The sequence below is a fragment of the Xenopus laevis genome, chromosome 3L (genome assembly GCF_017654675.1).
Source record: "Xenopus laevis strain J_2021 chromosome 3L, Xenopus_laevis_v10.1, whole genome shotgun sequence".
Taxonomy (NCBI): Eukaryota; Metazoa; Chordata; class Amphibia; order Anura; family Pipidae; genus Xenopus; species Xenopus laevis.
This window is the reverse complement of record NC_054375.1, coordinates 64,618,143-64,690,231: the sequence shown is the minus strand read 5'-3', so window position 1 is coordinate 64,690,231 and position 72,089 is coordinate 64,618,143. Positions and strand designations below refer to the sequence as shown.

The window sequence follows — 72,089 nt, the reverse complement described above, 5'->3', positions numbered from 1 at the left end:
AAGGAACTGTCAAAAAACAGCTTGACTAAATTACCCTTTTGTCTTTTCATTCAAATGTACTCTGTTAAGGTTACATAAGAAATAGTTGTTTTTTAAATGTACTAAGATAAATTATCTTATAAATCAATATATTTGAGTAATATTTTCCATGGAACAGAATGCTAACAGAGATATTATGGATGCAGATCAAAACGGGACATCATCACTAAAAGTAGACACCGCGTTAGTAAAGTATGGGCACTCCTATTGTACACAATGTGAATGCCTCTCTAGATATTTGAACTGCATTTCAAACTCTTCAGCGACCCAACTTGACATTTTGGTAATCCTTAAAATTTCAGCAATTCTCTCTGTTTTTGTATAGATGAGGTGAAGCAGACACAAAAACTTTAAGAGCTGAAATAGTATTTTCTCATATTCGGCATTAAGCTGATGATGTGTTTGGAATGTAAAGCGTGCCATGGTCAAAAACATCATCTGTGAGCTGACTGATGCAAGAAAGTAACATAGTGTCTAGGGACTGGCAAAGGAAAGGACTGGAAGGCAGAAGTGTGATCTTGCTACACCTCACAAATGGAAACTATGACTTACACTGTTTTCAAAAAGGTAGGCTTTAAGTTTGAGCTTTTTTCCCAAAAAGAATAACATTATAGGTGCAGGTTGCACATAAACAATCAAAAAGGAATAATTGAATGTTGATTACAATAACACCATAATTTAGAAGAAAATAACAACAAATACCAAAAGTTGGTTTGTTCACTAGACGGTAGTTCTTTATAATAGGTTGAGGTGTGCGTGTGAAGGGTAGTCTTGTACAATCAATCTGAGAAGGAATACCTTTCTGTAAGCTGTTATATTTCTTCATAGTTATGGAACTTCCAACTGAAAGTTTTACACATGGAGAGAAATGTATATAAATAAAAACACAATCGTAGTCACACTGAAAAATTAATAAAAATAATGAATTTTTAATAAATTGTAGGCTCACCACAGAATGGGTTCATGCACACATGCTCCAGACCTTGAGCTTAAGGAGTAGTCACTGAACATATTGGACCACAGAAAATTTTTTACATAATGGCAGTGAGGGTAAAGCCATTAATCAAAAGAGAGGGAAATTCTTCCTCTTCACAATGCACTAGTAAAGCCCAATCTAGAATATACAATGCAGCTTTGGCTTATAAGGGATAATAGTGAAATAAAGAAAGTCCAAAGAAGGGAGAATAAGCTGGTAAATGCCATGGGAAGTCTAGGAATAAAGAAAGGCTCGACTAATAGTGTTGTTTAAACTGGAGAAGCAAAATAAATGCACAGTGCATTGCCTCAAATACCTAGTTCCTTTTGGGAATTTTGTTCATCCGGACCTGCATGTAATATCATAATTAGGAGATGAAAGGCAAGACAAATATCATCCAAAAGTATGTGTAGTGGGTGATGTGGCCATAATACAGGCAGATTTTGGATAAAATTTGAGTTACTGGTCACAACCGAAAAACAGAATACTTTAAATTTCTTTTAAATGGTACAGCAGCATTTTTGTTTAAATATTCTCTGAACATTTTATCTAAACAAATGTGCAAAACATGTCCAGAGTGAAGTATTGCTTTACTATGACTGTACCTTTGCTGTTCACTTTATTTTTTTTAGCTTTCTACTTGAAGCAGAGAGATGGAAACAGATTTGCAAAGCCCTAGTAAGAAATCCTAGACTCTGTAGCAGCCAGATTCCAGTCATTTATTGGAAGATGTAAGGACAAAAAGATGTTTGGACAAAGCCACGTGACTCCCGTATTGTAAATGACTCAATGCTTCAGTTTCTTTAGATGTCTCTTTTACAGTTTAACCAAAGCCATTTCACTCATCTGTTATGGCATTTAGTGCTGTTTATGCCCACTTTCACTACAACCCAATGTGACTAATGAACCACATATTTGACTTTTTTATTGGAAAAAATAGTATTCACATCTTGTGACTGCACCAGAAATGATTTAACCCATGGAATGGTACCAACTCCTGAGATGAGAATCAATAATGAATATTTTAAAGGATAAACTTCAAAATATTTTCACTTAGATTAAAATAAATCAATGGCAAATTCTTGCCTTTGACAGCAGATAGTTACTTAGGCTGATGGCTGACTTAAAGACTCCCAAACTCTGTGCATTTTTTCAGGGCTATAAAGCACCAGTACCAGTGCTGTTGCAATGTTTCCTATTTAAATCAATGTGAGGAGAGAGGGGTTGACTTCAGGGGAATCTCATCTTTCTGGTGGATTGAAGATTATCAGCCTTGATAAAAAAAATTCTATAACTTGGCCAACAGAAGAGAGGATTGTTTGGTCAGCCTGAACAATGGATGTAAGGTTACTCATATGGATTTCTGTTTGTTGGATACCAGGAAGGTTGCTATAGGTATGGCTATCTTTACTAGCTCCCAAACTGTGAGGTTCCCCCCTAAATGGACCTTAATAGTGGTCAGGGTGTTGGATTATGGCTGCCTTAGGGCACAGGTTTCAACTGTTTGGTACTACTTCTACAAGTGTTGAGGCTTGAGCCTGAAGATTTTATGTATTGTCCATTCTGGATTTCCCTTGAATAATAGCAAGGTGGCTGTGGTGGAAATGTTTTATATATTTGCAACTTTGAGATAAGTTATAGGGGACCTGCCAAAATGTTGGGCCAATAATAGGAGGCAAATAAAACTGAAAAACACTGGTTTAGGATGATAAATATGTCACTGGCATGAATAAGGGTAAATACCCTCTATGTGCTATCAATATAGTTTTCAAGGACTTCCTGCTCAAGTTAAGATGGCTTAAATGCCCTATATACATTATAAGTGATACTAAGAATAAATAAAAGGGAATTATATTAATCTTGAAAAATTGTGGATGGAGATAAAAGGTTCCATCTTTTTCACTTTAAAGCGAGTGCAATCAAAATGTGAGATTCCACTCTAAAGGAAATCATTCTGATGGACCCACACCACCAAATGTTGCTCCCTTTTCCATGTTTAACAGAATTTTTAAGAGTTAATAAGATGAAACACAACCCCCTTTGCTTAAAACACACCAGCTATAAAAGTATACACATATTCACACACATATACATTTACCCAATATCTAAAGAATTACATCACTAAACAATCTTATTAAATAAAGACATTAAATGATAGGGAGATTTTAGTAACCTATGCGTGTAGTGTAGATACCCTGTATATTTTAACATCAGATTTGTGAAAATGTAAATCCTATGCTTGTAACAGAAAGGCTTTGGTACAATCCAGATAAAGATGGATCAGGAAGTTAATGGTAGCTAAACAGATTAACCAAGACATCCAGCTAATGACACACTTCCTTTTTAAAATGTTATTCTATACCTAATGAATCAGATCCATTGGCTCTTTGTAGGCTTTAACTGATACAATGACTGATCAAAAGTCTTTCTGGATGGAGTACTGAGGCAATGTTATCTTTTGTTAGGTCCCAAAGGAAACCGGAACACATTCGGAACATTCCTTTTTCTTCCATTCATTGATCATGGTTGACTGCCCTCCTGGGTGGTCTTCTAGAGAAAGAAGGTAGACATTGTGCATGTGCTGACCTGCAAATTAGTCAATCAGTTCAATGAATCTCCAACAGCTGCTCTTGGTTGTAGATATCACTGACATACTGGGAAGCAATACAGTTCACACTAAACAGCTGAGCTTTTTAACAAAATGTGCCACCTTGTGCTATTTGCTATTGTGCTAATTTCAAAATCAGGACTACATTCAAATGTAGCATTTATTTTTTGGCAGTGAGGTTAATGTGGGAACTTTCCACTATAGCAGCGGGAGAGGCTGGGAAAATGAGGAGTTCTGGGAGTTCCACTTGGAAAGTATTCCATATACAGTACTGGGGTTGCACACTCAGACAAACAACAAAAACAAGGTGGTATCACAAAAAAAAAAAATCTTGTTTTTTTGCACAACTGTGTGGTATGTATTTATATCTGGTGATACTGCTATGTATACTGTATATATTTGACAAAATATTGTTTTGATTGATATGTGGTTTACTGTATATATATATATATATATATATATATATATATATATATATATATATATATATATATATATATATATATAATACACAAAAGCTATCAATATCTTGTAAAGTATGTCCTTATAAACGGCGTTAATATGAGGATATTAGAAGTTACCTTGGAGTTCCATGACCTGTATAAAAACAGGTATGGTATTTTATTCACTATATATATATAAATTATTTTTTGTGATACCACCTTGTGTGCAAACCCAGTATATGAAATAGTGTGCTTTTTGGTTACTCTGCGTGGGGAGTATTTTTGGGTTGTTTGCACCTCATGTAGCATTTTTTACATATATTTCTATTATTGCATTTCCCTTCCTTGATCTGTATTCTACTTGGAAACACATTTCAATACACAGGTATAACAATACATTTTATATAAGAGGAAATGGTAAATTGACATGTAATAAAATTCGATAAATTCAAATGTGTGGAAACACATAGGGCATATCTGTTATAAGGGTGGTGCACCTGTTACAACTGGTTACAAAAACAGGTTCCTACCAGGAACCTACTCTCAGAAAACTGCAAACCATAGATCTGAGCATTATCTTCCATGTTAATATTCCACATAAGCTATTAATTTATGGTGTATATTCTATAGAGAATATTCCCCTCTGCAACAGGCAGTGCACATTAATGAATCAAACAAATACATATTTACAGCCAGAACCACTCATTTTCTACATGTGTGTGTAGTACTTTGCAAAATATTGAAATCCTTGACAGATTCTCTAATTTTAGCAATAAATCCTACACTTTTTGTTCTTTGCACTGATATACAAAATAACAATGTTAGGAAAAGAAACCTATTGCAAAATAAAGGTGTCACTTGCATGCCAAACACCGAAAATTACCCCAGCTGAACTTCCTTGCTATTGCGTCCAATTTGTGATGAAATGTGTGCATAGCTACAGTAATTTTATTGAATCCGATTCAATTGAGCTAGACACACTGCCATTTCTCATATTAAGTTACCTCGGGGTTTCATGACCATATAAAAACACGAGGCCGAAGGCCGGTAATTTGAAATACCCTTAACAAAAGCACTTGGCCCTCCGGCAGAAACGTACCTTTCCTTCGTCTTCTGCCCCTCTCGCGATGGGGCTCGCCCCTTTTGCACCATGACCCCTGTGGCCTGCCCCTTTTATGTCATAACCCGCCCATTTACATGTGGCTCCGCCCCTTTTTACATCACAGCCCATTCATTTAGTTACCAACCCCACCACTGGCAAGTCAATTTTTTTTAAAAAGGTGGCAGCCCTAACTGCATCTTGTGTTAGTAAATATCCTAGGTAAAAAAATAATATGGTAACTAAACACATTGGCGTACAAAAAATAAGTTCTGGAGCAGAATCCCTGATTAATACCCCAAATATCTACTTAATTATATCCTTATAAATGGCTCTTAGTGATGTCATCAGTTCGGATTTCCATTACCTTTTATATGGTCATGGACCTCATCAGTGATTTACACTATCCCTATATTTTACAATAGGGAGTACATTATTCATTGTGTGTGTGTCTGTATAGCTTCACAGCAGAACAATCAAACTGATTCCAGCAGTATCTTTATCACTTTAATCTAGGTCCAGGAGAACTGCTGTTTATATAATTTCAGTTGACATATAGTAGAACCCCCATTTTACATTTTTAGGGGACCAGAAAAAAATGGTGTAAAATCCAGGAAAATGTAAAATCAGGGAAATGTTTTATGTATAATATATAGGTGGGACCACAAAACAACAACGCAAAATGAGGGAAAACTTAAAATCAGGGGATGTAAAATTGAGGTTTCACGGTATCTATAAAATTGATAACCTCACTGCCTGTTGATTTGTTGATATACTGGAGCTTTAGGTTTATTTGGCGATTGAAAATTCTCAATAGATATTTTGCAGTGGTAGGGCTAGGCATGATAAAGTGAACTGTAAAGCTGTGGTGTTCACATGGCAGCACTGTTATAATGAATATGGATTTCAGGTAACCTGATAGTGCTGGATTAAAGCACTGGGACTGAGACAAAAACAAAGCTTGGTGTTATTCTCAGTGTTCCCTGCCTAGGTAGCATAGTCAAAGAAAAATATATATTTTGCCTTTGGTTACCAGGACTTCAAAGCCAAATCAAAAGCAATAAAGAGAATTTGCAATAATGCTATACACAGTGAATCAAGGCAGATAAAAGGGCCATGTCATCACTTCAGAGGGAGTAAAACCAGATGAAAGCAGTGATGATAAAAACACAAGAGTTCAATAGCAGAGAGAAAGGTTAATGAGTTTAACAGACATGAACCGCTCCATAGTACACCAGGGCAGGAACTTTATCCCTGCCAGTTACACAAGTACCAGCCCTTACTGTGCTAAGTGTACTTGGTATATTTCTCAATATGCTCATGGTAACACACAGCTTATTTCCCTGATTTTTACTCTCTACAGCTCCGGATTTTATTCATCAAGCAATGGTATTAGTTAAAAAAATGTTAAAGTTGGGCCCAAGACATAGTAGTGATTTGAGATGAGATGATTTGTACAAAGATAAAAACAGTTTGGATTGTTTGTTACTTGCAATACCATTTCTCCCCTACTTGGGCAAACATATTTCCTTTATTGCCACCAGTTCTGATCTTTACTCCAGATAAAAATGGATGCTTAAAATTTAATATCTTTTATTCATATGTCCAGGTTCTACAAGGTCTTTTTACACACGTGGTATGACCTGTTTAACTCTTGTTATAACTGCAGAAAATGTGAAGAAAACATTGTAGTCTGAGTTTGCTCAATGACTTTTATTGATCAAATTATTTATGGGAACTTAGCAGTTCGACCACTAGAAATGTTCCAGTAGAAAATAATTTGTTTACTGAAACTTGACAATTCTCTGCAGCTCTTAAAGCATTATATAAAGAACCTCAACACTAAACATTCTGTTCCTATGAGAGAAAAAAAATCTACTTATACAGCTGCTTTCAAAGGAACATCTCACCTTTAATTAATAGATTCTAACCCAATCATCTTTCTGAAAACTTGACCAAGGCTGGGATCAAGAGACCCAGTTCTAGTTTTAACCAGTCAATTTATGAGTATTATCAGCATCATATAATTATGTTTAGCACATAATTGACACAAAGATCACTCATTGATTGCATGTACAGCAATTATGATATAATTGTATTTCTGAGACATGGGCAGTACCTCATGGCAAACAATCAGTTTTTGCTGCCTTAATAAAGGTAATCACTGATTCGGTGCAATGGATTACTGCCCAGGTGCAAATTAGCCCAGTGTTAGCAAATTATCTTTACCATCTTTAGTCTCTATATTGTGGAAGATAATTATTTCACTGGTGGTGCCTGCCATATGCCATAACCATCGAGGGATGTAACTGCAAGCCATCTGTTTGAAAATAGTAAGTGTAACAACTAACAGTATTAATGGCACACAATGCAGCATATTCCAATATGGTGATAAAAAAATCACAGCCCATTATAGTAGCTTGAATTTATAGGGGTTACAGCACACAGAAGTGACTCTTACCAAAGAGCAGAAATACCTTTTTTTGTGGGCAAGAATCTCCTGGTGTGACTCAAGCCTAAAGATATAAGCATTCACCTGATTTCCTTCACCGCCCCTTAATAACGGTCACCTGAGCAGGAAAAGTTGCAGAAAATTATTTTAACACTCAATACTAGAGATGCACCAAATACATACTTTTATCTTCAAAAAGGATACGACTGAAATCTGAACACTAATTTGCATATTAAGATTTGAGAAAGAAAAAAGAATAATCTGAAATTGTTCTGTTGTCTAGAAGTTTAAAGTCCCATGACTAAAGGTTAAGGCTAAAAAGTTAGAATTTGGCCAAATCTGAATCCTTCAAAAAGTGCTGGGGGATGGTGCCTCCTTAGTAAAGGCATGAAAGCATAAATGAATGCCAAGTGCCGCCCAATTACAAAGTCATACACAGAGGCATAACTAGATATTACTGGGCCCCACAACAAATTAATTTTAGGGCCCCCCCAACATATCCAGAGGTTGATCTGTTTTACCAATATATGTTGAAATTTTTCATTAATTAGAGCCTTATGGGGCCCCCTATATCTCCTGGGCCCCCCTGCATCCACAGGGACTGCTTCCTCTGTAGTTACGCCACTGGTCATACACGACACAAACTGATGGCCAAAAAGTCATAAATAAACGTATCTTTAACTCTAAGTTGAACTTTGCATGTCAGAATTCAGATGGGGTACATTTCTTTATATTTTGTGATACCACCTACACAGATGAAACACGTTTCATCAGACACATCTGTATCTGAAAATTGGTCCGTTGGACTATGCACTGAAACATTATGAACAAAATGTACTCTCCTTAATACTAAGCGCACAGCAGAAGCCATCAGTACATCAGTATACTGGCTGCTGAACACCTGCTGTAAATCGAGGTTAAATATTACAATTACTGGAAAACTTAGAGTTGTTTGGCAAGGAGTAAAAACAGGCTTTGTAGCAGTGATTCAGTTACTAATGAAATAAATGGGAAAGGAGACACATTTAAATTAGAAACACATTAGAATAGGCATACAATATTGATTTAAAGTGGTAGGCAATTCTTAAGTGGTCATCTACAAGTGTTTGGGTCCTGAAACTGGATAAAGGCATACCATTTTACTTCTTATCTAAAAGAAGATAGTGGTTAATTTCATTAATGTTATGATCACATAATGACATAGCAGTCGGGGTTGGATAACAGTAACACACATTCATCCAAGTTCAACATTTTGCACAACTCAGACTCTCCTAAGTTCCAGTTGATTCAGAGAAAGGAAAAAATAGAAAAGAATTGCATGTATTGAAATTGAGTATTATCTGCCACTTAGTTGGCCATATTACCAACTTGTCAATATTCCACCACAAGGTGGCACATCTTCAGTTGTTCTGCATGTTCAGCAAACACAGTTATATTGCATACATGGTTTTCAGTTCTCTATTTAAAAGGCAAGTCAACCCCAAAATACAATTATGCCTAATAAAAGAAAACCCCATTCTAAGCAACTTTCCAATATACATGTATAAAACATTTTCAGTGCTTTTAAAGTTATATATACAAATAATTGCTATTGAAAGCAGCATTTGCCTAGCTACTAGATGTTACTTTTTCAAAAATGTTGCAAAAGACAGGTCAGCTACCTTGTCTTACATTATATCAGGAGTCTGAGACATCAGGGCAGAGAATACAGACAAACGCTGCTTTCAATAGTAATACATGTACAGATAACTTAAAAAAACCATAGAAAAAATGCAATGAATGTATGTTGCAAAGTTGCTTTTTAGGCAAATGCAAGTTGTTTTTAGGGGTTAATTATCCATTTAAACACAAATATAACCACCAAGAGAACCCTTATTTCACATATAATACATTCTGCAGACTCACCGTGCAGCCTATGACTTATTGCTTTGGTGAGGATACAACCTCTGTTTATAACCTTGTAAATTGGCCGATATCTCATGTTGATGTTTCTGCTTCAGACTTTTTTTTCTGGGCCAGGGTAATGTCCAAGACACACAGACAGAAGCATCAAATTAAAAGGCTATCTTTACATAATTCCACAATATCATGCCTACTGCAAATACAAGGAAAGATGGTGTTACAGGGTGATTGAAATAGCACTTAGGAGCAGGAATAAAAGTCTTGCCCTCAGGACAGTTACAGCAATGCTTGATCATGTATTTAAGTTCTCCAATGAAAAACTGAAGCTTCTCCTAACTCGAGAATTTGGAGAGGAATGAACCATTCATTGCACATTGCCTCTGTTTTTTTTTATCTGGACATTTGATATTGTAATGAGCATAGACAGGAGAGAAGTTTGGGAAGTGAAGAAGCAGCCTCTTTAGCTAAATTTCCCTTAGGGGACAATCTGTTAAAATAGAACAAGGTTTGAGGTGGAGACACAAGTGCCATTAGATGGATAACCAATTTTGGATGAGCAGCTCTAGAGTATCAAGAATGGGGGTCAAAATCAGGCAAGTATCGGCAGTACAAATGTGCAAATGAATAAACAGGTGAAAAGGCAATGCTGGGCAAATTTAAATCATAGTCATGTATAGACAACATAAAAAAGTCTCTATACCACCTATTGTCAAAGTAAATTGGGACTCTTAGAATAAAATATGGACAATTGGGCAGGACCTCTTGTAACATAGGATTGATAGGAAAAACATTTTAAATAAAACTTCTGTGTGTAACCCACATAACGTATTTTATCACACCCCTGATTGCGATAGTGTACACTACAGTTTAGCATACATGAAATGTCTTACATTGTACCCAAAACTCTGTTGCCCTAATTTCTGGTAAAAAATCTTTTGTTGTCCTCTTGCTGTTTGCTTATAGATTAAGCCAAAGCATGTTAAAAAGGGTGGTTCAACCTTCAATATAACTTTTAGTTATAGAATGGCCAGTTCTTAGCAACTTTTCAATTGGTCTTCATTTTTTCTTTTTATAGCTTATAGTTTGTTTGCCTTTTTTCTGACTCTTTCCAGCTTTCAGATAGGGGTTCCTCTGTGAAGCTACAGTTTTATTGTTATTGTTATTATTTGTCACTTATCTTTTTATTTAGGTCCTCTCCTATTCATGTTTCAGTCGAGTTTCACATTCAGACCACTGCCTGATTGCTAGAGTAATTTGGATCCTAGCAACCAGATAGCTGCTGAAATTCTAAATAATGAAGACATAAATAATGAAAAAAAAGGCAAATTGCAAATTGTCTCAGAATATCACTCTATATAATACTAAACATTCATTAATCTTTTTGGACTGAGAAATTGGGATTCATATGAATACATATTAATAATCTGAAGAAAATGGGTTGAAACAGTGGCATGTGCCAAAATGCATGTTTTTTTCTTCCTGCATTGCCAATGAAAGGCCATGAACTTCCAAAGTTGTCTTTGAAGGCTGCATATGCTGTACCTATTACAGACACTTGTTTAATAGATTCCATTTTTCGATCTCTAGCTGCAATAAATTGTATTTCCAAAACAAAAACAGATTATTGAGGAGCAGATTGAAAGTTGATTGGCATAAGAATGATTGTTTGTCCATTTTGTTATTGCTTGAACTGGCAATCGAAATATGAAATCTTGGCAAAAGCAATTTGGTCTTGTTTCACTTTTATTGCTTGCCCAGTTTTCTAAGAAAAAAAAGCTCTTTCTTGAATTCTCGGTAACTGTCAGTTTTATTTTACCACTTGCTAAAACTACTGTTTCAGTAATGATATTCTAGGCACGCGTTATGCATTTTCTTATTTAACCAGTAATGATGTGTATTTATAACTTACTATCAGGCCAAGTATAATTAAATAAAGGTTGTTTTTTTTTTAGAAAACTACCGTAGTAATAATGTGAAGGACGACATGGGTTAATGCAGGCACAATAACACTACAATGGCGAACTTATACGGGTGAATATTTTGCCATGAAGAATGGTAGTATGGAAGTCTTTCCAAGCAATGTGTACATTCATTATTCTAAGGACACACAAACAAATGTATTTTAAGTCATGTTAAGCAGCTAGAAGCAACTTCCAGCAGGTGATAGAATAGCATAGCCTACATTCCATTATATCTTGCAGTGATAATGTCACAAGTTCCTTGTGATGTTTGTTGACCACGATTTTGGGTTCTTTCATCGATCTTTTCATAAAGCTTCCCTACATCAAAAATTACATTTCAGATACCATGAATGTATTGAAAGAAAGTTGTTGAAATAACCCAACCTGTTTCTGCACTCACATATCAATTCTAACCAAGATGGAGTCACTCTCGCATTGTGTCTTACTACAGGATCAAGGCAAACATCCTACCTAGATAGAAATGTGTGAGGAGTGTTGGGAGTATTGTACAAACAGTAACGCTGCTAACATAGCACAGGAGGAACACCATATTATACTGCCTAGACAATGAATGCATATGCTGCCTTTTTTTGTGTTGAGCAATACGGGATTTTCGGGATATATAAACTTGCCCTATCAAGAGAAAGAGACACAATGACATAACTTCATAACAGCAGACCAATTCAGTGGCTCTACATGATCAAAGTTCATGTGAAATATTTGTTGATGGCTGAAAAAGTAGCAGGTTGTGACTTGGGACCTCCATCCTCCCATGTTGCTGTACCCATGGCCATCGCCTAGTTTATGGACATCATACGTGGGCATTCTACACACTGTTAACAGAGGTAGTTGTCATATTTATTATAGCCCCTCAAATGAGATACATTATTCTCATGTGTTATACAATATTGCCATCAGTTGTCATCCATGGTTCATACTGGCTTTTAATAGTTCCACATGCTCTAAAGCCAGCATGTCCTACATAGATACGGACTGTTCTAGAAATCCAAGATGGCAGCTTACAGGGACACGAACAAGATGCTTTCAACAGCCTACTATTTAAAATTGCAAAAACATAACCTGGAAAAAATGTTAACCGTTCAAATTTAAGTACGATATATTGAGTACACTTTTATTATATTTTGTAATAATCTAAAACATCGGAATACTGAACAAAATAGTTTTTATGTGGAACTACACAAGTAATGCCTATATGGGTCTACAGGATTTTTATACCCTCAATAATTGATGGCCTTCTGGCATGTTTTAGACATATGATTATGACTTGCTGCTTGATTTACAACCTCTGCCATTTTGCCAGCAATGCAATGTAATTTTTTTAATTCTTAAAGGTACTTTTCGGAGTTTGTTTTGGCCTAGCAATTTACACAGTTATGGCCAATGTATTTATTAAAATTCAGGTGACATGCTAGATGGAAAAAATACACAACTGCTTAAATTAAAGCCAGGAAATGTGCCAGTGAATTCTGAACTTTTTGTAGCAGAATATTTAATTTGTGGCATAGCTGCATAATGTAGGTTAAAAAGGTAACATCATTAAATTAAATCCATCAGAAAGTCTACAGTCCTTCAAGTGCTATTGCAATATCCCAGATATTCAGCAACTGTTGGCTATAATGTATGTTGCTTTTAAACATTGTTTTGCATCAGGTCACCAATAAAATTTCTATTTATTGGCTTTATATCAAAAGCAAATCTCCTTACACTGTTAGTAAATTATGGGGGCAAAGGATGTTGATAGAGTTAAGATCCATATTATGATAAGATCCATTATCCGGAAAACCCCAGCATTCTAGAAAACAAGAATATATATATAACAATAAAAAAGTCCAATAAGATCGGCATAGCTCCCATTTACTTCTGTGGGACCTTGACTGCTTTTACTTGCAGAAATTTTTCCTGGTGTTTGCACTTCATAAATTTTGCATTTTTAGAGAAAATACGATTCGTGTAAAAAAGGGAATCCAAATGTTAGTAAATAGGCAAATTAGTATGTACAGTATGTCCATAGTGGGGTATGTGGCACAGACATCTAGGGGCACATTCACTTAGCTTGAGTGAAGGATTAGAATGAAAAATACTTCGAATTTCGACGTTTTTTTTTGGCTACTTCGACCATCGAATTGGCTACTTCGAATTGGCTACTTCGACCACGACTTCGAATCAAAAGATTTGAACTAAAAATCGTTCGACTATTCGATAGTCGAAGTACTCTCTCTTTAAAAAAAGTTTAATTAACGCTCGATATTCGACCCATAGTAAATGTGCCCCCTAATGTACATAGAGTCATTAATAACCAGGGTCAGAGCACCATTTCTTGCATTGCATGTACCACATCCTGACTTGACTTAACACCAAAACAAGAACATGTTGACTGATTCGGTATATGTTTTTTCAAAACACTGAAAGACTTGTTACAGCCCATTAGACTCAATTGGATACAATGTGCTTTTCCATGCCAGAAGCTGATTCTTGGCAGTAAACTGCATAAGTGTGAGACTACAACTTGAGCCCATTTATAATAGCATCTCTGATTTTTTTTTCTTTGGCAATATAATACACATTAGGTTACTTCTTCTGGCACTTCTACAAAGCCAAAGAGGTCCAAGCCCAATACCTACTGGTTTATAACACTATTAAAACCAGCATTGTTAATTTAGTAGTAACAATAAAACTCAAGGAAGACTAGAAAAAACTCAAAATCCAAAAATGTTTATTTAGATGAAAAAAAAAAGTATGCAGAACCAACAAAACAGAATTATTGTTAAGCCTTTAAAATACCATTGGGATTATGGTTTTAATTTGGAGGCAAAAATTAAATCTTAATTATAAATGTAAAGAATATATTTCAATACATACTTTGTTGGGGTGCTGATCCTCAGTACTGTTGGTGCCCCCTAACCAACAATACTATAGTATACAAGATGCAGGCAAAAGCAAAAGTTGTTTCATACTAACCGCCATCTTCTTTACGTGAACTGCATTCCATGTCATCCAAAATTAACCATATGAATAACATTTGTCCTACGTCAGTGGTTTTAAAAAGTGAATAAATGTATATTCTATGGTTAATACTGCCGCCTTGCAGCTCTGGGGTCCTAGGGTCTATTACAGCTAGGGCACTATCTGCAAGTAGTTTGTATAATGTCTGCATGTGGTTTTCCTCCCACCCTTCCAAAACATACAGATCAGCCAATTGGCTCTTGATAAACTTACCATATTATGTGTGAATTTGATAGGGGCCTTTGACTGTCCCATGGGCATTGAATGATTTATATAAATTTCACAATTGCAGCCAGTTTTTTGCTTTTTTTTAATTACATTGTAACTGATCAAAGCTAATTGGTTGTAATTGGAAACTGCACTTGTACAGATTAGCATCTGTGTTATTAAAGGTTCAGTAACATCAATATTTTTTATTAAAAAAATCGTTAGTGTAGAACAAAACAAAAAACACAAATACATATTAAACTTTTAAATCGCTAAGTCTTCATTAAGAAATAACACAACAAAACTTTGCTTGTGCTCCTCTTCAGAAAAGGCAACACGGTGGCGATCCATCATGCTTCACTCGATTTTTCCTCCCTGGCTATCTCCTATAAAGAAAGAAGGGAGGAGAAATCGAGCGCCGCAGGAGGGATTGCCAAATTGCCTTTTCTGAAGAGGATTGCAGGCGGAGTTTCGGTAAGTTATTTCTTAATAAAGACTTAGCGATTTAAAAGTTTAATATGTCTTTGTGGTTTTTTAAATTAATTTTTAATTTAAAAAATTGATTTTACTGGTCCTTTAAACAAGACCTGTCTGTGCCTTACTGGTCTCTACACTGGTCATTCTGACTATTGAAACACGGTAGCAGAATCCAGCTGGAGATTTGTGAAGAACAATGCAAGGCATAGTGAGAAATAAATTTGCAGTCACAGGGAGGTAGATTCTACTTTCAACTGTAACTAAAATTACAAATAATTTGAAAACCACATAACTTTTATTTATATATATTAGTTGCTTAGAATTCGATTTCCCTTCTTTTCTAAAAAAAAATAATCTCCAATAGCAAGCACTTTAAAAATGGGGTTATTTATCAAGCTCCGAATTTATCTCAGTATTTCTAAGATAAAAATCCGAGCAACTCCGAATTTCCAAATGGACCTTATTTTACATGAAAAAAAAATAAGTTCGGGCAAACTTCAGAACTTCGCCCGAAAAGTCCGAAGTTTCCTAAATTTTCCGCATAAACCACTAATTTTTTTTGTAGTTTTTGAACTTTTTGGTCCAAAATCATTGGATATCGGCACTGACAGCAGCTCAGAATTCAAAGAATTCGGATTTTGGGTATTCAGAGCTTAATAAATAACCCCCATAATGAATGATTTGGAAGAGTCCAGGAAAGGAAAATCATAATTATGATACATTTTTTCCATTTCCTATCATCTTACATATAATCCAAAGCTATGTGATGCACCAAATCAATAAAATAGGGAGAGAAACAGAAATGCAACTCTGCTAAGTTTATAATTTGCACACATCAAGTGTGCCTGAAGGTTTTATATTTTTTTTCCATTCATTAAACCCACTCCTACATTTTCACATAGTTGACAGTTCGTCGATCCCATTTGTTCTGATGAATGGTGCACTGATACTGGGGAATCCTGGCGCTACCACCGTCATGGAACTTCTATTAGCTTTAGGATTCCCACAGCAGGCTGTGCCAATAGTTGCACCTACATTGCCCCAGTAAATTGGATGAAAAAGTCATTTTGAAAGTGTGTTTTGACCTCATACATACTATTGGTACCTATATAGAGAACCAGCAAAAAAGATATGGAAATGGAACATTCTCTACCTATGATGTCACTAGAGAATAGTGGAGTATATCAGGGGTCTGTTAGTGATCCCTTGAGTTTTTATAAGTCCATAAAGGACCTTGAGGTAAGGACTGTAAGTAGTGTCTCTGGGTTTGCTGTTGATGCTTAATTGTGCAAAACAACAGGTTCCATGCAGGGTGGTTCTATTTTACAGAGCGATATAATGAACTGAATGACTGGTCACGAAGCTGACAAATATGGTTCAACATTAATAAATGCAAGGTTGTAGTTATCTACTATATAAATGTATATTTAAGGCATCCTAAGGCAAATAAAGGACCCATTTGTATAACAAAAAGTGCATTGACATGAGAGGTAAAAGCATACTTTTGATTTTTGATAAACCCTCACCCTCATATACAGTACAGTTCCCTGGCAGGAAGAAATGGGACAATTAAACAGAGAGGAAATTTGAGATTGCGTGGAGATGTGGCAACTCTTTACAAATACATTAGAATACATTGCAAGCAGATTGTGGGGGATCCCAGAAAATAACAAAGAAGAAGAGGCCACCCAATTAGACTCGACAAATTGAATTTTTACCTGAAACAAAGCAAATGTTTTTCACAGTGAAAGCAGTGAGGCTGGCTGTAGAATGCTCTGCCTGATTATGTGATGGCAGATTCCCTCAGTGGCTTTAAGGTTAGTTTTGCATGTATGTAAGAATACTATCCATATGCATTAAGTACAGAGCTTTCCTGGGCTTTGCATTTTCTGGCACTGCCTAGCCTGTAGCTGCGGGTGTTTCAGAGGACTCCCTCATGCTGCCCATCCCCAACCTTCTCTTAATACAGTGATACTGAATGCAGGCAATGTGCATCTCTTTACTCTTCATTCTTGGAGGACAAATAGCTGTTCCTTTGCCACAATGTGCAAGGGCTCTTTCTGCATTGCCTTTTGTTTTGTATGAGAATACAAAGAATACAGCAATTACCAGCAGAAGACACAAGAGACAGGGGGTTGTGTTTTGGTAAAAGCTAAAGAACTAAGTAGAACAGGGGTGTCCAAAAGGTAGATTGGGGTATTATAGGTGTCGATGATAATGGGAAAATATCACTAAAAGTAGACCCCACATTAGTAAAGCATGGACACTCCCGAAGTAGAAGGTCACTGGTTTTGTGATTCCCCATTGTATTCAAAGCACCATGTACCGGTGAATCAGTCACATTTTAATTAACTGGATTTTTTTCAAAACATGACAATAAAATAAATTCCTTGGTAGTTTGTTGTTATACTGGAGTCTTTAGCTGGTAAAACATCCAAAATGTCCTGTTCTTGTTGTTTTATGGGTTATTTGTGGCATAAAAAGTAACTTTTCCCAGCCTACCCTTGCTGATTTTCTCAGTGTGCTTGGTACTTTTATTAAGGCGTTGGTAGTCTGGCTGGATGTGTAGAATTCTTTACATTTTGCAAAGCCACAGCAATGTTTTAAACTAACATTTTGTTCTTTTCAGGAGACAAGAAAATAGTCTCCCGGTAGTTATCCCTATATTCCATGCAAAATAAGAAGCTGCATTAAATCATCTGCTAAACTGAAAGGGAAGTAATGAAATTTACTGAGATGGGTTTTCTATGTGTATCAGTCAGCACTTCCAGTGCCAAAGAACAGTCTCTTCTAACGCAATACATCTCGTGGGGACACTCTGACTCTCCTTGTAGCCTCAGTAACACTACAGTAACAAAAGATAACTAGGAGTTCAAAGGATTGAGGTTTTCTTCAAAGCCATTCATTAAATATACTTTTGTCCAAAGCTACTCCTTGTACTTCTGTATAGTTGCTCTTGGCGCCACTGTGGCCATCCCACCCCTTGTGCGCCTACTGACAATGAGCACCCAGCGGAGCTCCGCCAATGAGGGAGTTGAAAAACTAGCCTCAGGCAGCAGCGCCAGGTTACCAGGGTCGGTAAAAAGCCGCTCCTGGTACCTTTAACAGCTGAACTTGTGTGCCCTACTAGTATTGCGGCCTCCCCCCCGGAAAGGTAAGTGGGTGAGAGGGGGCGCAGCGTGCGTGCGCACTGACATCACGCTGCGCGCATACTTACAAACCCGGCACCGCACACGCGTATGGACAAACGTGACGCGGCACTCCGGAGAGGCAAGGGGGGCCCTGGGGCAGTAGCCCCGGTGGGCCCCAAGCCCCCCAGTCCGACCCTGCTCTGCATGTGCAGTTGGTAATCCTACAGGGGACACAATTCTGGGGTAACTCTTAGCAGGGGAGAGGCAGGGAGGTGGAGCCAGTGGAGGGGGGCCAGTGGGGACTTATCACTATGGGGGGAAGTCTCCTTTAAGGTGTTCCCCATTCCACTCCTGCCACTGCATGCCCCCCCCTTTTCTTTTTTACCAAACCCCTACCCTCTTTTTATTTTTCTTGTGCCCCTACCCTGGCCTGACTCCTCCTTCTTCTCCCACCTCCCCCCCAGCACCAACCATCGCCATTCACTCCATACCCAAGGTTCATGGTTTATACTATTGATTTTTGTTGTATAATACTATTTTAATTGGTCTTTCCGTTTCTCTCAGGTGGAAAACCCATCACAGGCAACTCTTTCACTCAGCTGGGCCCTCTCTGTAGCACTAGAGGTAAAGAGTCTTCAAGCTCAGGCATGGATTTGTAGCAGGGCACAAAGGCCTGGACCTAGGGCTGCAAAAATTAGGGGAGGGGCATGCCGTCTGCTAGCCACCTCACCACTGGGGACTGAAAAGGAGAACAGTTTGAATCTCCTTCCCACCCAGTCCCCAATGCAAGAAGAAGAGCCTATGGGTAAAGTAGGTTGGTGCAAAGATTGCGAGTACTGGGAGGGTGCAAGTGGGGGGTAGGGCATTGGGAAGGTGCGAGCGGGGCAAGCGGGTGCAAACAAGGGGGGGTTGGGTGCAAGTGAGACTGGCAGGGGGCTTAGGGGTGCAGCATCTTGAAATCTGGCCCTCTTCAAGCTGATACACATAGGGGGTCAATTACTACCCTAGATATGCAAGTACTAGAGCGTGTCCCTTCCTGCTCATATGCAGAGCACTTCCTTCAAAAATCCATCTCTTGATGCAGAGAGCAGCGTCAGAAGGCTCAGCTGTGTCCTTACCACCTGCCTTAGGGCAGATAATAAGGACAGGGCCCTGACACAGGTTTTTAGCCCCATTTTCTTGCCAACCAAAAAAATCCAACTCGCCCACCAGGCAACCATCAGTGCCATTGGAAAATCACATCTTGTGAAAGCATATCTAAAGGGTACACAAGCCTTCTGTTGAATTTCTAAGCACGTTCTAGGGATGACTGTTATGATACTGTATTTTAACTTACCAGATAAATAATGCACAGACACAAAGTACATTATATTCAATAGTAAGTGGCATTTTTATTTTATACATAATAATGATATTTATAAGATATCAATATATCATATTGATTTAAAGCTCACAAAAGATGTTAATACATACTCTGCAAAATATGCTATACTATTTTAGCTTAAGCCACTTTCTACCAAGAGATCATCTTTGGACAGTTTCTGAAAAAAGCAGAAAAGAAACTATTGTAGTGCTGCGTCAGTCTGCAGACTGCTGTACAGAAGCAATCTACGCACTGCCAGCAATTACAAAAACAATAATGAGCTGACTTTTTAAATTATGAAATGTAATTAATACAAAACTACAGTAAATACACAAGCGCAAAAAAATAAACAACCTGCTGGAAGCCATACTTCTGAAAATAATGTATTTTAAAATCTACAACACTCTGACCTTAAAGGGGTTGTTCACCTTTCAAATAACTTTTAGTATGATGTAGAGAGTGATGGGCATTTTGCAATTAGTTTTTATTTTTTATTATGTAAGGTTTTTGAGCTATTTGGCTTTTTTTCAGCAGCTCTTCAATTTGCATTTTAAGCAAGCTGGTAGCTAGGGTCCCAATTACCCTAGCAACCATGCACTGATTTGAAGAGACTGGAATATGTATAGGAGAAGCCTGAATAGAAAGATAGGTAATAAAAGCAGCAATAACAATGAATGTGTAGCCTTACAGAGCATTTGCTTTTTAGAAGGGGTCAGTGACACCATTTAAAGGCTGTAAAGAGTCAGAAGAAAAAGTCAAATAACTATAAAACTTTAACAAATAAATAATGAAAAACAACTGAAAAGTTGCTTAGAATTGGCCATTCTGTAACATACCAAAAGTTACCTTAAAGGTGAACCACCCCTTTAACTGTGCTTGGAATTGTCAGAGCACAATAAACAAATTCTAAAACGGGATGCAGAAGTGAAAAATATATTATGTTTATTCTGGAAACCACTGATAGCAGAGAGCTTCTTATAAAGACACACTGAAAGTTGGAAAATGAGCAGTACATTTATCAGTGGTTTTTATTTTTGGGGATGAGTCTCAGTAAACAGGACTGTATCATCCAACATATAAAAGGTTAACGAAGGTGGTGCATTCTGTGCAATGTAAAAATGTTTCAGATGGGTTCACCAGATGTAATTGGATTCGGGTGGAACATGTCTGTCTTCAGTCCGTTTTGGTGAGGGTGTGTGCTGTCTGTTTCTGGACCCTGTTGGCCTTAGGGCATTCATGAGATTGGATCCATATCCTGTAAATATTATCCAGAGTTCAAGAGAGCAGGAGATACAAAGGTAAATTTTCCATCATTATTCACACTTCACCCAATGTCATTCTTGAAAAATTATATATTTTTTTACATTTAGCTGCACAATATTCAGGGCACAAAAACAAACATTCCATTTTTGCCCCTCCAATAGTTTTAAACTACAAGTCCAACCAATCCACAACAGTTTAGCCTGGGATCTGTAGTTCATAATAGGTGGAAGATCATCTGTGCTTCAAATGATTCTTTTATGTGCTTATGAGCAGCCATCAGGCAGATTTCACAGATGGCTGTACTCATAGCTGAACCAATATTTTAAAATAGTTGCTTGTTTAGGGTAGCGACGCGTAGCATGGTTTAGGATTTGCATAGTTGTGTTGGCATCGTAAATTACCTCCCAGGGTCCACAAACTTTTTAAGGGCAGAGGCCGTGATCCAAAGCATTAGTAAACAAAGCTTGTACTGAAGCAGGAGTCCGTTTTAATTCTGTATTGTTTTTAATCTCTCTAATTAACCCTCGATATTCGACCCTATGTAAATCTGCCCCTAAATGTCTACAGCTCATGTTAATTGAAATTAATATGCAGCTATATAAAGATGACAATGTAAGCCATTTTCCCTTAACATTTACCCATCTAAAATGGATTGTTCACCTTCCAAATACTTTTTTTCAATTCTGGTGTTTTCAAATTAAATATTATTATTATGGTGTATGTTTAATGTGAGCTCATACCAAAATTATAAAAGCCATCATCACTAGGGATGCACCGAATCCAGGATTCGGTTCGGGATTCGGCCAGGATTCGGCCATTTTCAGCAGGATTCGGATTCGGCCGAATCCTTGTGCCTGGCCGAACCGAATACGAATCCTAATTTGCATATGTAAATTAGGGGCGGGTAGGAAAATCACATGACTTTTCGTCACAAAAGAAGGATTTTTTCCACTTTTTCCTTTTCTACCCCTAATTTACATATGCAAATTAGGGTTCGGATTCGGTTCGGTATTCGGCCGAATCTTTCATGAAGGATTCGGGGATTCGGCCGAATCCCAAATAGTGGATTCGGTGCATCCCTAATCATCACAGCTTAGATAGATAACAATAACCAACTGCAGGTTTTCCTTAGGAAATCTATGGATAATGTATGGTTTTAGCTTAACCTCACCTTAAATGACCCACAAATGTTCCAATACACAAACCATGCATTTTTGGATGCAGAGAGTGCCCATAATCTCAGCTGTGTTGGCAGTAAATCTTAGTTTGGATGGAAGATGTAGTGGCAAGTCTCAAGAATGAGTTATGGGGTACTTTTAAAGTGGTTTCTGAAGTTATAAGACCAACACTGAGCCGATAAGCCTTTATTTTAAGCCAAATTATTTTGTGACACACAAAATACTAGAACAGTCTATGTGGTCTTACTAGCACCTTTTAGTAGACTGGCTTAAAACTGTCTTCAAAAAATTCTCAACTGTTTATATACATCTTTTTACGTTGGCGCAGTAATGCAAAGCAACCAATAAGCAATTAGCCATGGCGATTAGTGGCCTAATTTAGGAAAAAGCTCTTATTTAGTTCAATGCAGATCTCATATAAGTATTTTGTCCTATCTTGCAAATGTTTCTAGTCCATCTTCTTAAATGCTAGACCAAACCCTACAGTAATTCTTTCCATAAATGCTAGCAAAACACAAATATTCATATATAATTTATATCTGTGAAAATTGCTTAAGATTAAGTGATAACCAAAGTTTGAAAATTCTAGAAAACTCAAACCAATCGCCCCCATTGTTTTTAGTGAATAAAGATGTTGTCCCATTGACTTTCATTTTCAGCACTGAAGTACATATATATATATATATATATATATATATATATATATATATATATATATATATATATATATATATATATGTATATATATATATATATGGGACAATATTGCTTGTTCAACAATATTTGCGCTATTTTACTTAATTGCATGCTCTGAACACAGATACAATGTCAGATTGGGCCATGAAAACAAACATGTAAATGCCATTCATAAATCACCAAGCACTAGGATTTATCCTGTTTTGCTGTCTGATGCTACATACACTACCATATCAATGGTGCTCAGATCTAAGAGCCCTCTGTGCACTGTATCATGGCAGTGCAAATATATTCCTTTGGTAACAAATTAGGCTGTTCCTTGTTTCTATTAGAGGGTAACTTGAACTCTGGAATGTCTGATGCAGAATTAATGAGCACAATTTGACATATCCTTGGACATTATTTAATGAAACTTCATTTTTTTTTACTGTTCCAGCAATCCTTCAACTTCAGATTCTCTGGGCTGGAGATAGTACTGACTTGCCCAGATGATATCTACCAGTGTTTGCTATTTTGCTCTATTAAAATAGTTCCTTGTTGTGCCATTGATGTGTGTAGACTCTTGCACACACTGTCTGACTGTTTGCTCAGTATACTTCCAGGTCTTGTAAATAGTCTGGCTCTGTGCATGGATATATAAGCACAGTTCTTTTTCATGATCTGTCACACTCCATAATAGAACCTCTCATTATATGCCAGCATCATCAAATTAAAAGCTTGTATTGGCATGAAACCAATATGTCTCTGCCAGCTTTAATTCCTGCAGTGGGCCAGCTCCTGTTATGTCTGTCTCGCAGAGGTAAGAGGACCCTAATACTGAGGAACACTGGGGAATAAACAGCTCACAGAAAAAGGGGGTGATGCTAGCTTTGTGTGTTGACAGCCTGTGACATAACAAACACTACAGCTGAATACAGTCTATGATTTCCTCTTCCTGCTTTCATTCTAAACAGGGAATGCATTAAGCATGATATAAAATTGTATAAATAAGTGGAAGTGGAAGGTACCACCTGCTTTTGATGTATGTGCTTTTTTACACCAGTAATGTTGCATAGTGATTTTGAGTCTAACCTTCAATTAATTTCTTGCTAGTTAGGGTTAGTGAGCCTAGCAGCCATACAGTCAAATGCCAGTTTGGAGACCAGAAGACAAAGTAGAGTAGAGTTCATCAGACATCAGAGGCATCTTGTTTAATTACAGATATAGACTTAGATTGTAAGCTCTATGGGACAGGGTCCTCCTTCGTCTTGTCTCTTTGACTTATCTCTCGGGGGGTTATTTACTAAACCTCGAATTTATCTGGTTGGCCTTTTTGGGGCAAAATCTTGAATTTTCATGTAAAAAAATGTTTCGAGATTTATTATACCCACATGCTGCAAAAAGCCTGTAAATCCGTCATCTCAGACCTGTGAAGGTCCTGTATAAGTCAATGGGAGAGGCAACTATTTCAATTTGAAGTTTTCATGGTCTGCACTGTGTTTAGCCTGAAAATTCGACTTTTTTAGAGCGATTTGGGAAAAAAAGACCAAAAAATGTGTTATTCTTTTTTTTTTTATTAATAAATAAGCTAAAATCAGGCATGGGAGTTTGATTGTGTTTTTTTTTAATAAAAACCCCCTTAATCTTTAATGAAACTGTGCTTTGTATGTATTATTGTAATGACTCCTGTTTGTTCTATTATCATAATCTAAATAGACTCTATATAAGGTAAAAATAATGTCTTACTCTTGTTGCAGTATCTTCCATTCCAGCCTTCTTTGCACTGACACTTGTTGGGTTCAGTGCAGGTACCATGAGATCCACAAGAAGGTTCGCAAACAGCTGCAAGTTAACAAGACCAAAATGAGACATCATGCATCATGGTTTTGTAGGGCCATATTATATCATCCACTGTAAAGAACTGATCAGACACTGTACAGTTTGGCCACACACAAAATATATTGACCCATCAGACTAATGTAAGGTGAACTGCAGCAAACAGTATTGGGTTAGCTGATAATTACACACGTGCACTATATGGCATTTGCTCAGTCCAGAATCAAATAATAAATAAAGGAATAAAGTATACTGTATATAGTTAAATTGTCAATCAAGTGTGAGAGCTGCGCAGAGACCAATTAAGGAAATGGTCAGCAGCACCAGAGATTTATGTGAATCCACCGCAGAGTATACACCACAGAGTATACAATAAAAAATGTTCCTGAGTCTGATGCGCTTGTTCGATATAGAATCCCCAATGTCTGGGTTTGCTCTGGAAAGGTCAGGGTGATTACCATGAACCTACAAAGACCTTGGTTGTCACAGGTGGAATGCTGGGAGTTGTAGTGTAGCAACAGCTGGGGAACAGCAGGTTGAAGGACCCTGTGTTGCACACAGCAGAGCCGGCTCCAGTATGCATTCTAAAACTACATCAGGTAAGACAGCACAGGTACCCTGCTCTGTGAAATGGTGTGAATGCAATCAAGTAGCAGTGGAATAGACATGAAAGGAAAAATACAGAGTGGTACATTACCATTAGGCCTATCTGGGTGGACGCCAAGGGTCTAGAGTTCCCAGGAGGCCTATTGCTATGTGTGATGGGGGTGAAGTTGGAGTTGGCAGTGGAGCAGCAATTATTCTGATCCTGACAGCACTACTTATAGGGACACATTGACCCTTTGTCCAACATGAGTTCAATAAATAGGGCTTGTGTTACACATACAGTAGGTTTCTCAGTAGACTGCTCAGTTTCATTCGCATGTTTAAAAAACCATAGAACTTTCCTCATTCAATAAATAGGCATAAAAAAATGACCTGCCTAAATGCCAACAGTTAAGCTTAATGAAGGAGCTGTTTAGGGCTGTTTTTCAATGTCTGGGCTATGACCCCTATGGGGAAACATCCATGACAATTTTCTGGCAATAGTTTAAGGTAGGTTAATTCATATTTCATCCCGATGCTGTTCCCATGTACACAAAGAGGTCCGTATGTGTTTGCATAGATGGGGATGGAACAACTTGACCAGACTTTAATAAGCCCTGACTTCAACCCAAACAAATACTTGAAAATGATGCTCAACCACTAATGCTCTTGTATCTGAATGGAAGCAATCCCCACAAAAATTCTCCAAAATCTAGGGTAGAGCAGAGGCTGTTATAGCAGCAAAGGAAGGACCATTTTCATATTAACCCTTGGTTTGGGAATGAGATGTTAGACAGACAGGTGTCCAGGTACATTTAGCTAATTAATATATATCAGATTTTGAGCCTGAGTCAATGCAATAAATACAATAAAAAAAAAGTATCATCTAATTCAATTTCAGATTTCATTGGTGTACTCACATAATTAACAATGAAGTTAACCTGTCTTATCAAAATATGGCTCCTTCAAACCGTCGAGACACATTTTTGGTTAGTCTCCACAACATCAAAATCATTATTTAACAAAGGATACCACTACAGTTACTGAATCCACACACATGAATTTTCTGCTAATTGAATTGAACTTACGTTTTGAGCATAGGTCTCCCTGGTATCCCTTGGAACACTTGCATTTGTTTTTTCCACTGCATTTCCCGCCATTTCTACAGGGCTGCTGGCATTTACCTAAGGAATGCATCACAAATAGAATTATTTTTGTGCCTCACCATTATGTTCCTAAATAAATAAGTTAAAATAAACACACTCTTCTACATCCCCCAAATAACAGAGGGTATCTAGTTAAAAACAGGTGTCTCTTCAGTGCGTTTATTTTCATTTCTTTGATGTAGCTCAATGGGCCATGTGTAAGACATAGTGAAATGCATTGTTTATAATTTGAAGGAATGACATGACCTACCACAGCCCACAGTGTTCTCGCATACAAGCATCCTATGCTCCTTTGTTACAGGATTTGATTTTCAAACCATGATTCTTGGTTTTTTTTTTTCATTTTTCTTTTTCTTTTTTTCAGGTTTCTCTTGAAACAATCATATCTATCTACTTCAGGACAGAGAGGTAGCCAGCAGTAATGAAGATTGGAAGCATTAGCCATAAACATCCTAAATGGTCTCATAGTTACTCACTTCCAGCTGAAAACTAACCTTCAACCAGTCTTACCAAATCTGTGCTTATTTTAAAATATTAGCAAATCAGCATGTAGGTTTATAGCTGGCTAAAACTTTTTGACATGGATCATGGAAACTTCGATTAGGTGGTGCATTTCTAAATAGCTATAAATAAGAACAGAGCTGGAGTTGAAGAATTACATTTAACAATTTATGCAAATTTAGCATTTAGCAAATAGTTTTGGGACATTCATTTATATATACCAAGAAACACCCTATATTGTAAAGATTATGCATTAATGTACGCAGTAGGAATCATCACTGGGTATATTTGCAGAAATACACGTTGATTGAAATTTTGCCTAATGATTTAATCCGTTATAATGGTTGCTCAGTGATGTACCATTTGAAATAATGTACCCTATTGTAAAGCACAAGCTTTTCAGAACATTCAAGGATTTCCATGACCTGTATATAAAAACTTGCAACCTTATAGTCATGCTTCAGTGACTTCAAATACCCTCATATTGTATAACAGAGGTACAGTGTTCTATATTTACAGGTTATGTAAGTTTCCTAGACACAGAGTGAAAGCGTGTTTCAATGAAGTGGTGTAATCTTATGGACTAATCTATCCATGACCTCTCTGTTCCAGTCCTTCGGAAAGCACTCTGAACAGACGGTGGTATAGCTGCTAACCCTACTAACATGGACATGATCATGACATACATTGTTATAAAAGATTTTTATTCTATGATGAAGCCAAATAGTCTTACTTTTAATATGTTCCCAGCACTAAAATAATATAGTCACTCACTTGTTTCACACTGTTCGCCTTCATATCCTGATGGGCAAATGCACTTTCCTGGATAGAAGCAGGTTCCTCCATTGAGACAATGTGTAGTGCAGTTTACTATGCAAATGAATAAATAAAGCATAATAATAAAATAAGCATTTACTATACACATAGGAGTAGACTATTCTTTGTATCATCTACAGTCTATCGATTTGTGTTTATGTAAAGAATTAGAATTTAAAGTAAGTCATCTTATCTAACTGCAAGGTAGTAACACCATGAAGGCACATACTTTCTAGTATAGGTCTATATGCAGGACTGTATTGATGAGCCCGAGTGGCTAAGATAAAGGCATTTTACAAGTGCTGAGAGTAACAACAATAACATTAAGGGTTCGTGCCAATATGATGATCATGATGTGTGAAATTATAATTATAAGCAGTGCCGGACTGGGATGCCAAGGGCCCTCCAGAAAACCTTAGACCATAGGCCCACCTTTCAAACGATTATTCCTCCTCTCCTCACTCAACCTCTTTATTCTCCTAGTCTTTTATGTCTATTTACTATATTCTTCCATTATTACACTTTTTCCCATAAAAAAATAGCATAAAATAAGCTAAATGGTTAGAAGCAAGAGGGCCCACTGACAGCTGGGCCCACCGGGAGTTTTCCTGGTATCCCGGTAGGCCAGTCCGACACTGATTATAAATTGTCTAAAAAGAATGCTGCTCTATGAAATGTGACCTGTATTTATATCAATAAATAAATTACACAATTGGCTGATTTGTATAATACCCAAATCCTAACAACAATCATTTAATTATGTTATGAGAACATATACCATTATATATTCCCAGTAAAGCACTTGTCAGTGTTATATAAAGGCTTCTAATAAACTATTGCAGATCAAAAGCTGTCAGGAAATATGATATAAGGGGTGGGGTTATGCCCATTAACATTAGTACCTTTATCACAGTTGATGCCATAATAGCCAGGTGGACAGATGCACAATCCAGGAGTTACACAGAGGCCACCATTCATACATCGTGGCATGCAGAGTGCTACAATGGAAAGAGAACAAAGCAATACACTCATATTTATTTCTACATATTTCTGTTTCATAAAAATGTTGGCAAAAACAAGAATGTTCTAGATCTAAAATGCCCAACCAGTCAAAATGTGTACTTTAGCCCATGTAGCCAATTGTTGCAAACCTTATTCTGTACATTGTCCTGAGTGGAACATGACTTACAAATAGTAATGTATTCTTTTTTCCCCTATATTTCATCATTTCACCCACTGTGTATCTATAAAATGCTTTTTCATAAACCTCTTTGTATGTGTCTTAGTAACACATGATGGATGATGAAAAACAGCACATCCATCAAGTTTTTGAATGAAACACAACAGACTACTACAGTAATCAAAGTAAAGACAATTCTCTTTCTGGTGATGGTGGTACAGGATATAACAGGTCAAGAATCACTGATCTAGAGACACCCTGTGCAACATGATAGAACCAATTGTGTTTCTTCCCTCCCTTGATACCCCATTCTGCTAGGTATTAAAATCTGGCATGTTCCTTGTTATTAAAAAGGAAAAACAGTATCAAGCAACTGGCACGGACATCCCTTTAATGGATTTGGACAGGCAACAGAGCAAAGTAGAAGTTACAAATGCTAAATGCCAACCCTCTAAGGCAGACATTGGGAGTGCATATTCTCTGGGAGAATGTGGCATTTTCATTAACACTTTGATATAACTCTTAATTTATTTCTAACAGAGATTATTTGAAGGTACATCAAGGAATAGTGTGCTGACTGATGCTGGTATCCATTATGTTATTATCTTTAATCCAGTTTAGTCCTGTTCTTTTTTAGTTCATTAACTGCCTTTGTTAGTGTTTTCATTTGCAGTAAGATTGTACATTCTTGTGCGGGTAACTGAATCCTTCAAGCCTGTGCCACTATTTTAAACGTTAAATGGTGCCATGCTGCTGTAATATTATGGCCATCTTTTAATCAAATCCAGTTTGTTGTCAGTTCATCAAAAAAACAGAGCGCCAGGAATGCTATGCTTCCTATAATTTAGAGAAGGTATTACATGGAGATTACAGCTAAATTACAGGGTGTTTCCCCCTCCTTATAGGGTTTTGTACTGAGGCAATATTCATTGTAAGCTTAGATTTGACATGCCACATGCAAGCACACAAGCTGTATTTTTTTCCAGACACTGGCAATGTTATAAAAAGAGATTGCTTTGGGCCAGCACATTGTTACTCCGTTCAGCTCTTTTGTTGACAAAAACAAAAAATATAAAACAGAAGGGTACATCTGCACTTTTTTCTAAAAGCATTTTCAAACCACAGAATGCTGATGTTTCAGGCCAACTCATAAGAGCTTTTTGTCAATCACAATCAGTCAGTTCTACATGTGTAATCTGTGGGGCTTTTATCTGCAAGGCAGGTAGAGGTAGTTGTGCCTTCCCACCAGGGGCATGGCAGGCATTGGGGATAGCTTCATAATATTCTGACATTAGTAGCCTTGCATATAGGGCAATTATATAGTGGGTAATCACCCAATGTTATATATAGTGTGCATATATATATATATGGCGTGGGGATGTTTGTCTGTACTAGAGTATGAGAGCACAGCTAGGAGAAACTGCAGGAAAACTGGAGGATGTAGAAAATATAGAAGGGGTTCAGAGCCTGCGTGGAAAGACCACATTCTAGGCACTAGGGCCTGGAAAAGATCTGCTGCCTCAGACAACAGGGTTGTCCAGTTTGTTGTTACCTGAAGAGTTTTGGTTAGATTTCCAAGTTTAATTTGCAAGGTTTGAGTGATCTAAGGCCTTACCTTTTTCACAATGTGGGCCATAAAATCCATCAGGACATTCACAGACATGCCTATCATTGCAGAAACCTCCATTTCTGCATCCTCCAGGACATTTTGCTTAAGAAAGGGTAAAAAATAAGTGTAAAAATAGATTATCTTTTATTTCATTATAAAATCAAAACCATTAGTCATCTGCAGTAGAGGAGATTTAGGCAACCAATCTCCACGTGTGCCAGTACCCAACGACACAAAAGTCAGTCCTCAGCACCTGTTTTTTAAAGACCTATCAGGTTCAGCTGATACTTTGCGAGCAATTTACAGAAGCAATTTACAGTCTTGCATCAGTAATTATGTGGTATTGGTGAGCACAGAATTCTGCAGTGTGTGATACCCATCATATTTAAATTTAAAAAAGTACTATATAGATGTAAGATTTCTACTCCCAATTTTTTTTTTTAAAAGGGCCCTTTAAAGCACTGGGAAAAAGTTCACAGCAAACTTACTTTACTTAACGTACTAGTGACTAGATGCTACTAAAATGAAAACACAACATCGTTTTTCGAGGTGTTAAATAGGGTTTGCTACCATATGCTTGACAAAGTTAAAGCATTTTGCATAGGTAACAAGAATGGGGCACCTGTATACCTAGCGGTCATATGAAGGTGGTAGAATCATGTTAAATCATATTAAAATGTGACCAGCTACAAAGAACACTATTGTTTTATAGTAGCTTGGCTTTCGTTCCAACATTCCTTTAAAGCCTGGTTTAAATGTAACAAATCCTCACATGCACATCACTTGTTCTGTACCCAATCTCACACATTCATATACATCTTCTTCTCTCACTTATATAGACTCTCTCCAGTCTCCATGTGTGTACCCATACATTTGATTCCCTCCCTTTTACTCTACAGAAGCCATTGCCTCATAACTTCACATAAAACATCACTGCACTCATCCTCCCTCCCTGACTCTCTATCCTCAACCTAACTCCAACTCACAATTCTTTTGCCTGCTACTTCATCCTCTATTTTCATTCCAGACAGGACTTTGGTTATTTGGGTTATTTGATTAGCTTAGTATGAAATGTTTTTGATGTATTGTCATTTTTTATACTAGAGAGTATACTCATACTCATACTAGTATATAGTATACTCATACTAGACTAGGGAAACAATAAAGGATAATGACTATATATGATCCCTATTTACATTTTGCAGAAATAACATAGAACATGTATATATCTTGATTACCTTGCTGGCATGTCTTGAAAAAGATGGCATTCTGCGGCGTCTGAAGAATTACATTGCCTTCCGAGTTCATAACAATTACATTAACCTCAAAAGCAGCAACACCATCCTGATTTCCAAGGCAAGGAAACCCAACCTGAACAACTACAACACAACATAAAAAATGCATTTTAAAGAAGTCACTGGATACCATTCAATTCATAAAACAAAAAAGGGGCAAAATCAGTTAGATGTCTAAAATGTGCTTTATTTTCACTAAAAGTACAATGTACAACAGGAAAGATGAGCACCTGGTCTCAGGTGGTACTGTCTGAAGTTCAACAAGAAATTAGAAGTAACGCCTGACTAGTATAGAAGATTGTATTGTAATTACTGTCAAGGTAGGGTGCATAGTAATCCTGGGCTGTACTGTTGGATCTTAAAGGAAACATGAATATCATTCTAGATGGAAACACAAGTGTTGCAAGATATCTGGTTTCACAGAGGACAATAATGCATTGAAATGCAATTAAATATGCAATATACAAATTTATAACCATAGAAGAAACCCTTGAAGTACTGGGGGGACACAAGAAGTAAAAAAAATATTATTTCTAAACATTAAAAGTACCCTTAAACTGCTGTGGAGCCCAATAACTTCCATTTATGACACTGTTAATGTGTCAAATAATGTGGGACTCTACCAAAATGTTTCAGTCTGTTGTTAGATGCTAACAAATTATACAAGTTTAGTAGGGTAAAAATGATTTACAACTAATGTGTAAACATAAGTAATAATAAAGATAATTAGCCTAGTATAATATTCTTTGCCCTCATTCTCAGTGTTGTATAATAAATAAGAAATTCATTTGACAGGGCATTAAGTGGGATCAACATTATTCAAGGGCATACCATATATACCAAATGACCTGGCACACACTGATGTTCTTGGTGCTGTGTTGTCCTTGTTTCACTAGGTGATAGTGATTTTAAAAGGTACATTGACAAAAAGGCCCCAAAATATGTGTATTCAGAATCTTTACTGACTGGCTTCAATAAAATATAGTGGGGGCAGTTTGCACCAGGTTGCTGCTTATTCTTTAACTTACTTTGTTACATTAATCATTGGTATGTGCACCAATAATTTCAAGTTTATTTTGTGAATCTCCCAAAATATGTGTACTCACGTTTGAATACATTATATTCAGTGTTCAAAGTTCACAGTCATTGAATGCCATCAGCCTGCCCTGAGTAAATTTCATAGATCTTCTGTCCTTGATATTTACTGGCCTCAACCTGTCCCAATCTTGTCTTCATTGTCCACCATTATTTTACCTAGGCCTTCTTCCTTGCTTTTGATACTAGGCTGTTTCAGCCCTGCCTTTGTTTATGGGCCTCTGCTACACCTCTCCTATATTTCTTTATGTTTTTCTTAGACTGTGACATCCTAAACCAATGCACCAAAGTAAATTGAAAGGAACCCACCTGTAGCTTTGTGCGGCACTGTTCCCAGTAATGGTACATTCACAGTTGGATCAGCCATGATTCCTTTATCTATCGATCGCAGTGATAAAAACTCATAAAAGTATTCTGCCTGAAACACAATTTGCAAATATACTGTGAAAGACAACAGTGAAAATAAGATCATAATATTAATGATAAAACTAGAAATTGATGATTCAATGATACTTAAACTTTATTTATCTCATATCTGGCATTGAGCGTTCCCATACCAGTTAACCTAAACAAATGAAAACTCATTCTTTGATTTTCAAAGAACAGTGTCTTCCTGTGGCCAAACTGTCATGATATATTACAATATTCTTTCAATTTAGCATCTGCCAGACTACCATGATCTGGAGAAAAGTTTTATCACTTGATACACCTGTCATTTATAAACAATGGGCAAATTTGCACATGTGCAGTAACCCATAACAACTGATCAGTGATTACCTTTTTTCAGACAGCTGCAGGTTGTCCAAAAACAAAGATTTGATTTGCCTAGTGTTTATAAATGAGCCAGTGTCATTTGCTGCTTTTAACATTGTCCAAAATAATGTATGCCAGATTCATGGATGCAGTAAAATACATCTAATATGAAAGGGTTTGAGCCCACAAGGGAGCCAAAGGGGTATTTTTTTAATATGTCCTCCTTGAAAACCTAGAAATCTATGGAACCTTTTACAGAATGATATACATAATGAATAACCATACTTTTATTTTAATTTTGGCAGGGGTCCAGTAGAACCAGGAAAATTCTCTGTCATTGATTTGAACCCCTTTTATTCTCCTACATCACAATACAGCATTCTAATATTTTTTTACGTAAGAAAAGTGGGAGAGAAAGTAAATACACAAAACCATATGGCTATAGTTACCCATTACCTTTTCTAATAGCTGAGGATCACTTATAATACCTAATTTTCATTATACAGATATATATATAGTGGATAATGTACCCCCTACTGTAATTTATAAAGATATTATAAGTCACCGAGGAGTTATGTGACCATATAAAAGCACGAGGCCGCAGGCCGAGTGCTTTTATACAGGTCACATAACTCCGAGGTGACTTCTGATATCTTTATAAATTTAGGTAGGGGGTATATTATGCATTATAATCTACAGGATTTTTTGTGTGAAATGTCTCACTTTCATGTATGTTCTTCAAAATGCTACACTGTGTTGTGTTTACTTTTGTGTCTGCTAAACTTGTGTTTGTTCCCTGTGTGTGTTCACATTATTTAATTTTGTTTCTTGAGTTTCCCTATAGTTCTATTTGTACCTTTATTTTTATTGCTTCCAGTTTTGTTCAGCTTCTTGTTCTTATGCCTGCCATTGGTGACGTCATCAGCTGCTACGGAGTTTGGGGAAAGGCACCATAAGGAGTGAGAGAGTGACAAGAGTAGACACGGAGCTTGGGAGGGGCAGCAAAGCATGAGAGGAAGAGAGATTTTCAGCGAGCAAACTTGCCATGGTGGGAGGGGGAGAGAGACTGGAGTGAGATCCTGCGAGACAAGAGACGCATCATGGGGAGGGCGGAGCGAAATTGGAGACGAAGGGGCAGGGAGATTGACGTGCAGATAGCTGTGAGGCAGAGAGACACAATTGAGCCATGTGAAGAAAGATAGCTCCTGTGTCTGAAAGTAAGATGGGAGGGGAGACGAGTGAAAGGAAAGCAGCAGGGAGGGAGCAGCAGTGCAGGTGCTGTCTCTGTCTTATAATCAGCGCGTTCTGACGTAAGAACGCGCCGTTTATAAGGATATAATTTACAGTCTGGCCCATAGGGAATTAGCTGGTCTGTAGATTATATATATATATTTCCTACGTGATATATCCCTTTAAGCCATAAAGGCTTTCCTTAAAGGAATTATTCAGTGTAAAAATAAAAACTGGGTAAATACATAGGGGCAAATTCACTAAGCACCGAAGCGCCGAACGCTAGCGTTAATTCGCTAGCGTTTGGCATTTTCGTTACTGCGCAAATTCACTAACGAACGCTGGCGTCGTTTCGCTAGTGTTACTTCGCACCCTTATGCCAGGTGAATTTTCGCTAGCGACGTAACTACGCAAATTCACTAACTTGCGCAGTGTAGATAGGGATTGTTTCAAAAAAAGTCAAAAATTTTTCTAAGTCCCAAAAAATGCTGGCGTGTTTTCTACATTATGGGTGATAGGCTGAAAAAGATCGAAAAAAATTTTGGGGCTCCCCTCCTTCCCCCCTACATTTCCTGACTCATGGCAACTTACCTAGACAGTTGGCACATGTGTAGGGCAAAATAAAATTTTTATTTGCTGATTTGAAGGTTTTCTTGGCATTTGTATTGCTGATACGTATTCCTCCATTGAAATTTGAATTTGGCGCCGTATTAGCCTTCGCTAGCGTAACTTCGCTTTACATAGTGAATCAACGCTAGCGCAACTTCGCAAACTTACGCTACCCCTGAGCGCAACTTCGGATTTTAGTGAATTTGCGGAGCGCTGGCGAAACTACGCCTGGCGAAGTGCGGCGAAGTTGCGCCTGGCGCAACTTCGAATCTTAGTGAATTTGCCCCATAGGCTGTGCAAAATAAAACATGTTACTTATATAGTTAGTTAGCCAAAAATGTAATGTATAAAGGCTGGAGTGACTGGATGTGTAACATAATAGAACAGAACACTACTTCCTGCTTTGCAGTTCTCTTGGTTTCCCCTGATGGCAGTGCAACACTCATAGACTATACATGGGCCAGAGTCTAAGAGGATTTGGAACACCATCATGGGGTTCAAGGTTAGTAATAATAATTACTAGAGGAAGAGTACCTTACAAATTGGCACCACACAGTGATTTACACTTTACTATCTGCAAAGCGCAAGGTCCCAAACATTACATATAATCGATGACTTACCTGTATAGCTATGAAAGGCAAGTAAAAAACACATCCACATCAAAAAATGTAAATCACCTTTTCCTTATGTTATAATTTGACGAGAGAATGTTTAACTGAATATATAGGCAACCTCCAGATATTAAGCAACTACAGGTCCCAGAATGCTGATGTTAAGCAACTATAGCTCCCAGAATGCTGATGTTAAGCAACAACTACTTCCAGCATTCTGACAACAGCTGAAGGCTTATGGTGAATGTAGAAACTGTAGTTCCAAAACTCTGGAGGGTTCTATATGTTTTCTATTCTTGATGTAATTTTTTCCATTTTTCCCTTTTTATTATTTTTCTACATATCCATTTCCTAGCACAAAATGTATATCTTGTTATGGTTTCTCATATTCTATCCTGGGAAATCAGTTTCTGGAAAAATCAGTCAAATGATATTACTATGTCATTTCATATAATATGCCATTGTCCACACAATTTAACATTAGCTGGAAGACAGAGGAATGTGGCCAAGGCACTATAACTAATCCTCTAGAACATTTAGAAAATATGCTTAAGTGGTAACATGTTCACTGGAAATGACTTAACTTGAAATATGCAACTTAAAACAATTTTTCTTCCTTCATTACTCAGTGATAGTCCCTGAGATGATTTGCTGAGAACGAGTTCTCGGTTTGTAAAAAAAACAAAACATTTTCAGCCATGAAAGGTAAGACACAAGGCTAACTGCTACAGAATCATTTTGGACAGGCTTCAAGCTATTAAGCCTTTGTTCTTAAGACTTACACGGTGGCTTTGATGTCTCGGATAAAACACCCTGGGCACTCTAAAGACCAAATGCCTGATTCTTTTCTAATGAAAGTCAAATCTATAACGCACATGAGTTAAAAGGCAGAGAAATTAAAATGCTTTTGTAATTAAACCTTTATGGACTGTTTATGTTTCATTAACCCTTTTCTGTCAAAATGCTTTTGCTGTGTGCATTGCATGTGCAAAAGTACTATAACGCTATTGGGGGCTAGTGACAGCAATTACTGACAAGTGTCAAGCACAGATCAGGTTTTACTAAGACAAGTCTCTCCATTTGGAGACCCATTGGTGGGATGTGGCTTTAAGGATGCAAAGTAAAATATATTCCTCATATGCAAGTAAAATATGGCTATATCATTTTTCTGACTCTAATTTATTAACTAAACAACAGGAATAACATGAATATACAGTATATTTTGTGATTTCCTCCAGCTTTTTGTTGCCTGTTCCAGTTCACCTTCTTATATACCTGTTATATACCTGTTCTCCGGGCCTTCTTTTTGACGTCTATACATGTCACCATCCATAAACATAATCTATAGGACATATTACAAGTAAAATGATTTTCTTTGTTGAAATGTGTGAAAAATTGTGTTGTGTTTATCTGCAAATTCAGTTTCAATGCATTAACCCTGCAGACTGTACAGGCAGGAATTCATTAAACAGTATTTATGCCTGCATGGACCAAAAATATAACTTAATCCAAGATTCTTAATAACAAAAATTACAAAAACACAGCCCAGCATGATAAGGTAAAAGTTACACACAGAAGCTGTACTTAAAGGAAAAGAATCAATATATTTGTATAGGTGGCTACTTATTCAGACTATACTGTCTATACTGACTAAAACTTCGAAATTCAACCATCGAATTTGATGCTTCCATAGTCGAAGTATTTTTTCGATCGAAAATGGTTGTTTTCGATCAAAGTAAAAATCGTTCGATCGATTGATTAAATCGTACGGTTCGAACGTTTTTTAAAAAAATACTTTGACTTCTAAAAACTTAGCCAAATACTGGCTATAGGTTCTAGGAGGTCCCCATAGGCTAACATAGCAATTCGGCAGGTTTAAGGTGGCGAAGTGTCGAAGTCGAACTTTTTTAAAGAGAAAGTACTTTGATTTTCGAATGATCAAATATTCAATGTTTTTCAATTCGAATAGAATTTTGGCCTATTCCATGGTCGAAGTACCCAAAACGTTTTTGAATTAGAAAATTCACTTCGACCCTTAGTAAAAGGCAACGCCACCCAATTATGTGTTTGCATAGTTAAAGAAAATGCAAGCAGCAAGCAGGGACAGAAAAGGGATTAAGATGAAACTAGAGCTCCAAAGCCTACAGCTACTGTCCCATTGGACTGTTTCACAGGCTGCATATAAGTACAGGCCGAGAAACATTCCCTCCACTTGTTTCCACACTCTCCTGTGTCGGCACTCAGAAGCACTATGTAGGCCTGGGTGCAGGCATGGCACCAATTTCTGAGTGAAAATGCATACATACGCATTTATATAACAAACAGTGTCATAGAGGTGAGGCTCTATGATTTCTATGCCTAAATATAAATAAATGGAAGGAGAGACAGAAAGCACATATATAAAGCACATATCTTTTCAAAATGTCCTACCTTGCACGTGCACAAAGAGATTTTAAAATAACACAAAACAACTTGCTTATTGATAGTTTATCCCGGCACATAATCTCTGTGCTTGTGTGACATACAGGATAGTATATAAACCAGTTGGGAGAACAAAGGTTGTGTATGTTACATTTATACTATGTAAACTTCTATAGAAACCAGATGTAGCTTACAAGGTGCCTTGCATCTCCTCTTCTCTGAGCATTAAAGCCTTTTTTGGCCAAAGTTTCAGACGTTTAGCGCTGTTTTCTATCAGATACAACAGATGGCAGGCACATGCTTGTTCTAGCAAATGAAGTGGGATCTCAGCAACATTATGCTTTGATCCCTGGTGGCATGTCTACAACACCACGATGCAAAATACCACAGATGAACAGGATCGCAATATTAAAGACTGGAAGCCGCACTTTTGATATGCGAGCCCCCCTTTGGAAAGAAGAGGAAGGGAAAAAAAATTCTGGAGAAATGTCATGCCCACAAAATGTAAACATTTTCACATTCCGTGCTGGAAATGGAGCTTTAAAGGTCAGAAAACAAGGTATTTCCTCTGTTTGGTGACATACACCATAGTGAAGGTATTAATAAAATTCCCCGGAGAGCAAGTCTGGAAAAAGACAGTTATCTTGGCTTCCATGATAATTGCAGTTCTAATAGGAAAGGATCTAGATTACATGCCTAATGCAATTAGAGAAATGCTCATTAAAAACTGTAATTACTCGTTAATTAGTCATTTAACTGAATCTTCTTTTATATCTTTGTAACCTTGAAAAATTAGGGACGCCAGTGAGCTGTTGTTACTTTTAACTCCCGGCATTCATAGCTGGCAGTGGTGGAAATTGCAGTTCACAATTCACCATATTCTCTTTGCATTTAGTATGAAGGTAAAAATCTGTGCATGCTGAGGCTATAGAGATAAATGCATAGGTGTAGCTGTAGTTAGTGGAGTGTCACAGATTGTTGGTGGTTTTTACAGCACAGTCTTTATATAATAGACCCCAGTATTCCTTCCAAGCCTTGTGGCTTAACCACATAACAGAACCCAAAGGTAATGCTGCAATGGTAAGCTGCATTCACACCTCAATGTAGTTGATGAATGTTTTGATTTAAATGAACTTACTAGAAAGGTTAAATATACATTTTTGTTTTTCCCCTGTACGTTACTACGTGTGACATACTGAAAGCCTGTGGGGTGCTGAGCAGCTGGGTAGAGCAGCTGCTTAGAGATGCTTTTCACTGTCTGTCCTTACTGCTTTGAATATTCACCTTAAACAACCACTAAAATACTAGATAATTAAATGCATTATGGCATCTTGTATCATTCACAAAATGATTACATTAAAGTACCCATACCCTTAGAGACCGCAAGATATGCCATCTAAATGCAGAGTTATACATTCAGGGTGCCTCTAAAACTGCTTTGCAACTGTAGGCACATGAAAATTGGTGGTAAGGCTGTCATGCAGACAATGAAAGTATTAAAAAGAAGCCTTTGCAAAGTATAGAAAGGCTCAGTATTGGGTTTCTCTGATATGTCAGACAGGAAGTCTATTATACAAACAAAAGAAAAGAGACACCTACAATCACACCCTTATCTCATATAACTTAAAAAAATGTTTCAATATATATGATACCAGTGGTTTAAATAATAAGAGAAAGATGCATTTTAGGTTTAATGGTTATTTAAATAAGAATTCAATGTGCAGCTTGATTCAATACAGGCCACCGCCACTGACATCGTGACTTATACCAGTTGCTTGGTGTACAGGATATGATCATGTTAAGACAGTGGTCTGAGTCCACATCAAGGCGTGAATCTGCTCTGTATCAAGGGGTAAACTTGTAGAATGCTTTCCAACATATAACATCTCATTATTTAAACTAAATCAAAACTAGTTTGAATTGATCATCTCTATTTGTAACCTGGTAAAACCAGACGAAATACATCTTAGGGCTCATAATAAAAAAGGAGAAAAAGAAACACACAGGTATTACTCTTGCTATCAGCCATCTGATGAAACATAAAATAGGCCAAAATGTTTGTTTCCTTTAATAATTTTTAAAAATTAAAAATATTCCTTGACTGAGTGGCAGGATTTTCCAGAGATATTAAACCAGAGCAAATACAAGTCTGGAAAGTGTTTCCACTGAATGGATTGTATTTCTCTTTGTACTAGTGTGCGATTCCATTCATCCATCATGAAAGAACATTTGTAATAATATTCAAACCGAACCAGGTGTTTAGCCTCAGTGTACAAGCAGAACAAATGCTTCCTGAAGTGATGTCTAGGTAATATAAACCACTGTATAGCCATCCCTCTTCCCTTTGCATTTGATTTCTTTTATATTAAATAGCAGACTTAATCTTATTTCTACACTTAGAATGTTCTATTATGGGAGGTATTGGGCTACAATAACATATAAACATTTAACAGCAGTTTTACGAGCCAGAGTTAGGTTTCAACATTTGAAATATGAAATGTCAAGGGAAATTCATATTTAATCAGATTCATTTGTCATTCCATCAGTGAGCATTTGGCGTGCATACAAAGTAAGTAGAGACTGATACACTAATATACAGGTCAATAAACAGATGTAGATAGATAGATAAACAGGTACAGGATAGATACAGATAGATATATAGATGCAGAAAAATAGATAGATGATAGACAAATATATGATAGATACAGATATATCAGATATATCAGATAGATAGATAGATGATAGATAGAAAGATAGATATGCCAATAGATACAGATATATCAGATAGATAGATGATAGATAGATGATAGATAGATAGATAGATAGATAGATAGATAGATAGATAGATAGATAGATAGATAGATAGATAGATGATAGATAGATAGATAGATAGATAGATAGATAGATAGATAGATAGATAGATATGCCAATAGATACAGATATATCAGATAGATAGATGATAGATAGATAGATAGATAGATAGATGGATGGATGGATGGATGGATGGATGGATGGATGGATGGATGGATGGATGGATGGATGGATGGATAGATAGATAGATAGATAGATAGATAGATAGATAGATAGATAGATAGATAGATAGATAGATACTGTAGATATGCCAATAGATACAGATATATCAGATAGATAGATGATAGATAGATAGATAGATAGATAGATAGATAGATAGATAGATAGATAGATAGATAGACAGATAGATAAAAGTATCTAGATATCTTTCCAAGTTGTCACCCTTAAAGGAGAACGAAAGCTTAACCAAAGAAGTAGGCTAGAAATGTTTTTGGCTTCTGTACCAGCCCCAGGCACCCACAGCCCTTTAGCAGGGAAGATCTGTGCCTCCAAAGATGCCCCAGTAGCTCCACATCTTTTATGCTGATTCAATGCACATGCTCTGTGCTGCTGTCACTTACTGAGATTAGGGACCCACTCACAATATACTGTACACATAGAATATAAATGTCACAATATAAGGCTGATTAGTAATTAATACAGATAATTACTACATGGCAGCACAGAAACGAGTGCAACTTGCACCAGAATTTAATAATCATCCCTTTAGCATCAGTTTATATTACAGACGAACCTCATTTTCTGCTTGATAATTTGTGACAACCCCTTAAGCTTAGCGTCTCAACAGCTGCTCAGAGCCAACTGAGCGTCGCAGACCCCCTGTGACAAGTTTGAAGTCCTGGATCATTGCTACTATAGAGAAGCTGAAACTTTAGGCTGGTGCAATAAGTGCAGTATATAGAATATAGCACCCCCAGCCACTGCTCTGGCACCTCTTAGGGGAGGCCAGCCCCACAGTCTACAGAGAGATAAACAGATTGTGAATCTGGTAGACATTTTTATGTGATCACAACTCAACAATAATTAACAACATGAGCAGTAAAAGCCTGTCACATACTGATATTTGCAGCTGCTACTTGTTGTAAGTATTTATTGTATCCAGTAGTGAAACTATTGTAGACCATGAGGCTCACTACACTGAAAATAATGAAACCTACAGTTTATGGAGTCAGTGACAAGTGGCAGCCTTAACTTTACTGTGGAATATAAGTCATAAGCGATCCTGTTTTGCAATAACATACATGTAGTACATGGGTATTAAGTGTTGTAAACAAGCATACTCTTCTGTCTTACCTGCCCTGTTGCTTGCCAGGTAAAATTCATGGTGTGGATGTTGACAGGTATGGCTGGCATTCGCTGTTGGGCTTTTCTAAAATCATGAGTAAACGGTGCCATTTTCCCCTCTGAAACAACCAGAATATCCTCCTCAAAGCCTGTTAAGACAAATAAAGAATATATCAGGAATTGCAATGGATTCTGTGCGTAATACAGATGAAGAAATCTGCACTCTCAATCTCTCTCTGTGATTGACAACATAAAGTATGACTGTTGAGAAAGTAAGAATAATATATATACACATACAAGTACCTATTAATACTCTGGCTTGGTGAGCATCAATCCACATGTACAAAGTGTCCTCCTGCTGCCCGGCCTCTGCATGTGCAAGAACAAACAGAAAGATGCTGCATAGCTGAGCTGCAAAGTAGCCTGTTAGAGGCATTGTGAGCAGCAACTTCACTTTATCTCCCTCTGCCTTGGGCTCTTTCAGGCACTATTTACTTTCCCCTGTGTGTAGCTGAGCAGTCTTGCTTCTCTGAACTGACTCAGGGGGCTGGCTTTTGGATGTTTGGAATCAATGAAGTAGTAAAGGAAGGGTGGGTGTGTGAGTCAGGGGAGGTGCCTGGATCCAAATAAATGAGCAGCGGCGCAGGGTTAGGCCACAAGAGGCTGCTAGAGCTCAGTACGGCTGTGAGATTAGTCTTGTTCCATATATAGATGGATTCCATACCAGAACTGGACCTATGCAACTGCAAGTCGCATCAGCTGCATCAACATACAGCACCTCCTGCCAATTTGTGCATTATTTCATTACCATTATTTTCATTTGTTGCTTGGTTAAAACCAGGGAAGTTGGCAATATCTGAGGCACTAGTCATCCTCTTGCGAATTACACAGAGTGTGCCTATTGACGCAGGGCAAAAATACAAATCAATGAAAGGCGCACCAATAAAGCTGAAAAACTGAGGTGCAAACAGCCAAAAAGTACCCCCCACATAATAACAAAATTAGCACTATTTCCGTATATACTGGGCTTGCACACTCAAATAAATTACAAATTGGTATCACAAAAGAAGGTTTCTTTATATAAAGGCAATACACAATATAAAAAATAATAATAGCCTTTGTTAAGGGAACTGACGAGGCTATTATGCCGAAATGTTGGGGTTATTCTAATTTTTGGCAAGTGTATCTGATTCTTGTTTCTTTTTTGCCTAGAATATACATTTGGGCGGTATGTAGTGTTGCCACCTTTTCTGGAAAAATATACCAGCCTTCCTATATATTTATCTTTTTTCCCTATTAATAACATTGGGATCAATCATAATTTTTACTGGCCAGGTGGCAACCCTAGTGGTATGTATCCAATCAATATAACAGGATTGAATTGTATATATATATATATATATATATATATATATATATATATATATATATATACATAAAATTTTAATTATATATGTGTTTGTGGCAAACTACTGCTTTGGTTGATATATTGTGTATTGCCTTTGAATAAAGAAACCTTCTTATGTGATACCACTTTGTGTTTGTAATTTGAGTGTGCATTTTTTTTTTTTTTTTTAGAATTATGGAGTTGCATTTGCCACCTATGGGTGATATCAACATTCTGCAGAAACATAGCTGTTTGTACGTAGTTCATTCATTTGGACCCCTGCTTGTTTTTAATGGGTATGCAAGGAAGATAATTAAATCCAGAAAGACAAGGACAAATTCCTAGACAGAGCAGGCAGCTCTAAGTATGTTTGAAGTAGAGCTTTTTTACAGCCACAAGCCATGTTCAATTAGTGACTTTGTGGACAGCCACAAGCCATGTTCAATTAGTGACTTTGTGGAGAGTGTTCTTTCTTTTCGTAACCATGATAGTGCGCAAATACCACAGAGAACTCTGATCAGTCACTGGAGAAGTGCTAAGTGCTAAATTAAGTCTGAGGTTCAGCAGTATTGGCTCAGTATTTGTTTAGGGCAAGACTGAACGACCAGAGGTCCTTAAAAGGTTTAATTGCCCCAGACCAACAGTACCTGCATCCTGGCACCAACAGATTGTAAGAGGTGGTACACCTATAAGTAAACATTTAGTATATTATAGAAAGGCTAATTGTATGCAACTTTTCAACTGCCCATCTTCTTCGAAATCTTTCCAGTTGACCCTATCTAAAAACAAATGCTCTGTAAGGCTACAAAAGTATTGTCATTGCTATTTTTTATTACTCATCTTTCTATTCAGACCCTCTCCGAATCATATTCCAGTCTCCAATTTATACCAACTACACACAGGAGTAGAGTGCTCACCTGTTGCTCCATCAATCTTTTCAGGTGTCTAATTTTTATTCATATCAAACCATGGTTGCTTGGGCTATTTGGAACCAGATTGCTTGAATTGCATATTGGACAGATGTTGAATAAAAAAGCTAAAAAAACTTCATGAATAAAAAAAATGAAAATCAACTGCAAATTGTCTCAGAATATCACTCTTTACATCATACTAATAGATGATTTAAAGGTGAACAGCCCCATTAAGAATGTATTGTTTCCATAAGGATATTAGCAGGCATTTTTGAATTCAAGCCCTTTGAATGACACAGACTCAAATTGAAGTCACATAAGTGATACCGGCACTTTCTACACATCAATCAGTTAGACCACTGTACTACTGGAATTGACTAGCTTGACTGTTCTTTCAAGAACAATATAGCTTCCAGGGCTAGACAGCCAAATCCTTTAAACAGAGAAGACATCTACCTTGAAGCTTACATCTTCCACTATGGAAAAAATAAAAGAGAATCCTTTTAACACATTTCTTTGGTTACTTTACCGTATATATATATCTCCAAACAATCTGTTTAGATGCACAGTTAAAAATGCATATGTTTGGTAAAGACCAGCACTCCCTTGAATTGGATTAAAAGCCACAAAATCTCTTTATAATGTTCATGGTTACTATTTACACCACTGTAGAGGCTTAGAAGAATAATGCATAGCAATAAAAAAAGATAATAAATGTGAGTCTGGAAACAGGAGATGGAGAAGCATGCAGTTCTTGAATAACAAGGCGCTGTTGCCACCTGGTGGACACCTGCTTACAATACAATTTTATTGCATTTAAACATGATTTAAAAAATAAAATAAAATAGTTTGCTGTATAGTAATCCCTCTTTATCAGATCTTTCCTGGTGGCAAATAGGGCAGTTGGGCCCTGTTCTTCAGAACAACAGTGGGTGGCCCTTTGCTGATTAAAGAATTGCCTGTTTATATAGATTCCTCTATTAATATGGGGAACCACCATAGATAGCTTGCCTTAGCTAGGCCCCTCAAAATCTTAGTACTGCCCTGGTCCATGTATTTTTTTGCACTTTGTACCCTGCCTTCCTGCCTAAAAGAATTGCATTGCTCTATGCATGAAGGGCAGGAGGGGTAGGCACATTGGCCATGAGGACAAGGCTGGCATCCAGCCATGCACCAAGGCAGAACTCTGCACCTTGTGCAGGAATTGTTATCTAGTGGGGAGTGCAGTGTGTAGCCATTCTCTGGGCAGAAGTGCTCTCTGCATGAACAGTATGGAGCAGTGTAGTTAAGGAGGAAAAGCAGAGAGAGTAGGCAGGCAAGGGCAGGAGTGCCTAGAGCAGTGCAGAGTATACAAATCTAGTGCTGATTCTGGGATGTCACAATCTGAATAATTCAATCTGTGTTATCTGACAAAGAGATCCATATTTTTTTTAATTGTTTCATTTGTTTTAAAATTGGAAGCTGCCATACATAAAGATATTTAAAGAGCTATTAAAGTGCTCCTCCACCCATAACCCATTGTACATACCGTATTGAAAATGTATTTGTTATGCAACTTTCCAATAAAGGGGGAAAGGGAGGGGAAGAGTTGCATGCCATCATTACACAGCAAAGAATCCAAGTGTTGAGTATACATATTACATCGTATTTTCCTATGTGCTCACATAACACCGTTATACATCACAAGAACAATTGTACGAACCTACAATAAGCTTGTATTCATCTGTTTCTCTAAATAGAAACCACCTTAACCAAGTATCCCTGAAATTTTTCTTTGCCGGGCAGTATAGGCAGAGAGTTTCTCAAATCTCACCAACTCATCAACTTTAGACAGCCAGCCTTGTAGAAGAAGGAGGGGTAATAGATTTCCACCAAAGTGGTATTTGGAGTTTGGCTGCATTTAGTAGATGCCTTTCCAAGGCCTGGTCTGTAATATTATCTGTATTCTCTATGTCCCCGGAAAGTAAGACCTGAGCTGGGTGATCTGGTAATTCGCAGCATAATGCAGATTTACATAGCTGTAAGATTGTTGCCCAATACACTCGTATTTCAGTACAGGTAAGGGACCTGTTATCCAGAATTCTGGGACATGGGGTTTTCCGGATAACAGACCTTTCCGTAATTTGGGTATTCATACTTTAACTCAATAACCTTATTCTGCTTCCAATAAGGATGAATTATAACTTTGTTTGGATCAAATACAAAGCACTCTTTTATTATTACAGACAAAAAGGTATTCAGTTTTACAGATTTGGATTACTTGATTGTAATGGAGTCTATGGGAGGCAGCCTTTCTTTAATTCTGAGCTTTCTGGATAATGGATTTTTGGATAACGGATCCCATACCTGTACTTGATTGACTATACAGGAATTGCATAGAATGTGCATATAGAGTTACGGTCGCTAACACTCTGACCTTCAAAGAGAACCTAAATGGGAAGTTGTGGTAGTCAGTCACAGGCACTTTTAGCCAACTAATATGCTGTTATTATGAATTGTTATAAATGTTTGCTTGCTTCAGAGCTGTAATACAAACTATACAAATAGTTTTTTTTTGTGGTGGTCCCACAATTATAAAGCAGATACCAGATACACTATGCAGAATATAATCCATTACAAAATAAAAGAAAACTAAATAAAACTGGTGTCAGATGTCTCTAATAGCTTTCTATACACCAAAAATGAGGACATATTTCTAAAATAATACACAAAAGCCATGAATATCTTGTAAATTATATCCTTATAAACGGTGAGTTCTGATGTCATGAGTTATAAACGGTGGGTTCTGATGTCATTTCAGTCACATGACTCACTGAAATTTAAGTAAAGTTTAATTTAAGTAAAGTACCCCGTTGCAAAATATGAGGATATTAGAAGTTACCTCGGAGTTCCATGACCTTCGGCCTCGTGTTTTAAATGGTCATGAAACTCCTCTGTAACTTATAATATCATTATAATTTACAAGAGGGGGTACTTTATTCACTATATATTATACAAAATTTGGTAACACTTCTGGTGTTACCAAACGATTATCTGGAAAGTGGTTGGGAGTTTTCCTTAGATAAAGAAGCCTATGTTCTATCCAATTAGCATTTCTACACTTGTGGGTTTTCTCTGCAAGTTTGTTGGTTTAAATACCTGGTAACCTCTAAGAGCAGGAGCAAGAGTTTAAAGTTTCATTTTTCTGCCCTATTCATAAAAACATGCATTAGGTTAATTTTTATCAGGGTGTAGTTTACCTGCCTTTGTGTATTTGGACTGTGGGAAAAACAGGAGTGGCTGGATAAAAACAAGCTTACATGGGGAATATGCAAATTGCTTGCATATTGTGCCTTGCTCAGAATAAAACTCACAGCAAAGCTGAAAGACAGCAGTGCTTATAACTGAGAAGAGATGCCAAATCAATGGCCAAATCACTTATGTGTCCACCTTGCTGTGAAATGTAAACACTTATTTACCCAGTTTTATTTTTAAACTGAACAGTTCCTTTTAAAAAAATGAGAGAAAACATAATTGAGTAATGCAGTACAATACAGAATTTTCCTCCAGACCCCCCATGTAATAGCATCTGCCCCCAACTTGCATGCAATGTGTATGCAAATTATTGTCCATTTTGGCAAACCTCATTCAAGTTGTGAACTTTTTTTTTTCTTTTTTACTGCATTGCTCCCAGAAACCTGCATTCATTAAAGTATTAGGTTCAAATCCACTTGTCGTTAGTTTGAACTATGGACACAAGTTGCTAAGGGTACCCCGCAAGAACAGCCTGGTCCAGGTTGCTGGTAATACCAGGGTTCCTTTGTGTACACTCATGCAATTGCACACAATTTATCAGTGCAGGCTTGCTGAGAGCATTGGCACTGAAAGTTGCAAAAGAGCATGTATGGATGAACCAGTCCGGGGGTTCTTCCAATGAGCACCACGGAGCGATCAGCTTCCTTCTTCTTCTTCTTTCTTCAATTTTCCTGGGGCAGACACATGTGCAGTAGAAAGAAATAGCCGACATCTTCGGTAAAGTTTGGCTTTTCACTCTACTGCACATGCACACCCACGCACAGAGAGAAAAGGAAGCCGATTGATCCGTGGTGCTCGCTGGAATAAACCTGGGCCAGTGTAGTTTTCTCCTGATAGAAGCACCGGCCTGGGGTATCAGGTAATTATATACTATCACTTGGGGTTGCCTAACTTTTGGCAACCCCAAGTAAATAGTGCCTTTCCCTCTCCTTTAAACCTCCTGGAGTATCAACAGTGTTGTACTGTACATCATCTGCAAAAAGACACACGTAGAGGTGGGCATTGAAAGTACTGTTTCTGTTTTTGCAGATGATACTAAATTGTGCAGAACTATAGGTTCCATGCAGGATGTTGCCACTTTGCAGAGTGATTTGTCTAAGTTGGAAAACTGGGCAGCAAACTGGAAAATGAGGTTCAATGTTGATAATTGCAAGGTTATGCACTTTGGCAAAAATAATATAAAAGCAACTTATACACTAAATAGCAGTGTGTTGGGAGTTTCCTTAAATGAGAAGGACCTAGTTTGTAGAAAACAAGTTGTCTAATTCTGGGCAGTATCATTCTGTGGCTATTAAAGCAAATAAAGTTCTGTCTTGCATAAAAAAGGGCATTAACTCAAGGGATGAAAACATAATTATTTCTCTTTATAGGTCCCTGGTGAGGCTTCATCTGGAGTATGCAGTGCAGTTTTGGACTCCAGTCCTTAAGAGTGATATAAATGAGCTGGAGAGAGAGTGCAGAGACGTGCAACTAACCTGGTTAGAGGGATGAAAGACTTAAATTATGAGGGTAGACTGTCAAGGTTGGGGTTGTTTTCTCTCGAAAAAAGGCACTTGCGAGGGGACATCGTACAAGTACATTAGAGGACATTATAAATAGCAGGGGACCTTTTTTCCCATAAAGTGGATCACTGTACCACAGGCCATCCCTTTAGACTAGAAGAAAAGAAATTTAATTTGAAGCAACGTAGGTGGTTCTTCACAGTCAGGACAGTGACGTTGTGGAATGCACTGCCGGGTGATGTTGTGATGGCTGATTCAGTTAATGCCTTTAAGAATGGCTTGGATGATTTTTTTAACAGACAGAATATCAAAGGCTATTGTGATACTAAACTCTATAGTTAGTATAGATATGGGTATATGTAATTTATGTAAAAGTATGGAGGGGTGTGTGTATGGATGCTGGGTTTTCATTTGGAGGGGTTGAACTTGATGGACTTTGTCTTTTTTCAACCCGATTTAACTATATAACTATGTTACTTTTTTACTTTTGGCAATACTTGAAATATCACTTACAAATATAGCTAAAGGGGACCTGTCAGCCTATAATATAATTCCAAATCATTTTCTATCATGTTAGTTGAACAAAATAAACTTTACTTATATATATATATATCTTGTGAATATGCCAGAATGAGGGAATTTATGGTCATGCTTAGATTACAGAAGTACAAGCGGGCAGGAGAACTAGCTAACTAGCTAGTTCCTCTGCCCGCTTATACTTCTGTATTTTAACATGGATCATTAAAGATTTATTTTATTCAAGCTTGGTTTCCCCGATTTCTGACCCAATGATGTCATCCCTTCTATGGAGAGATGATATCAGATGGTTTACAGTTGCATCAAGTATAAGACGAGCCGGCTCGCAGCTGCAAGGACAGTGCAGGGATAGCACAGTGGAGTTTAGTGGCCCTAACAGGATCATTAAAGATTTATTTTATTCAAGCTTGGTTTCCCCGATTTCTGACCCAATGATGTCATCCCTACTATCAAGTTTGTCCTGGACTTAGATTGCATAATTATGGGCTGTGAGAAGGAAGGGGCAGTCAATGTTTGATTTACAGTTCAGATTTACGAATACATTTATAACAGGTAGAGTTGTTTTAATAAAAAAAATGTGTTTCAATTGCAAATGACTTTTATTATACAACTTTTTATGTGTTGGTAACAGGTCCCCTTTAAGTGACACCACTTAAGTTCCTCCTTTTTAATGGAGACATACAGGATAATTAATCTCGCCCTCCCCAATTTTGTAGACAAAACTTAATAATAGATAGTACTGGTTTAACTTTGGGCTAAACATTTATATTTTTTTGTAAAAAAAAATTTATTTTATTGGAGCTGCCTATAAATCTACAAAAGTTGCTCTCTGTGTTTCAAATGAGGATTGGGTACGTCCTAACGGTCCCTGCCAGAAGCACAGTAGGAAGGGGACAGCCAATCACAGGCTTGAGGTCACACAAGTGCTATCAGTTCCCCTGCACAGCCTGGGAAAGGAGGCAGCAGGAAGTGGAAAAGATGGATGGGACTAGTAGGGTTTTTTGCAGACATTTTCAATAAATCAAACCAAAACACTACTTGTTTAAGCACTTTCCTTCTATATTTAAGAGCGTATAATGCACTCACACTTTCTTGTTTTCACACTTCTCCTTTAAGCTTACACTATTGATTATAACAATGTGTATCTTCTAGCCAAAATGCATCAATCCCATTAACTTTTGAGTTCAGTCATTCGTGATTTAACCTATTGTACGCTAGAAAAGAATTAAAACCTGGCTAATATCTAGATAATATAAAATATCAACAGATCAGACAGTTGAAGAATTGTACTAGATTAGTCTGGCATGATCTTCCAGGGGTAAACCCTTACCATATTGGAAAAAAACAGCACAAGACAAAACACAAGATTACAGGAAAATTAAACAGAACATAAAACATGCTTATAGGAAGTTACAAAATACATGCAGGGAAAAACAAATATTTTATGTTCTCAGTCTATAAAAAGGGCAGAGCCATCTGTGGTTTGTAAAACAAAATCAGACTTTTTTTCACTCTCAGGATTCAGAAGTTATAGTTCACCAAACGTAGCAAAGTAAAGTCCTTAAAGGGCATCTCCAGGCAAAAACTTTTGCCTGATAAAAAAAAATGTAATTCAAAGCCATGTAATGTAATTCAAAATACATGGATTGCAATATTTATTTGGTTTTGAAGTTATTTGTAAATGTAATTGTAAAAAGCATAGCTGGATGTGGTCAGGCAAGCTTTCTAAGGTATTGGCTTTTAGCCAGTTTGTGTCTCACACACACTATAATTTTTACACCCTATATTTATTCATATCTATATTTATTCATATCTCAACACATGCACTGCAGGATATGTCAGTGATACAGTATATCTCCCTATATGTTTTTCTTCTCTTATGATAGAGCCGTTAGTGGGTCTGATCAGTAGCATATTCAGGCCCGCTGCTACCCTAGGCACCGGACATGTGAGCACCGCCTGTGACATCAGTGGCTGTGACATCACTGCACAACATGCATGTGTGTGATGTCACTTCAACAGTGCCACTAGAGGGCGGATTTGATAGGAAATCATCCAGCAGCAGGGGATGGATCTGATATGTGATTTTTGATATGTGATTTTTGTGAAAGGGATATGTTGTGAATCAATTATGTGGCAATGCTATGTCTTATAATAAAAATCAAGTTTTAAGCTACATCACAATATGCATTTCACACATTTAAAATCTGCCTTGGAGGCAGATTCACTTGTTCAAACGAGATATATTATAATACACAGAATGGCACCTTGATGTGTGCTAGCCAAATTTATTACATAACCAGATGTTTATTCACCTGGTAACTTTCCTACTTTATTTGGTTAAGATGTTTCTCCAGAATTGGAATGACGTGCGAAGTAACATACCCTGTGCCACTTTAGACCTTCTTGGGGAGCATCCTGTTTCAATATATGTGAGAAATTGTGCTCTCTGTACTAGAAGAGCCAAACTTAGATTTAAAAAAATGGAAATTCAGCTCTCAAATGTACCAGTGGGTTTTTGTTACCTCGGGTAAGCTGCTGCATGGCAGGAATGCCACTGGGTTTGTTTCACCAACTGACCAGGTGGGGATATATTTACATGGACTAGAGGAGAGCACACTAATATCTCAATGGGAAAGTAGTAGGGATGCACCGAATCCACTATTTTGGATTCGGCCGAACCCCCGAATCCTTTGCAAAAGATTTGTCCGAATACTGAACCAAATTCTAATTTGCATATGCAAATTACGGGTAGGAAGGGGAAAACTTTTTTACTTCCATGTTTTGTGACAAAAAGTCACGAGATTTCCCTCCCCACCCCCAATTTGTATATGATTCGGAATCGGTTTGGCCGGGCAGAAGGATTCGGCCAATTCCGAATCCTGCTGAAAAAGGCTGAATCCTGGACGAATACCGAACCGAATCCTGGATTTGGTGCATCCCTAGAAAGTAGACCCTTTATATTCAAATATTTTATTATAAATTATAGTGTGCAAACAGCACGTGGCATACATAACGTTTTCAGGGTGGGGGGCTCCCACCTCCCTTCCTCTGCATGGGGTCGTGTCTAGCATTCAGGGTTGCCAGGTTGGTGGGTTTACAGCCAAATTGGGCTGTTTTTAAAATGTAGTGGCGGGTTATAAAAGTCCAAACTCGCCAACGTACGGATTTGGGCTACTTTTGGAAGTTGCCACAGGTTTGGACTTTCAAAAACCCACCCAATTTTGTGCGGCTGGAATTGGACTCATAGAGATATTGGGGGGGAGTGGCTGAGACCGAGGTACTGTGGACATGTCCTTGGTGAGTGATTCTCTGTACAGCACTTTTACTTTTCCTGCATATTTGTGTTTTTTTTGTACAGTGTATTTTGTACAGTGTAAATTAGGGATGCACCGAATCCAGGATTCGGTTCGGGGTTCGGCCAGGATTCGGCTTTTTTCAGCAGGATTCGGATTCAGCCGAATCCTTCTGCCTGGCCGAACTGAATCCTAATTTGCATATGCATATGCAAATTGGGACGGGAAGGAAATCGAGTGACTTTTTGTCACAAGAGAAGGAAGTAAAAACGTTTTACTCTTCTCACTTCTCTTCTGGGAAGGGGAAAACGTTTTTACTTCCTTCTTTTCGGTTCGGTATTCAGCCGAATCTTTCACAAAGGATTGGAGGGTTCGGCTGAATCCAAAATAGTGGATTTGGTGCATCCCTAGTTTAAACAGGCACATGACACAATGGCAGTTTGTGTATGTTTAAAATGTGCCCTCGTCAGCTAGAATTGTATCATATATATTTGTGTACATCCATTGTATATTGTGTTTGCTGGGATTGAGAGATGCGTGTCTGTGTTATATATATATATAAATGTATGTTACTGTTTTACTTTGTTTTATTACAAATTTTCAGTGTACAAATCGGGCTATTTCGGGGCTACTTTTTAACATGGCTTTTGGCTACTTTTTTTTATAGTCTTTGGCTGGTTGGCAACCCTGCTAGCGTTGCTCTTGCACTTACAAACTCAGTTAATGATAAGTGCTAAACCTGCCAATACGTGAAAGCGTCATCAGCGCGTCTAACACGCACACCCTCGCTTATTGACTGATATTGTAGCATTTGATTGACAACGCCCAATACAGTATAAGAGCGGATAGGACAGCACTGGCACAGACATGTTCCTGGCACTGTTGCGCACCCGCCCTATATACATACTTCTGCAAAGGCGCCAGGTGAACGCGATCCAATAGGGAACGGCGCGTCTAGTTCACAGTCTAGTTCTCTTGCGTCACTTCCGGGCCAGGGCCAGCGTGTAGAAGGAGGGGGCAGACATAGCCCTACCGAGTGGTCGAAAATGGCGGCCGCTCAGTTAACGGATGAGGAGCTCTTTTCCGAGTTAAAACGCTCGGGGATAATGCCCGGCCCTGTTACAGACAGCACACGGCCGGTTTACCTAAAGAAACTGAAGAAGCTGAGGGAAGAGCAAAGGCTTCGGCACGGGAAAGTGCGGGTACTTACGAACAACACAGCGGCGGCGCCTTCAGAAAGTGAGGGAATTCTCAAGAGCGGCGGGGATGTGACGCATAAGAGATACAGCCGCCAGAGCCCACCGAGGGAGCCAGCGAAACAGTCGCCGATCCTTGGCTTCAGCTCCGATGAGTCAGACGCGGACGCAGGGCTGGGAGCGCACGGGAGCCGGAGGGTTAGAGCTAACACACCCCAGTCCGAGAGGAAGCCGGGCCAGCTGCGGGCTACTGCAGACGCCAATGCTGATAGGCGGAAGGTGCCAGGTTGGTGGGAAATGCGAAGGCCGCGGGGGGACAGCGAAGAAGAAGAAGACGACGAGGAGGAGGAAGAAGAAGAGGAAGGAACTGAAGAGGCGTCTAAATGTCGGACTATGAACGGCAGCCGGCACTCTTACTGCAGGGATTACTCAGACACTGATGAGGAGGAGCTGGGGAAGGACGAGCAGCAAGCGAGCCGCCGGAGTAGGCGGGGGTCGAGTAAACAGGCCAAGGAGCAGTGTATGGACAGGGATGACTTGCCCACTTGGCCAGGCTGGTCGAGGGAGGTGGCTGATGTGTCTCCTCGACATCGTGGAGCCGCCAGGAAGTCGCACACTGCGGCAGACTCTGACGGGGCGGGGAATTTGAAGCGCAAAAACAACAATCACCTGGAGAGCGGCTACAACAAGGATCCCCCCAGGGTCTATTTTCCCTCCAACAGCCTCCCCCCACGGATGCCTCTGTCCAACCACACAGCAGCCCCTAACCACACGAAATACTCGCACTATCAATACCCGGCCTCCAAGAGGCAACTCCATAAGGTCGCAGAGCCCGAGGAGGCGCTCCTCCAGCAATTCAAGAGGGATGAGGTGTCTGCTGCAGGGAGATTCAGTGCCCATTACCTGTCCATGTTCCTCCTGACCGCTGCCTGCCTTTTTTTCTTGCTGCTAGGGCTCACCTACCTGAGGATGAGAGGCACCAGTCTTCCTGCCAATGAAAACTGTAAGTATTCCTTATGGCACACTTCTATGTCCACCTTGTGGGCACATAGATCTACAGCAAATCCTTGCATTTGTAGTCCAGCAACTGTGAAACACAGGTTGCTTGTACATTTACATTCCCTTTTTTTTTTTTTATAAAATAGTAAAAAATAAATATATATATGTACTGGTGTTGAGGAGGGTATGGGATTTTATTGGGTTATCGTGAAATAGTAAATCCTGTAGAGTCCAATGAAAACTTTATATCATTTGGGTGTGTAAGCACTGTCCCCTTGTTACTGCTACATGTTCTTCAAGAACTGATTTTCCTATATATTAATAAGTGAAGGTGACATATAAAAGACTGTTTTGCCCACTGCTGTTTCCACCTTATTGTGGCAGCAGTCAAAACACCCCATAATAGCCATAATGGTGTTGCCTCATGGTTAACGTAAAGCTGGTCATACAGGGAAAGGTTTGCTCATTTGGTGAAGTAAACAAATTAGATTTGGCTTTAGACATGTGGATGGCTAAATCCGGCAAATCTGCCTGATTCCGCCTTTAATATGTTGGACCAAATTCAGCTAGTCAAACATTGGCCCTGGTGCCCCTGGTCAGCTCATACTGCCAGACTATGGGATTAGTTTGGTGACGACTGCATCAACTTGTCAATGCAGTCTATGTCTGACAAGGAGAATTCAACCTGTAATAAAAAAAAAACCCTACCCTGGGTAGACACCCCCCCCCCCCCGGGACAAATGCCCCTAATTTGTTACTCACCCCTCCCTGCAGATTTTGGCCTCAGAGTTAACGGCAGCCATCTTCTTCTTCTCTGGTAATCTTCGTGTCTTGGCACCATTTTCGGCGCATGCTCAGTTGGAGTAAATTTCTGCTCCTGAACCACTGCGCCGAAAGGGGGGGGGCAGGTTGGCTGGGGGGATGAGGGAGGGGAGTCTACCCAGGGTAGGGGGGAGTTTTTTTTTATTACAGGTTGAATTCTCTTTTAATCAGAAAAAAGGTGGCCATCTCCATCCACAAGCCCATATTCGCCCTCCTCCATGCTTCCTTCCCATATAGTCCACTGTTTGAAAAAGTGTCTTAGAAAGTCACACAGACCTATCCATGCAGAGTAGTACAGTGGAGCTCACAAGCGCCATCTTCAATATCTTCAGATCCACTTCTTCCCTTTGGTTGTTTGTGGAGTGTTCTGGCGCATGCACAGTAGACTCTTATACCATACAGCACCAACTGCACATGCACAAAAAGGCTTAGTGTCTGCGATTCTTTAGCGAACTTGACTGAAGATACCAAAGATGACGCCCATAAGCGCCGCTGCACTACTCTGCATGGCTAGGTTTGTGCAACTTTTTGGGACACTTTTCTAGACTGTGGACTATGTATGGAGGGGGCAAATGGGGGCTATTAGATGGGAACTTTCTTTAGTGAGGGGGGGTTTAGTTCTCCTTTAAGATGCAGGTTCGTCCTCTTCAGACAGATCCCACGGCATCTCTGCCTATTTATGGGGACTGCTTATACCTGTCCAACCTATATCTACCCAAATAATTGACATATTAAGCAGGTTTGAATAACTTCTGGCCTACTGTGACTCGTTAGACTAGGGGCACATCAGTGTGTTGTTTCTTGTACAGTGGGCCTCTGTATGCCCCACTTTGATACTCAATCTGATTTGCCCTTCATGCAGGTGCCCAATTCGGACACAGTTATGCTCATTTGGTGAGGTTGTAGTTGATTTGGTCAAATTATTTTAGTATGCTAGACTGCAATCAAGATCCCACAAGTTGGACCATCTTGTTTAGTACAGCTAATTGGATTACAGCTGTACCAAACTTTCCATGTGAACATGGCCTGTATTATAATGCATTATTTCCTACTAATTCACTTGTTCTGCCATCCCATTTTTGACATGTAGGATGACTTGCCAGGCCCTTTTTTCCACTTGCAGCTTAGAGGGAGGTTGTAATACACACCAATCGGTGGTCTGACTACAGCTTGTAGCTGTGTCTCAGCAGGCCATTGTCTATTCATATGAATGGAACATTGCTACAAGGAAGAAAAGTGCAACCAAAACTGAGCTCTGTAGCTAATGCTTAAGCGTCTTAGACTTATTCAGACATAGTGTGGCTCATATATAATCACTGGGCAAATGTGCCCATGGGCTGTTACCTATAGCAACCAATCAGTGATTAGCTTTATAAAGCCAGCTGCAAGAAGAACAATGAATGCAGCAATTTGATTGGTTGCTATAGGTAACAGCCCGTGGGCAAATTTGCCCATTGTTGATAAATAAGCCCCATTGATTTCATATTATAGACATATTCATCCAGTTGCAGTTCGAATGGTACGAATCGAGGATTCCTACCATTTTCGGACCGTGTGTGGAGAGTCCCGACATTTTTTGCCCCACGGATATTGGTCGTTTGGTCGATCGGACAGGTTTAAAAGATAACTGTCGGCTGCCGATAATATCTCTGTGTTTATTGCAGATCGTACGATTTTCAGTGGGAGACTGTCACCGGCTTTGTCGGGCATAACTTTCGTACGATTGCTGTCAGGGCAGAACATTGTCTGTTCTTTTGCTACTTTATTTGATCGGAATGGTTAGTGGCAGGTCGGGAGATGGGAAAGTCCGATCGTTCAAGGATTCGAACGATCGGATCTTTGCATCTATGGCCAGCTTTAGTCCAATATGTGGAAGGTTGTAGGGGGGATGTTCACCCAGTGTGCCATTAGCCTTATAATTTAGGAATTTTATCGGCACACCTCTCCCATCCTTTCAATATGCGCATATACATGGGATGGAAGAAGGCTGAATCTGCTTTTGAGAAAGCAAGATGTGCCATAAGTCTAAGGAATTCCATAAAGGTGAATCAAACTATTACTTGGCTCAACATCTTCCACCCACTTTTATTCATTTAGCAAGCTACAAAACCTGATCAACAAGTCTGTTTTTGCTATCCATGTGTGGCCAATAATAAGTATTTGGATATATTGAGATCTTTCCATTGTGTGGCTGCTTTGACTTTGCTTGTGGTGCTGCCTTGCATTAAAGTGTGTTTATTTTGTTTTTTTTTATCTCCTTCAGATGATACAATTTTTAACTGTACTAAGAAACACTAGAGCTTTTTCCTTCAAATAGTTCAGAGTTTTATTGATTATTCCTTCAGGTACAAAGGGTGCCCCAATAAGATTCCACTAAATGGCACCTGTCTGCTTAATGTGAATGCCAAGACTGATTGAAACTTAAATAATTTATATAGTGTAAGCAAAGTTTACTTTGCTCGAATAATTGACAGAAAAGGATTTGGAATTATGTAATATGTGACCGGTTCCCTTTAACTGTTATATATAAAGAAGTCTTATATTTTATATTGTAAAATTGTTGGAGCTGTTATGACCGTTTTTTTTTTTTTTTGTTTTTTTTAGTAAGAAGTACAGAGGACCTTAACGTGGATGTAAGTATTAAACTATTATGTTTGCTGTATTCTATAGAGAGCTTGTGTTTAACCTCATGGTTAAATCTAAAAATGTAATGCCCTTGTACCCCTATCCAGATGAAAGCCCAGGGACCACTTGCAACTTTCCTGTGAGTTTTATGGTCACAAGGCTGAATAATAGCTCCATAATTATTTGAACTATATGTTAGTATAGTTTGGCTTGTCCCATGGTAGGAGGATGTGCTTGAGAACTAAACCCTTAAAAATATAGCTAAATGTTGAATACTGAATTTACTGCACCAGCCTAGAGATTAAGCATCCCTATAATGACAGTGCTCCAGTCCTTCAAAGTTATCCATAGAAGCTTGCCATCTGGACCATTTTGTGTGTCAGTGACTCTGCACATGCTTGGTGTTACACCGGGCAGCTGTTGAGAAGCTAGGCTTAGAGGTCATCCCAAACCATCAAACTGAAAATGAGGTCCACTTTTCTAAGAAGCTGATACTACAGGGTTGATTAGTAGATTTTGAGATGCAATCTATATCTACATTCCAATTTTATGATTCTTTGATACAGTATCTATTATGGTTTAAATTATTTTAATTTAAACCATTCTGAATGTGGTCACACCCACATGCAAAATGTTCACTTTTGGTTTTATGAAGTAGCTGGTGTACTGCAGTGACTCTCTGTTGAGGTCATTAACAGACAAGATTATTTATTGTTATCGGTTATATAGCACTGGCAAGTTTACCTTTAACGTGGAAATGTGTTGTATGCTTTTGAGTGTGGGAGGAAACCATACCCAACTGAAATCCACACAGACACACTTAGATCCAAAATCCTTGCAAATAATTCCTAGTCTGGCATCAAACTCTGCTCCTCAGTGCTGCAAGGTCTGTGTGCCTGCCACTTAGTTCCTGTTCCACCCAAAATCTTTAGCCCAGGTGGGCTCACTTGCATGAGTGATTCTCTGAGCACCTTGCATTTTAAATGTATTCTTCTAGGGTGGTGGCACACGTTCAGGTTCACGGAGATTAGTTGCACATCAACATCTCCTCTTATTCGGGGGACTAATCTCCCCTGAAATGCCTTCCCGCCGGCAAGAATCTGAATCGATTGCCTCACGAGGAAATTTCAGGCGAAGCGATCAGAGTGCCATCCTGCCGGCAATTCGCATTCTTGCCAGCGGGAAGGCATTTTGGGGAGATTTGTTGCTCGGTCGACTAATCTCCATGAATTTGAATGTGTGCCACCACCCTTAGGGCTCTTACACACGAGTATTTTGGGCTGTACTCTTCTGCGTCCTATTTCAATCTGTTCAACTGCAGGGGAACGCAGGCCCAGACACACTCCGTTCTTCTGTATGGTCTGGTCCTCATGATGATGCATGTAAGTACCGAACGCTGGTGGAACGCAAGGGAACACAGACCAAAAAGCTTAAAACGTGTGTAAGAGCTCTTAGTGGGTTCTGAGATATTATATGTAAGCCTGCTATTAGCAGTCTAAAATTGCTATTTTTTTTTAATTCAAGAAGTGCATATTCAGTTAGGGTAGCTGACACTCTGACCTTCAGTTAAACCTTTGGGGTTCTGATTTTGGAGTTGTCAGTGACTAGTATGAACAGTCCAAAAATGCAGGTATTTCAGAAACCACTAAAATAAAAAAATAAAAAATGAATGCAAAGTTTGCAGATATTCATTTGTTGTGTGTAACCAACATCCAAAATGAGGGTTAATTTTTCTCTGGCTTATCAGGTATTTTTATTTGGTACTTAGAAAGTATTTAAGAAATTAGTTTCATTGCCTTTACTGGAGACATTTAAGATTGTGATACTTGAATTAAAAAAACAATATAAATATATATATAAATATATGTAAATATTTCACAGATTATTTTCGCAACAAAGTCTTGTGGCAATGTATAAAACCAAATTCTTATTTTCTTTCAGCAGAGTAAGAAAAACCTGATGACTACTTTACAGAAACTGCATGAGAAACTATCAAAAACAGCAGGTAACATACATTAGTCTTTATCTTTGTATAAATGTCAAGCAGAAACTATTGCAGTTGCGTTAGGGCGGCTACCTTTAAAAGGCATTGATTTTTTACAGTTGTGGAAACGAGTTGTCTAAGTTCTTATATATATTCTTATTTAGAGCTACAGCCCAAAAACCTATAGGCCTGATGCACTGCATGCAGTTAGGCTAGATTTTTTTTTTGGGTAAGGACCTTAGTTCTTTTGATTAATTGTTGTTTTTTTCTGTTGTCTCTGGCGACACAGGGACTTTAGGGGTTAAGCTCCATCCTCCAGGAGGCAGGACACTTATAAAATTGTTCAAAAAGGGGCGTGTCTGGATCTCCCAGGCTGGTAGTTAAGATTCACTTGTGTCCCAAGAACAGGGGACTTCACAAGACAGGAGTGACATGGAGGCCCCAGCTCCACTATGGGCTATGCAACTTTCTCAGTCATTGGCTTCCCTGCAGGGACTTCCAGCCATAGCAGATAACCTAGGCAAGGTTCTATCCAAACTGAGCAAAAAGAATACCAGCAAGCGCAAGAGAGCAGACAGCCCTAAGGCTGACACCGCCTCACACAGATCTGATATTTAATCTGCAGATCAGAACTCCTCACATTCAGAGGGGGAACTTCATACATCGGACGCATCTTCCGATGAAGATGAAACTCAAGAGGAGAGCAAGGATAGAGATGCACAACATGACATTGATGGCATTATTAAGGGAGTACTTGACATACTTAATATCACACAAACCCATGAGAAAGACCAGTCTATAGGTCTTTTCAAACGGCAACACAAGACAACAACTGTTTTCCCAATCATGAACAGCTGACTAAAGGTGGTCATACACGGAGAGATACGCTCGTTTGGCGATGTCGCCAAACGAGCTGATCTCTCTCCGATATGCCCACCTTGTGGTGCCACTGGACATAAAGGATGCATATCTTCGCGTTCCAATCTGGCCCCCACATCATCGCTTCCTTCGATTCGCATTTGCAAACAGACACTACCACCAGTTTGTAGCCCTGCCCTTCGGCCTCTCCTCGGCCCCCCGAGTTTTCACCAAACTGATGGCGGCAGCACTACGCTTACAAGGGATATCGATAACACATTACCTGGACGATCTTCTTATAAAAGCCAGAACAGTGGAGGAAGCGACGGCAGACCTCAGCCTAGCAATCTCAATGCTCCAGGATTTTGGATGGACCATTAACTGCTCCAAGTCCAACTTAAACCTCGGAATGGACTTCAACACAATCATGCAGCTAGTCTGTCTCCCTCAAGACAGAGGAGAATCAAGGAGCAGGTCAGACAACTTCTTCGCAATCAGAAGATCACGATCCACATCGCAATGAGAGTCCTAGGGACGATGGTCTCAGCCATAGAGGTGATACCATTCGCACAGATGCACCTGCGCCCCCTATATTCGAACATATTAGCGGTTTGGAAAGGGGGACCCCTATCCCGATCTTTTTCCCTTTCACAATCGACAAGGAACTCTCTCCTTTGGTTGTTGAAACCCGACAACCTAAACAAGGGCCAGTAATGGGCGACACCAATTTGGAATGTCATAGCCACAGATGCCAGCCTTTGGGGATGGGGAGTGACATGCAACAACCTATCAGCACAAGGGCCATGGTCACTAGAGGAGGCAAAGCTCCCAATAAACATACTAGAACTAAGAGCCGTAAAACTGTCTCTCAAACAGTGGTCACAACTGCTCTGGAAAAAAACAGTACCCGTGCAAAGCAACAACGCCACCACGGTAGCGTACATAAATCGGCATGGAGGAACACGCAGCAAAGCTGCCCCCTAGGGACAACCACAGATAGATCTGATGGCGTCCAGAAGCCAAAGGGTCCCAAATTATTTCACACTGTCGGGACCCAACAGCATCCGGAACGGATGCAATGACACAGAATTAGTGCTTCAACCTAGCTTATGTCTTCCCACCTCTTCCAATGTTACCACGGGTACTAAAGATCATCAGACAATTTCAGCACACAGTAATCGTGGTGGCACCATACGGGCCACGGAGGACATGGTTCTCAGATCTACAGGACATGTCGATAGAGCATCCTATACGTCTAACTCCCGGCCAGACCTTCTAATCCAAGGGCCAATTGTTCACCACAACCCAGGCCTATTCCTTTTGACAGGGTGGCTATTGAAACCACCATCTGGCGAAAGAGGTCATTACCACCATGCTGAAATCCCGAAAACAGTCATCTTCTAGATCATACCACAGAATATGGCATGCCTACTACAACTGGTGTGTTGAAGAGGGGTTACCCTTCCTAGACCTCAACATCCCTAGGAGTCTGTCTTTTCTCCAGACTCCAGTTGAATCTTAAACTTAGTTCACTAAAAGTGCAAATTTTAGCTCTATCAGTATTATTTCAAACAATGCTGGCCTTAGATGATTCCATACGAACATTCATGCAGGGAGTTCAACATTTACAGCCTCCTTTCCATTCTCCAGTACCAGGCTGGGACCTGAACCTAGTATTGATGCTTTACTCGATGCACCATGTGAACCCATGGGATCAGTTTCAGAGTCACTACTCACTAGAAAGGTGGTATTCTTAATGGCAATTTCCTCTGCCAGAAGAGTATCCAAGTTGAGTACACTATCATGTGAGGCACCGTTTCTCATCTTTCACAAGGACAAATCTGTTCTACGTACGTTACCATCCTTCCTACCTAAGGTGGTATCTCAGTTTCACTTCAATCAGGAAATTGTAGTTCCAACATTATGCCCTAAGCCTAAGAACAACAAGGAACGATGACTGCACAAACTGCATGTAGTGAGAGCACTTCGCTGGTATATAGAAAGATCCAAACCATTTTGACATTCCACGTCTCTACCTCTAATCCCATAGGGACCCAAGAAAGGCCAGACGGCCTCCAAGGCAACCATTGCAAGATGTATCAGAGAAACAATACGGCAAGCCTACTTGTCCAAAGTGAAGACTCCACCGGTGAAGGTTAGAGCACACTCGACAAGGCCAGTTGGAGATTCCTGGGCGAAGCATAACTCTGCATCAGCCGAGTAGATTTGCTAAGCGGCTACATGGTCCTCAGTTGAAACATTCAAAAAATTTTACAATCTTGACACGTATTTCTCAGCTGAGGCGGCGTTTGGCTGAAAAGTACTGCACCTGTGTGGTGCACAGTCCCTGTGTCTGCCCGCACGTCACTAGTGCATATGTAGATTTGTAAACATGTAACTGATTTTAAAGCTTGTTTCCCATTATTTTCTGCCAGTATGATGTCTGTGCTATTATGTGCCTAATTGATTCCTGTTTGGAATGTATCCTGGTTACAGTGATCAGTGACCGTAGCAGCTAGGCTGTAGCAGCCGAGTTCCTGTAACTATATTAAAAGTAACTTCTGAATTAAATTGATTCTGCTTACCAGGATCGTTTTGCCCTAACAAAACAAAAAAAGTGTTTCTGGGAAAGGCAGACCAGAAAGGCAAAATTAATTTATTAACTGTGTGTGTAAGACTTGATGTATTGGTGAGTAAAATGTTCTTTAATCACAAGAGGTGGTTTTGAGGTGTTTATAATATTTTTGCTGAAATGTGAATTTTGCTATTGTAAAAGCAGATAGCCTTCGTGGATACAAGCTGCTTAACCAGTAGCAGGCATAGATGTTTAGTTATTACAGTTTGGCAATACGCCGTCTAAATCAAAATGTTAGTTTGCGCTCTGATAGGGACTTTGACTGTTGTATACACATTTCCATAGTTTTAGTAACATGAATTCCCATATGAACTGTTTGATAATTTGTTTATCATTCCAGGTGATTACATATGTGGCAACACTGATCACCCTAATATATCCGTCCAGGACGCAAGGCAGTATTTAAAGGTGGGTGTATTTTTGTTCTAGACGCCTTTATCTATTCTGAAATTATATAGTAGTGACAGGATGCTTAGTGCAAAGCAGTTCTTAAATAATTTATTTTTATATTTTGGACTTAAATTAAAAATCTATCATTTTTCTAGAATGTTATGAAGGTTAAGTCTGCCAAACTATGCATGCATAATGCTCTTAAAGGGGTACTTCACATACCAAATCATGCAATAGGATACTTGTCTTGTAATATCCTACTCATTATACATGCATACATATACTGTATTTTATGTCTGTGTTACTGAGTAACAGTAATTCAAACCATTATCCCTTAAATGTCTTGTATCTCTGGTGTAAACGCTATTAGAAAACGTGGACCTGTCCAACTTTGGGGCCATGACTTCACTGTTTCTTATTGTGAGCAGTCATAGGCCTGATGAGTGTGAGTGTGTAATATTGGGCCCAGGCAAGAAAGCTTTCCATACACTGATGGATCTTTTTTTCAGTTTGGCCAAATCTGGTTCAAATGATCATTTGCCCACCCCTATAAGGGTAGTCATCACCTTGTGTAAATGTATAAGGAATATTGCATTTAACTAAATGTATTGGTAATGAATTAATACAAGGCTATGAAGTGCTTGTACCAAATTTGTTATGATAGTGAGTTCAGCATACTTAGTTTAAACCCAATAAGTGATTCTGAAGCAAATTACTGCAACAAAATGTTACTACTTCATACAATTCTTTTCTAAGTTTCATCAATCACAGTCAGAAGGGTCGCATTTTACAGTAATATTCTGATAGTTAGACTGCTGGATGGAACCATGGAAATAAAATGGTAGAAGCAGTACTTTAATAGAATACAGTTTAAGGCTCATTATTCTAGTCAGTCTATCTTCAAAAGAGAGCCCAACAATTCACTAACATGAGTGCTATGTAAGGGAGCTTTTCTGTAGGACATCTTTGATTTCATGATCTTATTATTGTTTCTTGTGTTTACAGACATTAGGTCAGGAATATGAGCATGAATTTAATAACACATTGGTGTGGATTTTAGAACACTCTGCTACAAGAGATGTTGGTATCAAGTAAGTGTTTTATTATGCTGGGGAGTAAAAAAAAAAGAATCCTTTAATATGTGTGTCGACTATATTAATTATTTAATTTATTTTTTAATTTAACAATAGGTGCTTTTCTGATCCTGATTCCATATTAAACATAACCAGTGTGAAATACCTGGAATCAACTCTGCCCAAGTTGTCGTTTATGTGCCGAATCAAACGTGCAGTTTTCACTGTAGCGCACAGGTCATCAATTTTTTTTATTGGTGAGTCTCAAGTTCAATATTTAATATTGTATGTATATATTTATATAGTGCATTCTGAATGTAAGGAGCAGCAAGACAGAAAGGTTTAAAATGTAAAACAGCAGTCTTGTGCAGTTCTACTTAGTGTGTTGGTTTTTTATATATATTTAACCATTTTGGCTTAAATTACATTTTTAGGAGTTGGTGTGCTCTTTGGTCTACTGCGATACATGAAATATCGTTGGGCAAAAGAAGAGGAAGAGACTAAGCAAATGTATGACATGGTTGTAAAAATTATAGGTATGATTTCGTATGTTTCATTTTGCCTGTCACTGCTCTATTTTTGTACTTGCAGTTAATTGCCATCAATTTTATTTACAGATGTTTTAAAAAGTCACAATGAGGCTTGCCAGGAAAATAAAGATTTGGAGCCGTATACACCAATCCCTCATGTGCGGGATTCTTTAATATTGCCTCAAGACAGGTTTGTAAATTTTAAATGTATTTAATCCATTCCTTTTATTTTAAATCTGTTGACTTTAGAAGGAAAATTCAATGTGCAGTGCCAATTTTACCTGTACTTTCAAAGTATCGCGTCCTCATAGCTATCTTGCAGTATGTCAAAAACAGAAAAGTTTAGTACGGTGGTGCCTAACAAATTGGAACTACACAGTGTAATAGGGTTTCCTTCTCTGTTAAAGTTAAAATGTTGTCTATCTTCAGTCAATAATGAAAGTAGCAGGCTTTGAGGGTAGATATCTATTTTAGCTTTTTTTTCTTTTTGATCTGTTATAGCCCTTCCTATGTAGCTTATAGCCTTATCTGTACTTCCAAGATATCCCTCTCAGAATTCAGAAAATTGTACTACACAGCACATGTGCAAGTCTTATTTCTGAAGTCTGTCATATCCATATTCAGACCTAGGCATCTTGCTGATTGCTGAGCTGTAATTTGAGTAAAATTCAGGTAGCAATATATATTGACATTTAAAATAGTTGTATACCCCAGTTTCAAGCACCCATTCCCCTCCCCTACTGGGATGGTTAATCTGCCCCTAAGGTGGTGCCTACAACCATGAACACCTTAGCACGTTACTGCTAGAGCCATTGTAATTTAAAGGTTTGCCAATACTTTCTCAAGGCAAACTCTCTTTTTCTTTTAAATACTGTATATTTTTTTTAATGTCCTAAAAATTATTATGTCCTAAAAATGTTATCCTAATACACAGGGAATTATGGCTATTGAATTGAGGAAAACCCTTTTGTGATTTAATTCACTGGGAAATGCCTAACATCGACACCGTACAATGAATTAGGTTTCCCTTCTTTAATGATGTAACCTTAATCAGTGTTCCTCTAAACACTTATGCAATTTACATTTATTTGTTGTTATTAGCTATTAGTTTTAGACTGTTAATGCATTTTTTTTTCAGCTCACTGGTGTTTAAGCAACCCTAATTGACTACAATAAGCTTATGCGGTCCTTAAATAATGGCAAACGTTCCATTCTAAGTAGCACAGCAGAATTATTAATTTTTTTTTTTTTTTTTTGCTCCTTCACTGCAGCTGCCTTCTGTCTCATTATGGGATTGAGGTTACTTATATGGATCAGCTCATAGAACACTTAAATGCCACCTACCCTGTGGTGAGGTTCTTTTGGCTCCATAAGTACATTGGACCCACAAGCTTAAAAGAACAATCCATGTATCATTGATAGTACAGCTAAACCTATGTTGCAAGCCAAACCCATATTCCTTTCCTAAAGGTGTATTCTCTGTTTTTGCTGGGTTTTTTTAAAGGAAGAAAATGAAGAAAGTTTGGGACCGGGCAGTTGAATTTTTGGATGCCAATGAATCCAGAGTACGCACAGAGACTCAGAAAATAGGTGGGGCAGACTTCCAGGTGTGGAAATGGATTCAGCCGTCTTCAACATGTGATAAAATCTCAGTCATGCCTTCTAAAGTTTGGCAAGGACAAGGTATTTCTAATTTAATACGGACATTATTGGCGCAAAAACAGTTGGTTTATCTTTTTATTTAGACTGATAACCACAAAGGGCCAATTGTTTCTTGTTGTAACACAACTTGCATGTATATAGATCTGTGTAAATAAATCTCTGACCTCCGTTTAGTTGTAAAAAATGGAAATAAAATGCGCTTTAATGAAACACAGTATTTTTTCCAATTGCAGCTTTTCATTTGGATAGAAGAAATTCTCCTCCAAATAGCCTGACTCCCTGTTTAAAAATACGCAATATGTTTGATCCAGTTATGTAAGTATAGAGGAGTTAAACATTTTGGGGAAACCACTGTTTACAATTTAGGTGCCAGTGTTGGTGCAAATTACAAGAATATTTTGATGCCAGGACTATGTAAAGTATCCACTCCTATACTGTGTGATTTAAGTGCCTTCCTTTATAATTGTTTATCTGCACACTGGAATAAAGGCTTCATTTTGTTTCACCCGGCTGCTAAATATAGCTTGGTTTTTTCTTTTGTTAATTGGGACAGTCCGTTTCGTACAGGCAAATTTTAAAAATAGGCTGTTTTAACTCGGCCTTTGTTTCCTTTTTCAATATTGTGTTGAAATGGGTAGGGCAGATATGTGTTCATGAGTACTAAACCTTTGAAAATACTAAAAATGTAAGGGCAAATTGTCTAATGGTTTTAATCAGTCCTGTCTATATATGTTCTTAATGTGTGAATGTTAAGATAATGGATTGTTACATTTTAAATCTTATCCTAGCAACTGCCATTGGAGAGACTAATTTTAGAGCCTCTTCTCTTTGGTTAAAAATATTGAAAATTGTAAAATGGTTCACAAAATTTCAAGTGTTGTATAACTTTAATAGAAAATTCTCACTAGTTTTTAATGCAGGAAGTTGCTACTTTTTAAAATATGTACTGTCACTTTGTTTAGGATCAGATCAAAAATGTACTATTTTTGTTTATTTTGCCTCAGGGAAATTGGAGATCATTGGGACTTGGCAATTCAAGAAGCAATATTGGAGAAATGTAGTGATAATGAGGGGATTGTTCACATTGCTGTCGATAAGAATTCACGCGAGGTAACATTTTTCACTAACCTTTCACTATTTTCAATCCACCCCAACAGTCTTCAGTGCATGCAGTTATTTATTTATTTTTTAATTTTTTTTTTGCAGGGTTGTGTATATGTGAAATGTTTATCTCCAGAATTTGCAGGAAAGGCATTTAAAGCATTGCATGGCTCATGGTTTGATGGTAAGAAAGTGTGCTTGTGCACTTCCACTAAGTATTCCAGTTTGTGTAACTACTGTAGTATGACTTCTTCTCCTTCCTTTGTTTAGGAAAGCTGGTGACTGTGAAATATCTGCGATTAGATCGATATCATCATCGCTTCCCTCAGGCCTTTACATGCAGCACTCCTTTAAAGCCTTCAAACACACACATGAACTCACTGTTACACTTAAATCTTCGGACTGGCGCATCAAATTTGCAGTCATGCTCTTGAAGATATTGCATTTGTTATGACTGTTCTAATTACAGCAGAAAAATCTACTTGTGGGGGAAACTTCATCTGTCTTCCTTTTTTCCACCCTCATCTTCATCATTTTGTCCTATTTCCTCTGGTATTGGAGGTCATTTAGACTTTTTCAAAGTGGGGAAAGATTCATAGGGCCCCACTTATTTTTTTAACAGGAGAATGGATTTAAATGCAATGGCTTACAGTGCATCTTGTTTAGAGTTGTTTTTGTTTGTTTCTTTAAGACAATTTTCAGATATTGCTGACCCTGATGACTGTTTTTGCTACAGTGAAATGCGGAAGATAATTTATTGAATTCCTACAGTTTGTTTTTGTCTATACAAATATTTACCCTGATCATACAACTGTCCTTTTTAGATAAACTGTTTAGACCTGCTGCTGTAGATAGTGATTTTTATTACAGCTGAAGTACAGGTTAAATCTAGCTGGTTTCTGCAGGAAATTGAAAAATTTTTTTTATTTTAATTTAAAAGTGATGGCAATGGCAAAAGTCCTTCGTGCAAATGTCTGCTTTAAAGCAGTGAATAAGCTTCCTATTTTATTCATAACATAATGTTATTTTATATAATAATTTTGGCTGCACCATCTCCTAAAGGTCAAACAGCCAAATACCTTTAAAAGTATTAGAAAGAAAACTTTAAATATCTTTTATAGGTTTTATATAAAATGTCTGTTTGTGCAAGGTCTGATACCAATTGTAAAAATTCAAATTATTGTGAGCAATAAAGAAACAATTGGCAGATGCTGGGCAATTTTGTGAATTGCTGTATTTATTTAGACTTTCTATAGTATTATGGGTTGTTTAATTGCCAGGAATGAATTACATTTAAAATATAAAAATAAATTACGTTTTTGGCTAGTCAAGGGTCGTATTGAGCTGCATTCAACCTTTGCAGGTGTCTGGTTGAAGGCCCTAATTTATATGGAACAGAAACCATACACTAGGGTCTCTGTTTACCACCAAGAACAGTAAAAACAAAAAATACTTGGGGGGAAAAAAATTAGTTCATACTTTTTTAAAAAAAAATAAATACATTCAGAAATTGCAGTAATTTTTTTAACATATTCAAATGTTACTAACTGAATATGGTATTATGAGTTTTGTAGTTTCTATTGATTAAAAATATTAAAATATATTGTTTTTAGGTTTTAGTGCATGCAAAGTTTATTGCATTAAAATAATGCAGGGTTTTGCGACACATTTTCTTTAGTACTTTCTTTGTTGGTTAGTCACCAAAATTGACCGTGGCAGTATCTGCTTCATAATGGTACAAGATAGCATAAACATCAAGATTTAAAGGAACAGTAACATTAAAAAAGAGTTTTAAAATAATATAAGTTTCTGTTGCACTGCACTGGTAAAACTGGTTGTTTAATTCAGAAACACTACTGTAGTTTATATAAATTAGCTGCTGTTTTGCTATGGGGGCAGCCATTCAAGAAAAAAAAAATAGTGCTAAATGGTACAGTTTAAATAGCAGATAAATTCTGTAGAGAACAAGTTTAGTTCTTACACAGAAATCTAAACTTACTGTATTCTGTATGATAAATAGGAATGTGCATCTTCAAGTCTATGGTGACCATGACCTTTTCTTTGAGGCAATGCTTCTGTACTTAAGGTCTCCATCTGAGTTTATTGCTCTATTTAAATATCTCAAGTATAGGATTGTTCTTCATGCGGGGAACAAAATCTGCGAGGATGGATTTTAAGTACTGACAAGGTTTGTTTAGGAATAATTGTATCATACTTAAAGGGGAACTATCATGAAAATAAAAATTCTTAAAATGATACATTGCATAAAGTAATTTAATTCTCTAAATATAATGTATTACAAATTTTAGATAGTTATAAAGATATTTCATTTATTATACTGCTCTTGTTACAGCTGCTTCTCTCCTACCCAGCCTCAGGCCAGCTCTGCGTCGGAGTCGAATAAATTGATTGACAGGTCTGCTCTAACTCTGATTGGCTGAAAGCGCTGTCAATCCTCAGCCGTTTCTAACATCTCCCTGCCACAAAGGCACTTCACCTTCCTTGTCTGTTCCTTGCTTGAGAGTGAAGCATGCAAATCTCCTGCTCTTTCCTTCAACAGCCCCTTGTGGAAAGCCAGCCGTAGTAAAGTTTAAAAGGTACCTTCTCCAGTTAACTGCTGCTCGTGT

At 38.1% G+C, this 72,089-nt stretch overlaps 2 protein-coding genes across 4 annotated transcripts; one reads left to right on the top strand and one right to left on the bottom strand.

Moving 5' to 3' along the window:
• Positions 1-20,685: 20,685 nt before the first annotated feature.
• Positions 20,686-54,629, bottom strand: wif1.L (WNT inhibitory factor 1 L homeolog). 2 transcript variants are annotated; one of them, XM_018252418.2, is made up of 10 exons: positions 54,495-54,629; positions 42,670-42,809; positions 33,191-33,299; positions 31,730-31,870; positions 30,498-30,593; positions 28,605-28,700; positions 27,661-27,756; positions 26,308-26,403; positions 24,545-24,640; positions 20,686-20,937 (listed from the first exon to the last, which is right to left on the bottom strand). In XM_018252418.2, exons 2-10 carry the CDS (start codon positions 42,769-42,771, stop codon positions 20,816-20,818), a joined length of 954 nt encoding a protein of 317 aa, XP_018107907.1. In that variant the 5' UTR covers positions 42,772-42,809; positions 54,495-54,629; the 3' UTR covers positions 20,686-20,815. The 2 variants fall into 2 exon arrangements, with proteins under 2 accessions (XP_018107907.1, XP_018107906.1); XM_018252417.2 differs by lacking the exon at positions 54,495-54,629 and adding an exon at positions 42,964-43,917.
• Positions 54,630-54,633: 4 nt separating this feature from the next.
• lemd3.L (LEM domain containing 3 L homeolog) lies at positions 54,634-70,681 on the top strand. Of its 2 annotated transcripts, none has more exons than XM_018252416.1 (13): positions 54,634-55,786; positions 59,209-59,237; positions 61,174-61,234; positions 65,047-65,114; positions 66,102-66,187; positions 66,287-66,426; positions 66,604-66,705; positions 66,787-66,889; positions 68,204-68,382; positions 68,595-68,676; positions 69,366-69,471; positions 69,568-69,646; positions 69,733-70,681. In XM_018252416.1, the coding sequence occupies exons 1-13, from the start codon at positions 54,634-54,636 to the stop codon at positions 69,894-69,896; spliced, it is 2,352 nt and encodes a 783-aa protein (XP_018107905.1). In that variant the 3' UTR covers positions 69,897-70,681. The 2 variants fall into 2 exon arrangements, with proteins under 2 accessions (XP_018107905.1, XP_018107904.1); XM_018252415.2 differs by having other exon boundaries at positions 61,171-61,234.
• The last annotated feature ends 1,408 nt before the right edge of the window (positions 70,682-72,089 follow it).

What these genes read in the sequence shown, in the direction of transcription:
- wif1.L (XM_018252417.2), bottom strand. Translation starts at nt 43,096, where the DNA reads ATGCCTCTAACAGGCTACTTTGCAGCTCAGCTATGCAGCATCTTTCTG. An exon ending in CCAAGCCAGAGTATTAATAG is followed by an intron (nt 42,810 to 42,963) that starts GTACTTGTATGT and finishes TTGTCTTAACAG; the next exon opens with GCTTTGAGGAGGATATTCTG. An exon ending in TGGCATCAACTGTGATAAAG is followed by an intron (nt 27,757 to 28,604) that starts GTACTAATGTTA and finishes TCATTTGCATAG; the next exon opens with TAAACTGCACTACACATTGT.
- lemd3.L (XM_018252415.2), top strand. Translation starts at nt 54,634, where the DNA reads ATGGCGGCCGCTCAGTTAACGGATGAGGAGCTCTTTTCCGAGTTAAAA. An exon ending in ACAAGAGATGTTGGTATCAA is followed by an intron (nt 66,188 to 66,286) that starts GTAAGTGTTTTA and finishes ATTTAACAATAG; the next exon opens with GTGCTTTTCTGATCCTGATT. An exon ending in GTCATCAATTTTTTTTATTG is followed by an intron (nt 66,427 to 66,603) that starts GTGAGTCTCAAG and finishes TTACATTTTTAG; the next exon opens with GAGTTGGTGTGCTCTTTGGT.